The sequence below is a fragment of the Neophocaena asiaeorientalis genome, unplaced genomic scaffold, assembly GCF_003031525.2.
Source record: "Neophocaena asiaeorientalis asiaeorientalis breed wild unplaced genomic scaffold, Neophocaena_asiaeorientalis_V1.1 scaffold379, whole genome shotgun sequence".
NCBI classification, from domain to species: domain Eukaryota; kingdom Metazoa; phylum Chordata; class Mammalia; order Artiodactyla; family Phocoenidae; genus Neophocaena; species Neophocaena asiaeorientalis.
In genome coordinates, this window is record NW_020172145.1 from 1,396,475 (window position 1) to 1,468,563 (window position 72,089).

The window sequence follows — 72,089 nt, forward strand, 5'->3', positions numbered from 1 at the left end:
GAGAGCCTCATGTGAAATGGTCTTTGAGGGGCTTCCCTGGTGGCACAGTGGTTAAGAATCCGCCTGCCAACGCAGGGGACACAGGTTCGAGCCCTGGTCCGGGAAGATGCCACAGAGCAACTAGGCCCATGCGCCACAACTACTGAGCCTGTGCTCTAGAGCACGTGCTCTGCAACAAGAGAAGCCACAGCGATGAGAAGCCTGTGCGCTTCAGTGAAGAGTAGCCCCTGCTCGCTGCAACAAGAGTAGCCCCTGCTCGCTGCAACAAGCCCGCGCGCAGCAACAAAGACCCAACGCAGCCAAAAATAAATAAATAAAATACATTTATATTTAAAATAACAGCCCCTCAATGGACAGGTTTAAAAAAAAAAATCTTTGAGCAAAGACTTGATGGGAGTGAGGCGGGGGGTGATATCTGGAGGAAGACTATTTCTGACAGAAGGAACAGAAGATGCAAAGGCCCCACGATAGAGGCATGCCTGGCCTGTTTGAGAAACAGCAGGAGGCAGCGAGAACAAGAGAGGGCGCATGGGGAGACAGTCAGCGAGATGAGCCAAATCATGAAGGGCTCCGTAGGCCACGTGACCCGGCCGTAGGTGTAAAACCACTGCAGGGTTTGACGTCTTACAAGTTCAAAGGATCACAAGAGATTCTAAGGAGGCAAGGGCAGAAACTTTAGAAGGCTACTGGAATAATGCTGATGAAAGATGACGTGGCTTGTACCAGCAGATGGACGTGAAGGTAAGAAGTGGTCAGATTCTGAATATATAATGAGGGAGACTTGATAGGCAGTGGAGAAGAAGAAAGGACCCAAGATTGACTATGGGGCTGAACAACCAAAAGGATAGAAGTCATCAACATATGCTGCTCAACAGTGTAGGCAAGTATACTTTATCCACTGAAAAAGATTCCAATTCAGAATGGATACCATAACACTAAGTTTGGTGCTTAAAAGCCTACGGATTCAGTGAGTTGGAAAACTCTGTCACAGGATCCCTCAGTCCCCAAAGATATTGACTAGAAGAGACACTGTTGTCTTTCAAAATCAGGCCCTCCCTTCTACTGGGTCTTTCTAATTTCTGTCACATTGCAATACCAATGGTGGAATTAAAATTCAATTTCTTCATGTGTAATAATACTAACACATGGCAGTTGACAAACCTATTTGGTCCACACAGTACAGATGAATCTGGAATCACGTTGTTCAGACGAAATTAGGTCTCATCTGGTGATTCTTTAATCCTCTCCCCACACCCCAGGGCTGCTCATGTGGTCTTAAGCATTCATGAATGGAAAAGTTGTGACGTCTTGAGAAGAAGAAAATTCAACTTATATGGACCTTTTCTAAATAGGAATTATATCTTATCCACCTTTGGACTTCCAGGGCCTAACACGGGGCCTGACACGTAAGATGCACTCAATAATTACTTCTGGGTGAAATATTTAATCTGGGTTTTGGGGTAGGAGGGCCAGATGTCTATCTGAACCAATGAAAAATCTGAATTAAGACAGTTTGTTTTCCTAAGATGGATATATTCAGGAATGTTTACTTAATAAAGTTGTACCTAACAGAGGTCCTCAAGGGAGCAGCCTTTAATGAAAAGATAAGAACGACTTAAAATTAGTATATCGATCATTTGCATGTGAACACATGCTTGGAAGCATTTTATTCTCTTGACTAGCTTAAATATTCCATTGCAATTCTGTTCACCTGATTAGTTTGCTTAGCAAACATCACCTTCTAGTCAGTACAAAGCTGAAGTTCAGCCCACACTCCTGTCCTGATATGCAGAAATTCCGAATCCTGAATTTACTTGTGCATTTTTTGACAAGCTGCTGAACTTCCCAGGGCCACGGGGCACTTGAGAGAGTGGAGGAGGGGGAGAGAGAGAGGTTTCTTTTTGAACACAAGGATTTAAATTATACAGTCACTTCCATACTTTTTTGATTCTGATGTTTGATTCTATGATAGTAATTAATGGAGTCTAGTTTAACGAAGCTTTATAGTGTTGGGTCAAGTTCTCCCCATATTCAAGCTTCTTGGCTAATCAATGAGTCTTTAAAATGGAAAAAGCAATAACTCTTCCTAGACACTGAGATCCTATAGAGGTGTGATTTCTCTGATATATTGAAAACATCAGTGGTGGCCTTGTGTTAGGTTTTGGAGACACTCACTAAAGAAAAAGGGATCATCCCATCATGTTTTACTTTGTTATGCACGAGTTGAGCAGTCAGTCTGTGCTTCTACCCACTTCAGTAGAAGTAGATGGCTTTTGACTGAGCCAGATTGCCTGCGTTGGAACCTGGGGTCTGCCATGTGCTTCCTGTGTGACCTTAGTTACTTAACCTCCCAAAAGCTCCATTTCCTCATCTATACAATGGGGACAATGAGACACCTGCTACACAGCGTTCTTGTTGGGGTGGGATTAGTTAAGATAATTATGACCTGCTCACGGGCGTCAGCTATGATTACTGCTTGCCCAGGGCTGCTGCGGTACGTCTGGGAGAACCCTGCCAGTTCCCTTTCAGGCCTGCATTGCAGTAAACTGTCCAGAACACACACTCATCTATCAAAGGAAAACAAATGACTACAGGGAGATATTAGCGATTCTATTCTTAAAACTATTGGGAAAAACCACACTTCACCATAAACCTCAGAACCCTCCTTAAAATACCTGCAATCTGGTGTGTTATTGAGGCAGCCCACAGCCGGGAAGGTGGGCAGTACCTATTAAAAGTTGTTTGGAAATTAATTTCGTGTCTTTTTATGGCTGAGTAATATTCCATTGTACAGATGTGCCACATCTTCTTTATCCATTCATCCGATGATGGACGCTTAGGTTGTTTCCATCTCCGGGCTATTGTAAATAGAGCTGCAATGAACATTTTGGTACATGACTCTTTCTGAATTATGGTTTTCTCAGGGTATATGCCCAGTAGTGGGATTGCTGGGTCATATGGTAGTTCTATTTGTAGTTTTTTAAGGAACCTCCATACCGTTCTCCATAGTGGCTGTACCAATTCACATTCCCACCAGCAGTGCAAGAGTGTTCCCTTTTCTTCACACCCTCTCCAGCATTTATTGTTTCTAGATTTTTTGATGATGGCCATTCTGACTGGTGTGAGATGATATCTCATTGTAGTTTTGAAATTAGAACTCAGAGAACAGCTGGGTACCTTTGTTACCGGCAGGCTGCTGACTCAAAATGATGGGAAAAAAAAAAAAAAAAGCCTCACTGGAATGAAGAGAGAGAAAAACTGCAGAGCTGAGGGTAAAAAAAAAAAAACCAACCAGCTCTTGGCCTTTGAAAACAGATGGCTCCGGCGTCCTGTCATGAAGTAGGTGTACAGGCATTCACAATTCCACACAGGGCCTAATCCAATTTTGGGGGGGAAAAACCAACATCAACAACATGATAAAAACCCAAGGCCAGGTGCAGGCTGTTTCCTCTTGCTGCTCTGTCTGAGGAGGCATTTGTTGCTTTATTTGTATTACAAAAGTCCACACACTTCCCTCACTCTCTCTGCCCAGCCCCACTTCAGCCTCCCGGGCGGCAGGAATGCTGATCATAGAAAGGCTCCCGCCAGGGAAGGAGAGGAAGCTCCTACCCTGCTGACAATTCAGTGTGATTCACATAACTAAGTGCTCACACCTCATGATTCGAGGCACTCGACTCTGTGTGTGTGGATCCCGTTATAACTCAGGGGCAGGTCACAGAAATATCTTCCATCTCTCAGTGCCTTCAGGCACTCTCATTGGGTCTTTTTTTTCTTTAATTAATTAATTTATTTTTGGCTGTGTTGGGTCTTCGTTGCTGCGTACGGGCTTTCTCTAGTTGTGGCGAACGGGGGCTACTCTTCATTGCGGTGCACGGGCTTCTCATCGCGGTGGCTTCCCTTGTTGCGGAGCGTGGGCTCTAGGCACGCGGGCTTCAGTAGTTGTGGCGCGTGGGCTCTAGAGCACAGGCTCAGTAGTTGTAGTGGACGAGCTCAGTTGCTCCGCAGCATGTGGGATCTTCCCGGACCAGGGATTGAACCTGTGTCCCCTGCACTGGCGGGCAGATTCTTAACCACTGCGCCACCAGGGAAGTCCTCACTGGGTCTTAGAGTAGCTCACCAAGGCAGGCAGAATGGAGTTTCTTAACCTCTTTTACAGGTGAAGATGATGAGACCCAGAGTGGTCAAGCAGCCCACCCAAGGCCACAGAACTAGTGGGTGACAGACCAGGAATCCAGGGAAAAGAACCTGTAACTCACTACTGAATATACACTGACATAGGGAGATCCTGCCAGAAACACGCTCCTACAACGTCATGACAAACAAACACTGCCATCTGAACGTTCTACGTTGGTTAAGTCATCTAGTCTTCAGTGCCAGTGACACGAGGGGAACAGTGTACAGCAAAAAAAAAAAAAAAAGGGTACAATTTTAAAACGAAGCCTTTCATCAAGCTTCACCTTCCTTGTGTAAGAAAGAGATTTGAACCTGAACGTTTCAGGAGAGAGCACTCTTGCTATCCTCATCCTTTCTCTGATTATTTGTCCAAATGAAATTCCTGCAGCTCTCCACTGAGATGAGCAACGTGCTTGAAAACTAGAAAACATGGCATCGACAGAAGCCAGGACTACTGCAACCGATAACACAAAGCCTGTCCCCTTCGGCATTTGCTTCCTTAATCCCTTTAGTTCCTTATGTAACCTCAGTGGTGTATGTGAAGATAGATGCATCTTCACTCCCTTTGTACATGTCCACTGGGCCCAGCCCAGTGTGTTACACTAAATAGCGATTTATTCATTCTTTAAACAAAATGCTCATTGAAGAGTTTTGGAGACACTGGCAATTTTAGGCAAAGGATCTTGTATTAGGAGTCATCCAAGGCTCTTGCCCATTTGCACTGGCTCACTGCTCTGCCATACTTCTGTTAATGGTAGGCAGAAGCATAGCAGTAGGGGTGTAAGTTGCCATGTTATAATTTTAAAAGGCTCCCAGAAAGTAAATACATCAAGATATCAATTAAGGAATTTCCTCATGTAAGCAGCTCTTTGCAGGAAACTGCCCTCAGCAGGAAGCCCCTTTTCTTGTCACTTTAGCAAAGTTATGTTGTAACTAACTGTTAAGCTGAGGACCCACATGCTCTACTTATCTCCAGCCCAAGCACGCCTTTCAGATCTTTTAATCATACAATAACCTTGCCTAACCTGTCATTTTTTTCCCATAGGTCAAAGAAGTAGAAATGATGACCAGATCTCTTCCCTAGCTTCCCTTTCAGTAATCTCACGACTAAACTGTGTGGCCAAACCGTATGCACACGGTAACATCTAGAGGATGGTCACAATGAGTCGATGAGGCTGCCCGCAGTGGGGGGAAGGTGACAAGTCTGACACCCCCGCATCTCAATGATTAACTGAGATTACTTCCCTTCTTCCCTTTAAAACTTTCATGGCCCAGCAGAATCTTCCGAAGTGGTTTTTGGGGGACACTGAGTTCACCATCTCCCCAAATTGCCCGTATTCTGATTAAAGGCACCTTTCTCTTCTACCAACATTTGTCTCTCTCTCTCGTATTGATTTTTTGAGTGGCGAGCAGCCGGACCTGATTGAGTAACAATCATGGACTGATTTTTTTCTCCTAGTTTTTTATATTTTGAGAATGAATTCCTTTCATATTGGCAAAACCCCAACAATGACACGAAAAATTTTCAAGTGTTTCTATTCCACCTAGGATTAATACCGTTCTGAATGAGCTTGTTTCATCTGTGAGGTATTAAGAAGTGTTAAGAAATACCCAGGATCATCTGCTACATCTATTAGGAAGAGGGCAGAAGACTTTGCTGAGTTCAGTTAGTTGGAGCTTGGTGTGAATTTGGCCCAAGTCATGTGTTTCTTCTCCTTGAAGGACATTTGTTTAGCACGTGATGATTTCACACTCCCTTCCCTCTCTCCCCGCCTCCCGCCCCACCCCGTTCATCACTCTCCCCTGGGCACTTATGGATTCTATTCTTGTAAACACAACTTTAAATATCAGTTTCTCTAAAAAGGAGCAGTTCATTTTTATGAACGTCTGAAGGTCTTCCTTCTACGAGATGCCTTGGCGAGGCTTCATTTGCTCTGGAGGTCTTGGGCCCTCCCTATAGTTTAGCAGGCTCTTCCGAAGTGAATCAGCTTCATTTCCCCTGTTGCTCTACCTTAAACCTGGGAGGTGTTTGTTTCCTGGGGTCAGGGCTTGCCGGAGGCGTTCAGCTGCCTGCACACCAGCTGCTACTCCACTCCCGGGTGTGCATTTTGTAACAACACAGCTCCTTTGCCGGTTGTTGAATAGGGAGAGGGGCAGCTGTGAAAGGGAGAAGGCTGATTATTCATTTTCTTTCCTTTGGAAATTCTGCTTTGGGATCCTGTTCCTACTTAGAATGTTTCCCCAGCAGCCCATTCCATTTAGCTCTCTTGCTAGGGAGCATTTTCTGTCAATTTTCTGAAATGTATATATTCCAGGCAGTTCGTTGGAGGTTTTACAGAGATCCTTGTTAGCAAAGCTCAGCCTGGCCTTACTTTGTATTCCAGAAGCCTAGAATTTTAGCAACTCACAATGAACTCAAGTATCCTTATGTGTCATACTCGAAGGATAGGGCTTTGCGAATCAACCTAGAAAACAATGATAGCATCTCTTGGCCATAGAACAAACAGAGAATTCATCCCATCTCCTTGGCTTGGAGACCAAGGATTTATCTCCTGGAACAAGTTCTCAGGGAGGATAGCCAGTGACCTGACATTTTTCTCATATGAGTTCAAAAACAATATTTAAGCTAGTAATTGCTATCTTCTCTTCTTCAGAACTCCTTTTTTTCCCCCTCTGACTTGTTTTGGCTCCAGTCTTTAAAAGCAGAACCAAACTACCATTTCAGGTGGATGAGCTGCATATTAAGGGTGCAGGGTGACTGTGGCTAGCCGTGAGCCCTGGAGTCCCATTCCACAGATATTGCAAACCACAGACCTTACTACATCCATGCAACTCCAGTGCCTGTTTGGATATTCAAATATTTTCTCAAGAAGCAACAATTATATATTAACTTACAGCACCTGCCCTCCGGGAAATTCAACCCTCGGGGTCTTTGGGTATAAATGGTCTGAAGTTGCTTTTATTTTCCTAGTTCTTGTCAGCACTCTGCTACTCAGCTGATATATGTGTTTTTTTCTCTGCTTTATGATTTATGCGTCAGAGGGACTTGTACAGGCAAAGTGGATAAAGCTATAAATTTTCTTATAGGGCGTATTTTAAATATTACTTTGAATTCAGAACCTGTGTTCTCACTGTGGCTATAAATGCTTTTCTCAAAACAATTCAATAATTTCAAGGGCAGTGTCTCATTTATGAAGGCCTTTCACAGTTAATAGGACTTCCTCTGACAACTGTCAGAGTGTTTCTGGTATGCTACAGTATATTATAGAATCCAGTGTTAGCAACTATGAACTAGTAGAATTTCTGTTAAATTCAACATAATTTGATAATTAACCACACATGCTATTATACATTACCCATTCACATAATTAATGAATGTTATACAGGTCTGTCTTCAGTTGAAGCATTTACTTTACATATCGTATTGACTTTCCCCTGAATAATTACATGTATTTCAGGGGCAACATTACTAGTAAAATTCTAAGACTGTGTTAGGACATAAAAATTGAAGTGACATCAATCTTTCCAATGTACAGAGCTGACACCACAGTAGGGGTATGTATATTGAAAATGTATTTGTTAAGAGTTAGGAGGGTCTATATGAATGTAAAGGCTTATCATTATTGGCTTTTATATATCCTCTTGCTTTGAATTCCTTATTATTTAAATGGAATGGAAACAGCAAAACTACATAACACGTGCATATACAATACTAATATTGACTCATCAGGTATTTGATCCAATGTGGTCATTCAATATCTGTCCTTCAATTTTGAAAATTATTGTTGGAACAATGCCAAAGATAGGAATATAGTTTACTTATTTAGTAAAGTGCTTTGATTCTTAGGAAGCCTCTCTGCTGAATGTCAGGAAAGAGTTAAAGAATTTAAATGAGCCCCAAAGGGATTTTCTACTGGGGAGGAAACAATTATAAGAGAAGCCAAAGCATCACATATTAAACAAGACTGTCTTGTTTTGTAGGCAAAAAGGGAAGTCTTTGAAAGGGAAAACAAAGACCACATAGAAATGACATGCTGTTGAGGCAGACAATCTTCTTACCAGCAGTTAACTAATTAGTTACTTCTTTTTACGAACGCAAAAGGATACAGAAGTGTCCCAGGTCATGGGAAAGAAGAGGAACCATTAGAACAGGCTGGACACGTGTGACATCCCGGGTAGAAGAGGCTTTAGCTTGGTAGCCAGGTTCTTTATAGGGGCCCCTGGTTAGCCAAGCTGTGGTTGTCAGGAAAACCACAAAGACTGAAGTTATCAATCTAGCTCTAGTAGACCTACGGCTGGGGGCAGAGTTTGTAATCGATGAAGGTAATAATCTTTTGGCAAAAAATGGTTTTCATTAGAAAAGTGTCCAAAGAAAAAGTGCTGCTTTGGGAAAGCGATGAAGAAAGACAAGTGAAGTGAGAATACGTTAACCCAAAGATTGGTGCAACCCAACCTAAACCAAGATGCCTCCTAAGTACTTAATTAGCTGGAGGGAAGTGGTTCCCTTTCAGCACCGTACTGAAATGGCATGAATGGAAAAACGCAAATAGGCACGTATGTAAGACGGAAGACAAGTTAAGGGAGAGGCTCCTTAGCAACTTAGTTTAAAAAAATTCAGGAGAAGGGTGAGAAACCAGAATATTTCTAGAAAGAGGAAATGATGACTAGCTTAGTCTGGACAAGAGGTTCTAATGAAAACTTGGATCCAGAAGTTAGAAAAGTATTAATCTCTACAAATGAGGAATTGGTGTTTAAATGGGAAAGGTGTAATGCTTATCGCAAATAGTTCTGTCAGGGCCTCTGCACACATCTCGATATATCTGTGTGTAATTCGTTCATGCTGCTGCCCTGCTTATTCTCTTCCCTTAGAGGTTATTACAAAATATTGAGTAGAGTTCCCTGGGCTAAACAGTAAGTCCTTGTTGGTTATCTATTTTATATATAGTAGTGTATGTATGCTAATCCCACCCTCCTAATTTATCCCTCCGCCCCCCCCTCCCCTTTGGTAACCAGGACAACTTCTGCTTTCTTTTGTGTATGGGGGGGGGGGCAGTTATTTTGTTAAGTGCCAGCTACTCTGAGTTCTTTACGTGAATGAACTCCTTTACCGTGTTACCACAACCTCATGAGGTTAGAATTACAAATATTCTCTTTTTAAGTGAGGAAACTGAGGCATGGCAAGGTCAAGTGACTTTCCCAAGATTAAAAACAGACAGTAGTAGCTGGACTAGGGCTGAACCATGGGGGAGGAGCTTCAGAGCTGAGCTCTTAACCACCAGGCAGCTCCACCCTAACTGTGAGAGGATTGATGAGTGCAAGCTTTCCTTAGCTACTTCTGGAAAATGAGCCTGCAATTTCATTTTCTGAGATGATAAGAGGCATTTTAGCCTAAGCAACCCAACATTTATAATGAATTTAACTTGAGACCATGCCAGGACAGACATTTATCATGGTTCATTTAAGTAACTGTTCATTAAGTGATAGGGGAAAAGGAAACCACTATGAGACCAGAAGGGGCCTCTAAGGAGAAAAAGAGAGGGATGTGGGAAACCGAGAATATGAGGTATTGGGAACATATACTGTAGAAAATTATAGAGATGCGCACACGCTCACATTCATAAGTTTTAAAAGCACTGCTTATAAAATCATAATACACGTAGTAGTACAGAACCTTGCTGAGGTCACAGAAAAACACTCCAACAAACAAAATCTATTTTCAAAAAACACAGATTTTTTTCAACTTGTATTTTTCAAACACTCTGAAGGATAGTCACAAACCACAGCAATATATTAGAGTTCCCATTTGTTTTCTGTATTCGCTTCTCTGAGACACCATGGTTGCTTGCTTCCCAGCATTTTCCTTTAAACCTCTTCTGAATGAACTTTCTGAATTTCCTTTTCCTGTACCACTATTCTTCATGATTCTGTGCCATGACATCCCAAAAAAGGAGATTGGCGTTGAAAGAAGGCAAGGCAGGAGAAAGAGTTTAGGGCACAGCCAGAATCCGTTTAGCAGGCAAAGGGAAGAGGACTTCTATATATTAACAAGTGTTCCGCCCCTTCGCACAATTAGAAACCGAGTGCGAGCTGCCTGCCAGTGGGGCTGTGCCGACTGGACACTCATCAAGTATAACTGTCTATATAAATATTTCTCAAAGGGATGAGGCTGTGCCCTTAATTTCCAGAAATGAGGCGAACAACAACAAATCAATAAATTTGACTACGTAATTTTAAAACTTTTTGAAGCTCTGCGTAAAAAATTTAAATGTAAAGAGACTCTCAGATTTTCATTGAGGCAAAATGCAAGAAAAAACACATTACTGCATACACATTCTAACTAATAATAGAGGCACAATTAAAGGTGGGGAGGGGCAGGGGAAGTAAAGTTTACCAGAGGAAATGCCTTCTAGGCTAGCTTGAAGCATAGGAGGGGTGTGTGTCCCTGTGTGTCTCTGTGTGTGTGTGTGTGTGTGTGTGTGCGCGCACACGCCCGTGTAAAAGCATGAGTAGGACATAATAATAAAGTGGGATCCCTTAGGAATCCATTGAGTACATTTAAGTCTTTAGGACCCTGTGTGTAAACAGCCTCACATCTGTGTGGACGAGCTCTTCACCCCAGAAGAGGAAGGGATAAGAATATTTGTGAGTCCATGGAGTTTACTTTTTTTTTTTTTTTTTTGCGATACGCGGGCCTCTCACTGTTGTAGCCTCTCCCGTTGTGGAGCACAGGCTCCGGACGCGCAGGCTCAGCGGCCATGGCTCACGGGCCCAGCCGCCCCGCGGCACGTGGGATCTTCCCGGACCGGGGCACGAACCCGTGTCCCCTGCATCGGCAGGCGGACTCTCCACCACTGCGCCACCAGGGAAGCCCATGGCGTTTACTCTTTGAGGGAGTGAGGGCTAACTCAGTCACAGCAAATCTCAAATCCTGATGTCATTGGATCAGACAGAACAGTTTAGTCTTTCAATAGTCTCCTAATGAAAATTTTGGTCCCTCATAGACACAAACGCCAGTGCTCTGCTCATCTGGTGTTGGGGCCCATGAGGAAGTGTATTTCTGCCGTCTTTTCTCCCAGGAAATGCCCCCTCTGACCCACGACCTTGTGCCTTCTGCTAAAACATCAGCCCCACGGGGTCGCAGATGTGTTCCTCTTTACACGTCTGCCACACTCCCTGAAAATGGGAAGTTTATGAAAACATATGCTAAGCCGGAGCCCATGTGCTCATCAGCCTGAGGTAAGGTGAGCGATTTTATTTTGGTCCTGGGAGATTCTTCAAAACCACTTTCCTCCACTCCTTGCATTTACAGCGTAAATCAAATGTTGAATGATTATCACTCCCTTCCTTACAAACTACATTGTGCCTTCTTTCCTGTTAGTTTTTGGTTGATGTTAGCAAAACAGACTGCTTCATTAAGAGTTAGCTGTGGTCTTTTCAATTCCTCTCCAAAGAATTTATGCTAGTGCAGCAAAGGCAAACTACTAATAATCCGCCTTCAACATTATGGCTTCATGTTTGACTGGGAAGCCTTCACAACTGAAAATGAACCCGGATATCAGAAATGGAGAAACTGCTGAATTGGAAGTCTCCCAGTAACTGCCCAGTGTAACTTCCTTTCCACCTTTTGCTGGTTTAAAGACTGCTTGAAGTCTTCTTTTTCTTTCCTTTTTTTTGGGCAGGCATCTTACCGCCTCATAAGACAGACTACTCTTAATTGTTAAAACACTTTTCTTTGTACTTTAAATGAAAAAAATTCTTTCTTCCTGATAGGTTCATGGCAGTTTCTTTCTCTACTATGACACAGTGGTTTATAACCCAGCTCTTGATAATAATTCTATTGTTCTAACATTTATTTAGTCCTGCCTACCTCCAATACTGCTGCTGTTGGCTATTGTCCAGTGAGTGCCCACAATTCAATAGCCGCTTTGCCTATACTGTCTCTAAACCTTAAACAACATCCCAAGAAGTTTTATTCATCCCATTGTACTGATAAGAAAACTGAGGCTCAGAGAATCGAACCAACATTTCCTGAAACACACAGGTTAATTAGCAGAGCCAGAACTTTGAACACAGGGATGCCCGGCTCCAAAATTCATGTGTTGTTTTTTTTTTTAACCCCGCCACAAAATACGTGCTGCTGTTTACTTGATGTACTGCCACTATGTATCAGGCGCTGAGTTGGGTGCTATAGCAATAAAGGGATGTCTACAGTACATAGTGGGCTCTTGAGAAGTTATCAATTTGACAGGAAAGACAGTCACATACTGATAGTATCTGTGGCAGGAAGACTTCGTCAAGCTAAGAATCTCATTCCCTCACTAGGTGGAATCATGCCACAGCATTGCTGTTTAACATTTCCTCCTTAGAACCCAAAGTCTATATACAGTGAAATACCAAAAAGTTACCACTGTGGACAGCTGAAAAAATATCCTCACAAAAGAATATCCAAGACCTGCTATGTCTGAATCGAACATCTATTTCTTCATACTGCATGTCCCAGTTTCTGAGAGCTTGGAGGTAGGTGAGGCCAATATAGACTCATAGCAAAGCAGCCAGAATTCTAGACTTGGGTCCAGATCAACAACCTTCCATGAGTTCACAAGGGGTGGTAGAGGACAGTGGGATGGACAGATGGGCTGTTGTCTTAATGTTCAAGTTGTGCCGAAATAACTAAGCTGCCTGGAATTCCTCCTTATCTGTGTGCTTTGTGTCTGAAACCAACTCTGAACTGCCCTTCTTTGAGTATAAATAATAATGCTAATTGTACAGAGTGTGCTGGGTGTGTGTGTGTGTACATGTATGCAGTGCGTGCATGTGTGTGTGTGAGACTGAGAGAGAGAAAGAGAAATTGGCTAAAATGGAAGGTCACTTTAAGAAGATTTTTAAAATCCAACCCAAATGAGCATTCATATTTTTAAAAATCTCAATGTTTTTTTAAAGTTTGACAAACTTATTGGTATTTTAGTAAAGACATTCATCTCAGTCGTTTCCCTCTCCCATCTTCTTTTTTTTAAATTGGGGTATAGCTGTTTTACAATGTTGTGTTAGTTTCTACCGTACAGCGAAGTGGAGCTCCCTGTGCTATACAGCAGGTTCTCAGTACTTACCCATTTTACACATTAGTGTATATATGTTAATCCCGATATCCCAATTCATCCCACCCACCCTTCCCCCCTTGGTGTCCATACACTTGTTCTCTACATCTGTGTCTCTATTTCTGCCTTACAAACCGGTTCATCTGTACCATTTTTCTAGGTTCCACATATATGTGTTAATATACGATATTTGTTTTTCTCCTTCTGCCTTACTTCACTCTGTATGACAGTCTCTGGGTCCATCCACATCTCTACAAATGACCCAATTTCGTTCCTTTTCATGGTTGAGTAATATTCCATTGTATATATTTACCACATCTTCTTTATCAATTCATCTGTCGATGGACATTTAGGTTGCTTCCATGACCTAGCTATCGTAAATGGTGCTGCAAGGAACATTGGGGTGCATGTGCCTTACTGAATTATGCTTTCCTCTGGGTATATGCCCAGTGGTGGGACTGCTGGGCCATATAATAATTCTATTTTTAGTTTTTTAAGGAAACTCCATACTGTTCTCCATAGTGGCTGTATCAATTTACATTCCCACCAACAGTGCTTGAGGGTTCCCTTTTCTCCACACCCTCTCCAGCATTTGTTGTTCGTAGATTTTCTGATGATGCCCATTCTCACTGGTGTGAGGTGATACCTCATTATAGTTTTGATTTGCATTTCTCTAGTAATTAGTGATGCTGAGCATCTTTTCATGTGCCTCTTGGCCATCTGTATGTCTTCTTTGGAGAAATGTGTATTTAGGTCTTCTGTCCATTTTTTGATTGGGCTGTTTGTTTTTTTGATATTGAGCTGCATGAGCTGTTTGTATATTTTGGAGATTAATCCTTTGTCCGTTGCTTCATTTGCAAATATTTTCTCCCATTCTGAGGGTTGTCTTTTCTTGTTTATGGTTTCCTTTGCTGTGCAAAATATTTTAAGTTTAATTAGGTCCCATTTGTTTACTTTTGTTTTTCTTTCCATTACTCCAGTAAGTGGGTCAAAAAAGATCTTGCTGTGATTTGTGTCAAAGAGTGTTTTTCCTATGTTTTCCTCTAAGAGTTTTACAGTGTCCGGTCTTACATTTAGGTCTTTAATCCATTTTTTAAATTAATTGTATTTATTTATTTATTTTTAGCTGCATTGGGTCTTCGTTGCTGTGTGTGGGCTTTCTCTAGTTGCAGCGAGCGGGGGCTAGTCTTCGTTGCAGTGCGTGGGCTTCTCTTTGTGGTGGCTTCTCTTGTTGCACAGCATGGGCTCTAGGCATGTGGGCTTCAGTAGTTGTGGCTGGCAGGCTCTAGAGTGCAGGCTCAGTAGCTGTGGCATTTGTTGCTCTGCAGCATGTGGGATCTTCCTGGACCAGGGCTTGAACTTGGGTCCCCTGCGTTGGCAGGGGGATTCTTAACCACTGTGCCACCAGGGAAGCCCTTTAACCCATTTTGAGTATATTTTTGTGCATGGAGTCATGGAGTGTTCTACTTTCATTCTTTTACATGTAGCTGTCCAGTTTTCCCAGCACCACTTATTGAAGAGACTGTCTTCTCTCCATTGTATATCCTTGCCTCCTTTGTCATAGATTAGTTGACCATAGGTGTGTGGGTTTATCTCTGGGCTTTCTATCCTGTTCCATTGATCTATATTTCTGTTTTTCTGCCAGTACCGTACTGTCTTGATTATTGTAACTTTGTAGTACAGTCTGAAGTCAGGGAGTCTGATTCCTCCAGCTTTTTTTTTCTCTCAAGATTGCTTTGGCTATTCGGGGTCTTTTGTGTCTCCATACAAATTTTAAGAATTTTTTTGTTCTAGTTCTGTGAAAAATGCCATTGGTAATTTGATAGGGAGTGCACTGAATCTATAGATTGCTTTGGGTAGTATAGTCATTTTGACAATACTGATTCTTCCAATTCAAGAACATGGTATATCTCTCCATTTGTTTGTGTATTCTTTGATTTCTTTCATCAGTGTCTTACAGTTTTCTGAGTATAGGTCTTTTACCTCCTTAGGTAGGTTTATTCCTAGGTATTTTATTCTTTTTGTTGCAATGGTGAATGGGATTGTTTCCCTAATTTCTCTTTCTGATCTTCCATTGTTAGTGTATAGGAATGCAAGAGATTTCTGTGCATTAATTTTATATCCTGTGACTTTACCAAATCCATTGATTAGCTTTAGTAGTTTTCTGGTGGCTTCTTTTGGATTTTCTATGTACAGTATCATGTCATCTGCAAACAGTGACAGTAAAAATCTCAATTCTGATTTACTGGAACTTACATTGCATCAACCAGGAAAAGAGAATCACAGAAGACAAAGATAATTTAGACTTAACCTAATAAATTATATTTGGCAGCAATGATTTGGGCTCAGAGAATTTAGACATTTGTTCAAGGCCACACAAATAGTTAGTGACAGACTATAATTTACGAACTTTTTCCGTTCCATGGCACCTCACCCTACAACATACAAGTCTGCAGTTATAATTATTGCAATATGGAAACTTTTACAACTCCCTAATGCCTGGAGTAAGGCGTGTAAGACATAGGCGTCAACCATAAGTAAAAAGAACTGACATTTTGGAACGTTCTTCTAAAACCACAAACTACTTTAGTACTATCTCCTTTACAGTAACAGAGTCAGTGGAGTACAGTAGAAAGGAAACAGGTATTACATTCAGACAGAGCTGCGTTAGAAGCTTAGCCTTGTGACTTCTTAGTTATGATTGTAGCTAACTTACCAAGTTTCTCTAAATTGTTTCCTCACTGCAAAGTGGGGAGAATAAAATGTACTTACGTACATGTTTCTAAAGGTTTAATTAAGTGTGTGAATTACCCAGCTTAGTGCTGGTACAAATGTTAGAGCCTGCCTAAGACTGGTAAAAATGGTGTATACAGATAAGACAGAAACTGAGCATTTCATATTTCCTTTTCTTCCATTTGCTTTCAGTTCAAAACTCTGAAGCATTTCCTGATAATGGCTGTTCTTCAAAGAATGAGATCAGAAAATTCACTTCATTACTACCTTTTAATCTCCACCACATTCATCACCTATAACTTGCCCCTTGGGCTCTCCTCTACAGAAATCAATGTGCTCCTTACTGAATTGTCAACTTGCATAAAACTGTCAAGGCCAATGATACGGTTTTGGGAGAAAAAGATATGAAAAAGTCCCTGGTACACACTGGGAGTTTGATGATGAGATTTGTCTTTGACTGTAATGGGTATCTTTTTAATGACATTTTTCTGGTTTCTTTGAATTTTGTAGAGATGTTAAAGAAGGTGACATAACCAAAGGCCACCATCTTTCACCCTTGAATCCTGGAATTAGTTTGTACTGGGTATGAAAAGAAGCTATAAAATTCAAGGGATGTTTTTCCCCCTACACATTAAATTTCATTGTGTTCTTTATAGAAAAATTCACATCTTTAATCTATTTTTTAGTATTTTGTCTCCATTTCAGAATCCCACCAGAATCTCAAGGTGATAATGTACTTGTTCACTCATATTCTGCAATGAACAATATCTTACATTCTTTACTGCCCTCACTTTCTCTCCCATGTATGTTACCTTTGCGCCCTTTCCCCCTTCTTCCATTTAACAAATATTAATGATTATGTGAATGACAATTCTGAATAATATTGAGAGGGGAAGAGAGATGAATGAAATGTTACCTCCTCTCATGTCAGTGGGGCTGGAATTGCCAGATACCTGGTTCAGTAGCACAGGCAGAGGTGAGGGGAGGAAACAGTGTAAACATTTCTAAAGAAAGCAAGTTCACTTCGGGGGTCTAATGCAACGTGACGTTAGCACATTTCATAGATCGAATAAAAACTGTGCCCGGATAGCATGCATGCTCAAACTGGGGCACCCTGCCTGGCCAAGCCCCTGGTGTTAATGAGACACCCTGCAGCACATCCTGGCTTCACCAACCAGAAAAGGAGATGTCAGTGTATGCCCTCCGGGCGTTTGAAGTTGGCACTTATTTTCAAATTTCCTTCCTGCCTGGCAGAGGAAACACTTTCTCAGACACATGATAAAACTGCAGCATGGAGTGGGATAACGAGGCTCTGGCAGGGGCTGTTTCAGAGAACTGCCGTGCTCACCAGCTGCATTGACTGTGTGCCCTCAACACACACACACACACACGCACACACGCACACACGCACACACGCACATCACTCAAGATTACTGATGACCTCTTTTTATCCCACAATGAAGAAGAATTTTCATCTGACATGGCTCACCCAAGAGAAATTTGTCAAGTGCTATATAGTATGTAAGAGGAAGGTGGTTGAGGGTAGGGGGCTGGGGGATTGGAGACTGGAACCAAAATCATACCAATGCATATTTGCTTAATATTATTAGAAAAAGAACTCTTCCTTGCTCAAAACTCAGAAAGCGTAGGGAATCCTATTCCATTTTAGAAAACATTTCTTTATGAAAAGTTTCAAACATATACAAAAGAATGGGAAAACGAACCCCCAAGTACCCATCACCTAGCTTCAACAATGATCAAATGATGGCCAATTTCATTCCCTCTATCCTCCCGACCTCCACCTAAGCCTCTACAATTGATTCTATTTGTTGTCATTACGTTGTGTTTGTATCAGGACTCACCTAAGGTTATTACATTGCAATTGTTGATACATATTTTAGTTTTCTTTTAATCTATACGTTTTCCCCATCTGGTCTGAAGTAGCCTTTGAATTCTAAACTCCGGGTCCTTGTACTAGGAGGTGGAAATCTGCCTTTAAAACAACCTGTGGCAACTTAAATGTCTAAATATGGAGGAATGGTTAAATAAACAGTGGTGTTTGGTTAACTATTTGTTAACCATTGTGCACGATGTGGTTGAAAGAATGCCCTCTCTGTGAAACCCAGGGCAAGGTTTATTTTTGAGCCTCAATGTATCTATTTGTAAAATGAGAATAAAGGATTAAATAAATTAAACCCAAGGATTAAATAAAGTACATACATCTCCAATCACAGTGCTCATTACATAACACCAGAGCATACAGGGGTGTTTTGATATCATTTTAGTATATATAATACTTATAAATTTTTAATGGACGTATTTTATTTCCCCCTAAAATCATGTTAGGCTGCAGCTAAGCAATGAGGTGGGTGCTTCAGGGAAGCAGAGCATGGGGACTGCCTCATACATCACGGCATCATGGGTCAGCCTTAAGTCTCACAACAGACTTTCCTAAGAGCAATGACAATCTGAAAGCCAGGTTTGTGGAGCGACAGCAAGGGTTTCTAAATTTTAAAGTTCCCTTTCCTTCATATCAAGAGTTCGGCCTTACCAAAGTGTCCTCTGTTTGGTTTGGTTTCATTTTTTTAAGTGTACAAAAACCACAAAATAGTATGGTATGGTAGTTATAACTAGACAGGAAGAGGAAAGAACTGTTCTATCTGTGCTGACACAGGGGAGAGTCCAAACAAGAAGGGAGAAGAATTTGGGGAAGAAGGTGGGAAGCTCGTGTGTCTCGACTTCTCGGAGGCAGGTATTTTAAGGGTGGGGAGACTCTTGCATAAGTTGATAAAGAAAGTTGAAAGTATCTGTTGCCTTTTCTCCATTTGAAAGAATCTCACCTCGACTAAGGACGGCACCCCAGGTAATGCAGGAGAGATGGTGTAAAACTGACTGATGAATATGGCTAGACAGATGACCTTAAAACAGTTCTGACTCCCTCCGAATACTGCATGTGCATCCCTTCTGGGGGCCCCAATGTCTCAATTGGCTCAGGAGAGTGAAAACCCCTTCTCAGGGGTTTCTGAGAAGGCCAGTGAACCAGCAGAAGCCGGACACTGGAATAGATGGAAACACCTGAGACCTCTTCCCTCATCACCATGGTCTCACGTAAGCCGTTCACCTACCCACTCCACCCAACCCCCAAAAATCCCCACCCAGAGGCCATCTTGCAAAGAAGACGAGGGACAGAAATCTGAAACACTGAGCATTTTTCTGCAATAAACTCAACTGAACTTACTATTTCACAGATACGGACTGTTTAGCTGGAAAAGACTAAGCTATCACGAATTGCCAATTTTTCCAATTACCTACTAGGTTGGTGAGAAAGATCGTTAGCTCCAGAAATTTAAAACTCTGTATTCTCTCTGCACATGTGAGTGTATCGTATAATCTGATGCCCTAATCTACAATGAAAAGGGAAAAAAGCAGAGCGCCAAGTATGATTATAACCATGTAAAACGAAGCTTTAGAAAACGGGAGAGAAGATCGAGAGTCATTACAAATGTAATCTGTATAAATGTAAATTTGTCCAAATTACAAAATGTAAATAGTGGTTGTGTTTGGTTTGGACAGCCTTGGGTTCTAGTCTTCTCTGTTTCATTTAATCACAATACTTTGATTTTGTGTGAAAAACATATTTTGAAACTTGGAGAACTTATTACCTTAAATACATTATGTTTAATAAGCAATGACTGAGCACTAACGTTTCACAGGCATTGCACTGATCACCATGGAAAATACAAAGATGGATGAGATATGCTCCCAATGCCAAAGGAATTCCCAACATGGTGGAAGAAACAGATGGCTAAGTGGCAAAGGGAATTCAACATCTACTGTTTCCCAGCTATAAGAAATTTAGTTTTTCCCATCTACTCCAAACCACCTCCAGAGGACTTCAATTCACTTCGATGATGAAAACAAAAGCATGAAACTAGTATGATAATTTGCATTTACATATCTATCCTTGGAAAAAAAAATACACATATAATGAGGGTATGCCATGCCTTTACTAGTGGATACAGCTTGCTGTGCACGTATTAGAGACCTCCAACCATTTACTGGGACCACTTTATAATGAGGTCCCTTTGTTATTTCAACAATGAGCTTCCCTTAGGTGTAGTACACGATTAGTGTCACACTGATATAAAAGTGTACTGCATGACAAACAGTAAGAAGAGTTAAACTTCAGAGTTTTAAGAAACATCAGCCTTTATCTAGGTTAGTAGTTTTCAAATTTTAGCATGCATCAGGGACCACCTGGATGGCTAGTTAAAACACAGACTGCTGCCTCATCTTAGTTTCTGATTCATTAGTCTTGGGTGGGGTCCTCTAATCTGCATTTCTAACATCTGTGGTTTCTGGCTGATTCTACAGTCGTTGGACTTGCACTTTAAAAACCATTAATCTAGGGCTTCCCTGGTGGCGCAGTGGCTGAGAGTCCGCCTGCCGATGCAGGGGACACGGGTTCGTGCCCCGGTCCGGGAATATCCCACATGCCACGGAGCGGCTGGGCCCGTGAGCCATGGCTGCTGAGCCTGCGCGCCCGGAGCCTGTGCTCCGCAACGGGAGAGGCCACAACAGTGAGAGGCCCGCGTACCGCAAAAAACAAACAAACAAAAAAAACCCCATTAATCTACATCAACTTCTTTTGCAATTTAGGAATCACTTTTCTGTAACCTTTGGTCTCTGCTCAAATAATTCAATGAATGAGGCACTCACTAAATTGCAAGGAAGCCAGTTTCCCTGTTGGACAGGCTAATTCTATAAGAATTTACTGGAGTCAAAATATGTTTCCTTGAAACCTTTGTTCACCACATGTCTATTCCTTTCTGCTCTAAACAACTCTTCAGATGTCTTCTCTTAACCAAGCTGAAAATTCCCATTCTTCAACCATTTATTCTACATAATTCCTCTTTTTCTACCACGTTATCATCCCCTGCTGAAACTCCCAGTTATAAAGACCACTCTCAAAACACGGGGCTGAGAACACAGCATTCTAGATACTGATCCACTGGTACTATCCCCTTCCATAAGCTGACGTCATATATCCATTAACAAAGGACTGGGTTTTATTACTTTGTTTGGAGCAATCATGCCACTTTAGTAGTTGATACTCCACAGAAGGTCTGAACTCTTTCACATTCTGAACAGATACTGACCTTTCTCTTCTTATCCACTTGAAATAAGAATTCTGCTTTTATTCTCGCTAAATTTCATTATCTTATTAGGTCATAATTCCAGTTTACCAAGTATAGGATGGTGGTTAAGAACAAGGTCTTTGAAGTCAGACAGTCCTGGGTGCAAATCATAGCTCTACCGTTTAACAGCCATGTGACCATGGACAAATTACATGACCAGCATAAACCTCGGCTTCCTCACAGGCATTATGGTGATAACAGTAGTTACCTTACAGAGGTATTTCATGAGATGATATATACAAAGTGCTTAGCATAGTGTCCGGTGCATATTACGTGCTTAGTAATAGTTAGCCATTATTATTTTATTAAAAGCAATCTAAAACACTAAGGTTTATGCTGTACAAAGTAAGAGCAGAAGTCTTTTACAGAAACCTACAAACCCTTATTAGAAGTTTTCAAAAAATTAAAATAAATATACAGGTATTGTTTTTGCCTCAGGGAGACTGGAAATCATAAATCTATATGTTCACTCCAAGGATATTTACAGACTTAGCACAATTTCAAACAAAACGGCAACATGGGGCTTCCCTGGTGGCGCAGTGGTTAAAAATCCCCCTGACAATTCAGGGGACATGGATTCAAGCCCTGGTCTGGGAAGATCCCACATGTCGCGGAGCAACTAAGCCCGTGCGGCACAACTACTGTGCCTGTGCCCTAGAGCCTGAGAGCCACAACTACTGAGCCCACGTGCCACAACTACTGAAGCCTGTGCACCTAGAGCCGTGCTCCGCAACAAGAGAAGCCACTGCAATGAGAAGCTCATGCACCACAAACGAAGAGTAGTCCTCGCTCGCTGCAACGAAGACCCAATGCAGCCAAAAATAAATAAAATAAATTTTTAAAATGGCAATATGATTTTTTAAATTGCAACAAAATTTGTATGAAAAATATGAGAAAAGGCAAAACTCTGATAGACAATCCAAGCATGAGAAAAGAGAAAGAAATCTAGCCATATCAGACATTAAACTTATACAAAAGTATTAGAACTTAAAACTGTGGTATTGACATAAACACAGAAAGGCACACCAACAGGAAAAGGTGGAAACATTAGAAATAAACCCAAAACATATGTGGAAAGCTAAGTCAGTTTTCCCAAGTAGAGGGACAAAGAAGGCTCATTTAATAAGTTGCATTAAGATAAAATAGGACAATTTAGAAAACCGAAGTGTTAGAGCTACACCTTACACCATACAAGAATCCACTGAGGAAACGCAGAGGGATGGATGTGTTGTCACTACTGAATATACAGAAACTGAAAGCCCCTGTAGGTGAAAATGTTGTAAATTAAATTTTGTCCTATAAGAACAACTGATTCAGAAAAATATTTGTACTGAAAATGTCAGGTAAATTAACATTTGTAATATATGAAGAGTTCATTCAAATTCAGAAGGAAAACCTCAAAACCTAAAAATCGAATAAGCCATGACATTAACACAAACATTACATAGAGAAATATCAGTAATAAAGAAAAACAGGGGAAAAGACCATCCTTGATGGAGCCTGGAGATACCTTTAATCACCTATTTAAGTAGCTCATAAATTGAAAAAATGGTAGCCATTGCCGGTTAAAGTTTAAGGAAGCTGTTGTTTTCACTTATTTATAGTGATCATTTCAGTTGATGCATTCTTTCTGGAAGGCAATATATTAAGAATAATAAAGATGGATATTCTCTGATCCAAATTTTAGACTCCAGAATTTCTCCTCATGGCATAATTCAACAGAAACAAAAACCTATGCGCAGAATAGCTATCTATGATTCCAAAAGACTGAAAAAAAAGCATAAATGTCCAAGATTACAGGAATAGATAATAAAATCAATTCAGCAAAATATTATATAGTAATTAAAATAATTATGAAGACTATATAGACACGTTTAAAACACCATCATTAATGAAAATAGCTCATGCATGCATTTTTCTTTTTGCATTTTACATGCCCACAGGATGTATTTTATCCTGAGCGTAACAAAGTAAATGCGGCGGTCTGTAAAATGAAAAAAGGACTAACAGTAGAGGAGAATTATTTTAATTTTAAATCATTAATTACTTAAGCACTATTCTTGAAAAGTTTTACATTCTGTTTTAGGTGCTATGATGGGCCTAGGACTGCTGATAGAATTGTCAGTCACCTGAAGAAGCAGGCTGGACCAGCTTCAGTTCCTCTCAGGACTGAGGAAGAATCTGAAAATTCCTTACTGATAAAGATGATGGGTTCTTTCAAAGATTTATTCAGTGAAGCTCACTCTGAGTTGCAAAAAGCAGCCAGCAACTTGAAAGATAACTACCAATTTGCACACACCAATGTTGAGTCTCTGGTGAACAAGTATGATGATGATGGAGAGGGTATCACCTTGTTTTGTCCTTCACATCTGATGAGCAAGTTTGAGGACAAGACTGTGGCATATACAGAACAGAAAATGACCAGCGGAATGATTTAAAAAGTTTATTCAGGAAAACATTTTTGGTATCTGCCCTCACATGACAGAAGACAATAAAGATTTGATACAGGATAAGGACTGATACAGGGTAAGGACATACTAAACGTTCCAACTACTGGAGAAACAGAGTGATGATGGTGGCAAAGAAATTCCTGGATGCTGGGAAGAAACTCAACTTTGCTGTAGCTAGCTGCAAAACCTTTAGCCATGAACTTTCTGATTTTGGCTTGGAAAGCGCCACTGGAGAGATTGCTGTTGTTGCTATCAGAACTGCAAAAGCAGAGAAGTTTGTCATGCAGGAGGAATTGTCGCGTGATGGCAAGGCTCTTGACGTATTCCTGCAGGATTACTTTGATGGTAACCTGAAGAGATACCTGAAGTCTGAGCCCATCCCAGAGAGCACTGATGGGCCCGTAAAGGTAGTGGTAGCAAAGAATTTTGATGAACTAGTGAATGATGAAAATAAAGATGTGCTGATTGAATTTTATGCTCCTTGGTGAGGTCACTGTAAGAATCTGGAGCCTCAGTATAAAGAACTGGGAAAGAAGCTCAGAAAAGACCCAGATATTATCATAGCCAAGATGGATGCCACAGCCAACGATGTGCCTTCTCCATAAGAAGTTAGAGGTTTTCCTACCATCTGCTTCTCTCCAGCCAACAAGAAGCTAAATCCAAAGAAATACGAAGGTGGCCATGAATTAAATTATTTTATTTGCTATCTAAAGTGAGAGGCCACACCACCTCCCCCCCCCGCCCCCATAATTCAAGAAAAACCCAAGAAGAAGAAGGTAGCACAGGAGGATCCCTAAAGCAGCAGCCAAATATACCACTTTGTCAAAGGACTCTTGCAGGGACTTCCCTGGTGGTCCAGCGGTAAAGAATCCGCCTCCCAATGCAGGGGACGTGGGTTCGATCCCTGGTCGGGGAACTAAGGTCCCACACGCTGCGGAGCAACCAAGTCCACGCGCCACAACTACTGAGCTCGCGTGCCTCAACTAGAGCCCGTGTGCGGCAAACGGAAAGAGGCCACACACTCTGGAACCCACGGGCCCCAACTACAGAGCCCACGTGCCCTAGAGCCCACACACCACAACTAGAGAAGTGAAAACCCGTGTAGCCACAACTACAGAGAAGCCCTCACACTACGATGACGGGCCCACGCGCCACAAGAGAAGATACCGCGTGCTGCCACTAAGACCCGATGCAGCCAAAACTAACTAACTAACTAACTAAATTTAAAAAAAAGGACTCTTCCACCAGAGATGGGAAAACCATTGGGGAGGACTGGGACCCATATGGGATTATTACCTCTCAGGGCTGAGAGGACAGAATGGATAGAATCTGAATCCTGTTAAACTTTCTCTCAACTGTTTCCTAGCTGCACTGTTTATAAGAATACCAGAACCAGTTTATGTTTGTGGTTTTGGGCAAAATTGTTTGTGTTGGGGGCAACGTTGTGGGGGTGTGGGAGAACTGCATTGGGGACTTATTTTCTATCTTTCCTTTTTGTACATTTGGGAACCATGACAATAAATGCGCCCTCTAAAAGAAAAGACAATACTGAATTTGAGTTCTGTCACACAACTTAGTTACCTCTTTCGACTGCAAATCTGTGTCTGAAAATTTGCTAAGTGTATACAAAGTCTTTATACAAGTCAGCCGTGTGTAACATGGCAGCATCAGGAGCTCTGTGGTCTGTCATCATCCACCGCACTGACCCGGCAAATATTTACTGAGTTGTTACTTTGACTCTACTCTGGATATCTAACAAGGGCACGATATGGTCTCAGCTCTGGTGGTCGAGTGGGAAAGACAGACGTACAGATATATAGAGTGATCATTAAATTATAATGTAGGTACAGCACTAGAGTTATACCAGGATATTTTATTTATTTTTATAAATTTATTTATTTATTTATGGCTGCACTGGGTCTTTGTCGCTGCGCACGGGCTTTCTCTAGTTGCGGCGGGCGGGGGCTGCTCTTCGTTGCAGGTGCACGGGCTTCTCGTTGCGGTGGCTTCTCTTGTTGCAGAGCAAGGGCCCTAGACATGCGGGCTTCAGTAGGTGCGGCACGTGGGCTCAGTAGTTGCGGTCCACCGGCCCTTGAGTGCGCGGGCTTCAGTAGTTGTGGCGCGGGCTCTAGAGCTCAGGCTCAGTAGTGGTGGCTCACAGGCTCTAGAGCACAGGCTCAGTAGTTGTGGTGCACGGGTTTAGTTGCTCTGTGGCATGTGGGATCTTCCCAGACCAGGGCTCGAACCCGTGTCCCCTGCACTGGCAGGAGGATTCTTAACCACTGCGCCACCAGGGAAGTCCCCCAGGATATTTTACCTAATACCTAATTTTACCTTGTACCTAATCCAGCACAAGATGTAATAAAAGATACCAGCTCTGAGCTCTACAATGCAACAAGAATAAACGGCTGGGGGAAAGGTGTTACATGCAGGGAGTGGGCATGAAGGTAAGAAATAGCGTGGTGAGTAGAGACCACCTCGGCAGGGTGGAAAGGCCAGGCTTTCAGGTTCGTGTTTAAATCCTGCTTCTACCACTTATTAGCTGGGTAATGCAAATCATTTCCTCATGTCTAAAATGCAAATAATTCCACCTACCTCACAAACTGACGTAAGGATTAGAGGAGATCATGTATGTAAAGGAAGCACTAACGTGCCTGACATGTAGCTGGCCCTCAACAAATGAAATGCTGTTTCAAGGGTTTCAGTGGTAACTGGGACAAAAGGTACAAGGCAGGGTGAGATATGAAGTAGGAGGCAATCAGATCATAGAGGGCTTCTTTATCAGGCTAAAGAGCCTGGACCCCATACCATAAATCACTGATGCCTTTGAAGGATTTTAATCAGGAAAACAATATAGTCAGGTTTGCTTTTTAAATGGGTCACTCTCAAAACTGGCTAGAAGCTGGATTTGATGGGGCTGAGACTAGCAGTAAGAAGGACTGTTAGTGGGTTGCTCTAATGGTTCTGGAGAGGATGCTGAAGGCCTAATATAGGAATGGAAATGAAGGAAAGGTTGGAGGAATATTCTGCAGGTATAACAGGTAGGGCTTTGTGATTATTTAGAGATGGGAGGAAAAGGAGAGGAAAGTGAGGCGTCAAGTTCATTAACTAGTTTCCCGGTATGGGCGGTTGGTGAATGGTAGTACAGCAACTAAAGTTAGAAATGAAAAGAAGGAACAGGCTGGGGGACGATGATGAATTATTAGGTACCCACATGCGGCAGGCACTGCTGAGTTCTGAGGTTACAAAGACGAATAAGACACGGGCCCTCTCTGTAAGAAGGTCACATGCTGGTAGGAAAGACATAAAAATGAAGATGAATAAAATACAGATTGTTTGTATAAAGTCACCTAACTGGATTCTTAATAAAAACCATTAAATATCTAATCATGAGGAAATAAGCAGACAAATCCCAATTGGGAGATATTCTGCAAAGACAACCTGACTCTTCACAAGTAATATTGTGAAAGATTCTTAGAAAGTGAGTTCAATGTTGAAGGACAATAAATATGCACGACAACTAAATGCCATGTATGATCACTGGTTGCATACTAATAAGAATAGTTCAAAGGACATTAATATGATAACTGGGAAATTTTGATTATGGAACACAAATCAAATAGTACTATCATATCTCTGTTAAATGTCTTAGGTACACTAATGCTATTGTGGTTATGTAGAACAGAGTTCTAGGTATTCAGACATAGATGCTGAGACAGTTAAATAGTTAGGGTAATATGCCACGATGCCTGTAACTTATTTACAGATCTGTACGTTATTTGTATACATGTATATTTATACATATTGATATATGAATACATTTCATATATATAGATATTATGAATATATATAGAGAGAGCACATGTGTGAATGTGGAAAAATGTTCAGATTTGGTGATTTTATATTCATTTTATTATTCTTTCAACTCAAATCACCAAATTTGGACATTTGTATACTATCATATCAGTAACAAGTGTAGGAGAAATGTAAGAAGATGAAACAAAGTTTTTTAGTTAAACCCTTCCTCCAAGATTTTCTCCACGGTTCTATTTTCCTACACACGATACTCTGTGAAAACCTTTACTTTGCAAGAGTTCTGGCTTTGACAGTTAGGTGGGCCACAGTCCAGGGTATCATGGAAACAGACACCATTGATGTCATAACTCTGCACAGTCAGTCAGTGTAGCTTTCGTTTTCTCCAATGGGAAAACTGTGCCCATGAGAAAGGATATACTCAGACACATTACTGGGACAGTTTCATAAGACATGTGACAAATCCTCAGTCTCCCGCAGAAAATTTAATCCACTTTCAAAATGTCACTCGACAGCATTCTACATCCTGAAATCTTGTCTACTGAGTAGATTTTTCCTGTCTCCCATTAATTCTGGAAACAATCCTAGCAAGTTCCATTTACTGAATACGCCTACGCACCAAGTACTGTGGCTGGTATTTTGCATATATGATATTCATTTATCCAAAATGTATTTATTAAGTCAATACTATGGGCCAGTCACTATTCTAGGCACTGGAGACATAGCACTGCACAAAACAGATATAAACCCCTGCCTCTTGGAGCTGAATACATCTCAATGATCTCATTCAAACATCATTAATGATTTCATTTAATCTTCACAATAAATCTGAAAGGGAGCTTTGGTAAGATTTCAAACCTTGCCTAATGTTATAGTTGAATTCCAACTATACTCTTTCAAATTCCAAGGTACCATTTTTCTTCTATGTCATCCTTCTTTCCAATAACTCAGCATCACTGGAATTTGAAGAACTTGCAAGGTGATGTAGTTAAACAAAGATCTGATCAAGAAGAAAGATATACTTTTCACAGAACCCAAGTTAATAAAAAATGGGATACACCGTCCATCTAAAATTATGCAAGAGAGTCTGGGGGACAAAGTTTGCACAGCAAAGTGTTGGAATTTCTTGTATCTAACAATAAGTATATAATATTCAAAATCACAATTGCCCTGGACACTGCAGGCATTCCCTCAAATTCTGTGTGTCCTCTCTCTCATTATACAGTTAGGGTTGTCTCTTGCACTGTGCTCTCTGAGCTCCTATCACTTTGATATGCTAAGCAGCTTTGCATCAGCAGGGGTGAATTGGGCCCAGCCAGTGTTCCCGATTTAAATTTTAATTCATTAAAGAAGCATGCAGTTCTCTGTAGTGAATTGAGCAATAAAAGTATGAATTCTGAAAAAGACAGCCCCAGCTTATTCCTTTGGCAACTTGATCTTTGACAAAGTTGGAAAGTGGTGAAAGTTTGAGAGCTGCTTAATAATGAAAGTGACAAAAATCATGGAGAATGGAAATGTAAAGTCCTAATGCCAGCAATTAGAAGTAATGACTAGTTTATTAGGCTATCATTTGAGCAAAGTTATTTCCACTTCAACACAAAGCACATTGGTCACATCTCATGCATAGGAGTCAGTATCCACTGTAGGGAATTTGGGGGCTTCCAAAAAGAGCTTAGTTCTGGGACCTCTGGTTCTCACTGTTAAGCACATCAATTCCCAAGATACTCCAGGACTGGCTTTAACACCATCTGTCAGAGACAGCGTGATACAGCCCAGGAAGTCCTTTACCAATCACAATAGCAGACACCTAATTTTATGTGAACCTATGGCATGCAACATCAAGGATGGGACTGAGAAATTAAAGCTCTTTTCAGCCTAAGCTATTCACTCCCAACCTCTCTGACAGGAAGGGCCTTACAATTACAGATAATGAATTAAAGCCCAAGGAGGCCAAGATAAGTGGGAGAGAAGTGACATCTATTAGTTCTCAAATGCATGAAATCTGGCATGAAAGGGTTTCCTCAGAGGAAAACGCCAATTACATGACGATTTTAATGTGAAAGTGAACTGCGCTTGCGAGAGCTAGATAATTGATACCACAGTTTACTTGTTGTATGTGTGCATAAGTAAACATCTGTATTCATATAAATTCAACAGGTATTTATTAAGCATCTACTACATGCTTGGCAGTATGTAGAAAATGGGGATGAAATGGTAACTCTTACAGGTATGCTTCGTGTTCTCATGAAACGTATAGTCCAGAGAGGAATACAGAGCAATACATAAGCAAGACCATGTGATAAGGCCTAGAGAGACAAAATGTAAGGTGTCATGGGAGTCACAGGGAGGCTTCCTAACTCGATGTGGAGTCAGGAAAGATTTAGCAGAGCAAATGGTATCTATACTAAGTCCAAGAGAAGGGACAGGAATTAGATGAGAGGGAGGGGGAGAGTGGATCCGGCAGTAGCAACAGCATAGGCAAAGAGAAGGTGAAAAACTCTGGGAGGATTGCCGGAAGTTGAGTACGGCTGGATCTCAGGGTGCAAGGAGAGATCAAAACGGATAAAACTGGAACTAAGGAGAAACAAGGTGATAAATGATGGCCGAGCAAACATTGGCTTTTGTGAGCATATCTTTTCTAAAGAATTTTAATTGTATACAGTTTAATATATATTTATATATCTGTATTTATATCAAAATTAACAGCATAGAAACCAAATCTGGTCCAACTTTTAAAGAAGTACTAATCCCAACTTCAAAGAGTCTAAAGCCTCACCTGATGGTGTTAAGTTCTGAGTTCTTTCTGGAGATAACATAGCTTGCTTCAGTTCTGGCAATATTTACCATCAAGGTATTGTGGCCAGGGTCAGGGGTTGCCAACGATTAGACTAGTGGTTTTTAACGCTGGCTGTAAATTAGGATCACCTGGAGAATTTAAAAGTAAACTGCTGTCCAGGTCTCACCCTCAGATTTTGAATTAATAGGTCTCTGTTAGGATTGGATATTGGTATTTTTAAAGAACAGAGATGTAAATGCCAAAGGCAGGAAAGAATCTGAGCTACTCTCGACTTTCAGAACTGATAATATCTTCTCAGCTAGACCATGGGCTGCTTGCAACTGGGGACTATGGTTCCTGATTTTTTGTTATTATAATTATTGTTACTGTTACTATTTCTTCAACAGCTAGCTGCAGAACAATATTCAATAAAATATACACAACTATTGATGAACAATAGCCATGGGGGAGAAAGGAAGGGCAAGTACTATACAGTCTGTGTTTAGTATGAGTTACCAGTTGATGAGGGTCTACTCTAAGTCCTGCTGTAACTCCAGCACTTAGCACAAGATGTGTCACAATGGAGGTGCTTAATAAATATATATGGAATGGATACGTTAATTTCTGTCGCAAGGATGAGGAAAATGAAGCTCAAAGCTTCTTATTTGGGGGTCAAATAATCACATCCTTCAAGACAAAGCTGATCACACTCAACTGACTCTTACCCTCACACCATGTTCATGAGATTTATCCAGGGCACTCTGTGGGCAACAACCCTCTTAGATATCTTGCCTTTCAGAGTCATGGGAAATGTCTGACCCATTTGCCGCTTTGCTGAAAACTTTATCCCCTCTACCAGCCAATGGTACCACTCAAAAATGTCTCGTCATTACAGACACATCTCGGTCCACCTCCTCCCACTGACCCAGCACTCTGCTGGGGGTTGTGGGGGGAAGAGGGGGGACAGCTCGTAGCCCAGGTGACAGAAACAAAATCCTGGGAGTGGATTTGCTGATGTAACGGAGCTGCGCGGAAGTGTGATGTGGGAGTGGGACTCTGGTGAGAGAGGAGGGAGAGCCTGTAATAGAACTCAAGGTGTTCATGCTAGAGGGTCACTGGGAACCCTGGCCCTTCCTGTACTTATCATCAGGGTAGCAAGAGAAATGTTGACCACAAGAAAAGGAGGGCCAGACAGACAAATTCGTAGAGGACGAGGAACCTTCTCTCACTTTCTTTTACTTTCACTTAGTTGAGCCACACAAGCTATAGTTACATCTTAGTCTTTCCTTGTGACTTGGCATTTCTGTTGGTTTGGCTATTTTTAGCACTATTACTTAGAGACTACCGAGGGTGTAATTCACAAATGAGGCAGACATTTGATAAGACCTGCCTTGGTTTCCAAGTGTTATCGCCACACCTGCATACATATATAGAAGCTTCTTCCTATCTACACCTTAACTGACAAAGTATCTACTATGGGTTTTAGAGAATTAATAATATGTTATATTTATTGGCTGAAATGTGATGCTCCACAATCTAGGTTTATCAGAATTTTAGAAATAAGAAACTTAAACCTTTTCTATCACCCCCTCTTTTCTTCCTACCTCTAAAATAAAATAAAGCAAGGAACAGGCATTAATTTGAGTTTGTCTTTCCTTGTGAACAGGTTTTATGTTCTATAAGCTACTTTACTAAAAATTATAGTAAATAGTTTTATAAATAAAAACCAAAACCATCATATTGATATTACCTATGGATATTGAATTTTAAGTAGAGATGATCATATTACAGAGTATAATTTCCAAAGATTTTTAATTTTCAGTATTTCCTTAAGCTTTGACACTGAGCCTAAGCTTTTGATTTTTATTCTGTTTAGAAATATAGGTTTATAACTACCTAAGCCCTGTTTTCACACGTTCCTCAATCTTTGAGTGCATGCCTCATACTGCAGTGTTATATAAATGAATGTGTCCTCTCCTTTTCTCTAAAAATGTAAATCCCTTACATGGGCATTACCAAAACATAATTTGCTTTCTGATTGAAACGAACAAATAAAAATCCCACACAAATCTACAATAAAATATACAGCCTCCCAGAGGGATCCTAGATTTCAATCAAGGAATTTCCAGAAACCATAGTATGGTTTACTTACAGAACGCATTTCAAAGCAAAATGCTGAAAACTCTTCCTTCCTTTTCCTTGTGATTTACCTTCATGTATGAATTGGTTTTATTTCTTACATTCCCACAGACTTAGTTCCTTATGAATAAGGAGCAGGCCTCAAATTCTTTTCCTTTGCCTTGTGCTAGTGTGGTCTTCTGCTTTGTCTATAAATGGCTTAGCAGTGTCCTGACAGAGCAGATGTAGGTGGTGGGGAAAGGACAGCTCAATGAACAAGTCCCAGCCATGGATGCTGAAGGGCTAGGCCATTGTGGGCACTGCCCATTTCCATCACATTCAATACTGTATAAGGGCATTTGCAGCAAGACTAATGCATAAAGCATTAAAACTTATGGAAGAAGGGGAATAGGGCCCAACTTTAGTAAAATTATGAAGAAATTTTGCGGCTTCCACATTGAATGGGACTCTTCACTGGAATGTTAGGACTTCAATGTATTTTCTCATACTTTTTCATCTATTTCATGGACTTAGGTAAAAAAGCAACCTCGCTTTTAAGTTAGGTTTTCATGGAAGAAAAGAACTTATGGAAACTTTTTCGTTAACCATCTGCTATGTTGCTTAAAATTTTTAATTATCTTTTTTTAAAGATATATACTCAAAATTCTGTTTCTCTTAAAATTTAAATAGCTTTCTTTAGTTCTATTTGAAGCCTATGGATATAATTTGATTTAGAAGAAGTAAGTGTAAGTTTTTACTTATTCTATGTGGTCACAACCTGCATTGGTTTGAGTAGGTATATGGCAAATGTTAAGAGTGTATGCTTTTGGGGCTTCCCTGGTGGCACAGTGATTGAGAGTCTGCCTGCCAGTGCAGGGGACACGGGTTTGTGCCCTGGTCTGGGAGGATCCCACATGCCGCGGAGCAACTAAGCCTGTGTGACATGGCCGCTGAGCCTGCGTGTCCAGAGCCTGTGCTTGCTCCGTAACGGGAGAGGCCACGACAGTGAGAGGCTCTCGTACCGCAAAAAAAAAAAAAAAAAAAAGTGTATGCTTTTGTCCTGTCTGAGCACTCTTTCCATGGGTAAACTATCCTTCCCACATTCTTGAATAAATATTCAGAGCTCATGAGGTTCAGCTGATCAGCCCCACTACCCCACCCCTTCACATTCCAGAGATGCTCCAGTGATTTGCATATGACTCAGGCCTGACTACTCCACTCCTGGCAGTGATTCACCCAAGCCAATCAGCCCATGGCAGGAGCTATCAAGGTAAATGCACTATAGGATCTGCAGCTCTAAGAATGATCTTGGTACTGCCACCAGTCATTCTGTTGGTTTTTGAAGCGGAAGAACCAGGCCCCATGGCTTCAACTTGTATGAGTTGTATTTTTGCCACTTGCAACTCCAAAGAATCCCAGTCCATACAGAGAGAAGTTGAGGGGATAGCATTTGTTTTATAATGAAGTGTCATAGTATATTTGACATGTGCAAACTCAGTCCATTCTTTTCTTTTAAGAATAGAATGTTTATGACCTTATATTGAAATACTATACAATTTTCACAGAAATATTATGTTGGATTTTAAGGGATTATCTTGATTTAGGTTAATCTGAGAAGTGGTTTCCATAGATGGTGCTATATAAAATGACCGAAGAACACCATGAAATAAAATAAAAATCTACACGATGATATAAGGTTTGCTATTCTCATTTTGAAGTAGCAGCTGTTACACTTATGAATGGGATAACTGATGATCCATTACCAAAAAATTCAAACTAACTTAAGCCAATTTGTCCTTGTCTTCCTGATAAGGTATTGGGTATACTAATTTTATTCCAATTTATTTGGGGTGAAATATACCCCATGCCTAACTCATTTCGGAACCACTAAGTTAAACAAAGCTAAAGTTATTGTTGTTGTTTTTAAACTGTATGCCTTCTCAGAACTTAATTTACGTTCATGTGCGTTTTAAATCTACAAGAAGGAAACAGAATATGCGGCCTTTCCTAAGCTTATTTAACCATGGATGGAAGCATTTACTACTAAGCATTTTCAGGGACTAGTGTTCTACAAGATACACTTTGGGAAGTTCCAATCTATGTTGTTAAAATGAGCCTGTATATAGTGCTTGACAGTTGCCAATGCATATTAAAATAAGTATCCAAATAAAGAAGAGATCTCTCTTCTTTATGCATTTCATAAGGCAGGGTGGTACAGAATCAAGAATACAGAGATTTGAATACGAGTTTTACTTATTAACTTCTCTTTAAGCCTGTAACCTCCTAAGTTTTTGGTAAAAATCAGATAGGATCTTCTCAGTGTCTGGGCTACCCTTCTACTTCTACGTGTAGTTAACTCCTTATTCTTCAAAAATCAGCTTAATCATTGCCTAATGTCCTCTTTGCTTCTGTGTCCTGTTATATCATAGCACAGATCACACCGCAACCTAACTCTTTTTATCGACTGATCTCCTCTATTAAACCTTGAGCTACTTTAAAGCCAAAATATGATTTGATCATTTTTATATCTCTAGAGACAAAGCATAGTGCCTGACAGTAAGTTCTCAGTAAGTAGCTGTGCCAGTCAGAAAGTCATCCCTCTTAGCTGTTTATGCTTGCTGGTGAATAATTCCAGCTGCTAGCTGATAGGAAAAGGTTTAATGGTAAAAGTACTTGATCGTATCATCATGAAAATCAATTCCAGCAGTCTCTAAGATGGGATGCTCTCACTAATAGTGGTGGGCGGAGAAGGTGTGATGCCATCACTACCATGCTCAAAAGAAAAAATATATATTATAATTATATATATGCATTTTGTAATTAAGAAAAAAATTTAATCTGTATGGATATATGACATACTCATTGTCACCCATATATGGTCCATATTTCAAAAGGTATCCAAGGTATTTCTAGGCAAAAGAGGAAGTGCTACCACACAGAGGTATAAAAATAGGTATAAGAGACCTAACTCATTCCTTGTTTTTCAACACACTGCAATTGCTTAAGTAAATGTACAGTTTCTATAACAAGGCTTAAACTTAAGTAAGTGTCACAAAGTAGACAAATGGCTTTAAAAACTTCCTTGCAAGCAAACCAGAGCTTGAAGATAAAGCAAAAATGCAAATTATATAAGCACAAATGAACTACAAGAAACTTGCAGAATTAAGTTGCCTCCAATTTCTAGTATAAACTTTCAACCAATTTAAAAGGTAAACAAAGTAACAGTCTAATTAGTGGGAAAAAACTCATAAAATTCCCAATGGATCAAGAAATTTTGAAATATGAACTTAAATCATCTCATCATACATTAGCTAAGATTAGTGGATGATGGGATAAAGAATAAAGACGCTGCAATTTCTAAGACATTGAAAATATAGATTATTCCAACTAAGTTTAGTCCTTTTAACATTCACTATTTTTCTTAGGTATGCAACAACTGTACATATACACTAGTTATTATATATTAATATAATCCTTATTATTATATGAGATGTATTATTAATATATATATTTCTTAAGCACTGGGGAAAAATAGGATGGCTCCGGGGTATGAAAGGTATTTTGTCTCATTGTGAGTAAGTCTTTAGACCAATGCTTTGTCTAAACTTCCCAGAGGCACAGGCTTGATGAGTCCAGATATTTAAGTGCAGAAACAGAAAAAAGTAACTCAAGGCTGAAAGAGAAGTGGGATATGGAGAGGCTGCAGACTGAGATCTGAATCTGATACACCTTGTCTGATTCCCATGGAATGCGGTCCTCCCCAGCATTGCTCTATGATGCCACAGCACTAGGGACTACCTTCTGCTCTCTTCCTCTTTCTCTATTAGAACGTTTAATTAAGGAATCAGTATTTTCCACTTCAGAGCCATACAACCATCAATATCTACCCAGTTCTAGCACTGTATTCCCTAATATATGTATGAAATTTCTAAATGCACCTTTTTGGAATAACAGTTTTACTGAGATATAATTCACATTTAATACAATCCACCTATGTAAAATGTACAATTCAATGGTTTTCAGTATATCCATAGAGTTGTGTGACCATCACTATATTTTCATCAGTTCTCCAAAAAGTCCTGTACTCACCAGCAGTCATTCCCTCTTCACTTTTCCCACCCACAGCACTAGGCAAACACGAATCTACTTTCTGTTTCTATACATTTGCCCCTTCTGGACATTTCACATACCTAATATATTTTTAGTACTACGTCTATTCCTTATCCCACACTGCAAAATTCTACCTGGGTTCAGAAGGATGTAACTTTGCTCTGACATTCTCCTGCCCTGACGGAAGAAAATCATAGACCCAAGACACAAGAAAGACCCAAGAAAGCTCTCTAGTATCTAGTATCAGGCTAGTAGTAAACTAGTATCAGGCTAGTTTCTGGAATAATCCACAAGTTGCAGAATATAGCTAGTAATAGTTCATACTTGTTTGTCTGTATGGAAATGGAGGAATGTAATAAAATATCACGTATCACTACAAAGTCTTTTGTTCTTAAGTCTTACACATGATTGTAAATGCTTAATACCTCTGGAATATTTTTCTGGAATACTGTGTTTTAAAAATTTAATCCAGTTAGTCTTTCACATAATATTAATTGAGCCATAAAATATATGCCAGGCACTATGCTTGATTTTTACAACAATCCAGAAAGTAGGTCAGTATTATTATTCCCATTTTAAAGATAAGGAAATTGAGGACTTCCCTGGTGGCACAGTGGTTAAGAATCCGCCTGCCAATGCAGGGGACACGGGTTCGAGCCCTGGTCCGGGAAGATCCCGCATGCTGCAGAGCAACTAAGCCCATGGGCCACAACTACTGAGCCTGTGCTCTAGAGCCCGCGAGTCACAACTACTGAGCCCGTGTACCACAACTACTGAAGTCCGCGCGCCTAGAGCCCATGCTCCGCAACAAGAGAAGCCACAGCAATGAGAAGCCCGCGCACCGCAACGAAGAGTATCCTCTGCTCACCGCAACTAGAGAAAGCCCGCGCACAGCAACGAAGACCCAATGCAGCCAAAATAAATAAATAAATTAATTAATTAAAAAAAAAAAAAGATAAGGAAATTGAGATTCATAGAAGTAAAGTGAGCTGCCCCAAATCACACCACTCATACATGGAAGAAATAAGAATTGAATTTAGGTCTTCATTCTCCGTCGTGTACACTTTCCATCATGTTACATTTTCTACCCTCAAACAACCACAGTCCTTCTGGTATAAAGACTATGCAAGAGCTAAGTCCACAGGAAACAATTTATACTCTTCCAAGACCATTTTTTAAAGTTAACTATGATTATAGTTCAGACACTTCTATATGCAACAGAAATGCTTCACTATAATTGATATTGTGGGTCTGAGGACCCAGCATCAGGTTAAAAAAAAAAAAAATTCCTCTTTCCTGGTTTGCTGCTTCCCCCAGTGGCCCCAAATGCAGAAGGGCTTAGACATTTGAGCTCTAGAATTTACCATTCTCCTCATTCACACCTCAATACACAATTCTCTCTCCTGGTTATTAAATCCCAGTGGGCTTGTTGCAAAATAAAATAATAACCTAAGACAAAAAATAACATGCAGTCATTTTACACAGAGTCTGGCGTTAGAAATTCAGTAGGGGGAGAAGAAATGAAATGAGGGGGAAAGAACTGGCAGATTACAAGGTCAGCCCCCATCAGCAGCAACAGTGACATAACAATATCAGAAAAATGTCTGATCACCTTACCAATCATTGTGGGCTCTTGCTGTGTTTAGTGCAGTGTGTTCCGAGTAGATTGCTGTTTTTCTAGCTTCTAAGTGCCTTTGGCTTAACGACACCAACATTTCCACGAGGTGTACACATTTAACTCGGGGCAGGAATCACCTTCTGCAGAAAACAGGGCTGCCTTATGCAGGTGGGGTTTCCAGAGCCCACGGGCACAATTCCTCTGCGAGCGGACACAGGCCAAAACAGGCAGGACTGCATGGATGGATCAGCTGGGCTTGTCTTGATACAGTAACCTAATAAACTCCAACTGTTCAAGGCACCACTGGTGCTGAGAAACCTGATTGTTCATAGTAACAGGACTTTCTTCAGTACTGTTGGTGAGAAATTCAAGTGTCCTCTCTGCTAGTAATTTCTGGGGCACTACTTCATTTAATTAACCCCCGGAGAGCTAGCCAAGGCGCTGCTCTGGTTACAAAATAATGGGTCCATCAGGCACAATCAGTACCCAAGTGAAACATGGCAGTGTGCATGAAAACGATCGAAGTAAACAATTTCAAGCGCTGAAAGGGGCTCGCTTCCTAATTAACCCTTAGAGGGCTCATCTGTTTGCCTGAACAAAGCCCAACCACAAGCCTTTGCCAATTGGCATGATGGGGAAATGGTTTTTGCCTCAGATCTTGCTAGGCATGGCACTGGCAAATGGAAATGACTAATCCCCGATGACTTACACCATAGAACACCTGGAAAACACACAGGGTTCAGTGAACATATTAAAGAGTGGATATATTATGGAGAATGAGTCCTAGAAAGAGTCTTGGAAAAAATCCAAATTCTTGGAAGAACAGCTTCCCTGCCCTTGCTACTTGAGGACAAGACACGTTTTCTTCTGACAGCTCCATAGAAATTAGTATAAGACCCTCCGTGCAGGATGTGTACAGCCTAACTTGTAGGTGTGATTTGTTTTAGAGCGAGATTGGAAGTGATAAAACTGTTGGGTTTTTTGGACTCTACATAAAAAAATAAACCAACTACTGTCTCAATATCAATTTTAATAAGCACATTTTTATTCTGTATTCTGATGGGTGTTGCATTTGATTTTTCTTTGCTATATTGCTAGCTCCTAGAGCAATGCTCAGTACAAAGCAGGTGCTTCCAAAAATACTTGTCGAATAAACGTGTGAATGACCTAAAAAGAGGCTACTGTGAATGAGGGGGTAGAGGAGTGGGCAGCAATTATCCAAAAGCACATATTTAATAGGTGCATGGATAAAAGAGTAATGCTTTACATTTGCTATGCTGTGTTGGGTCTTTATTACCTTTAACAGTATATATATTTTTAATTATCTTTTCAAAATATACACCTTCTAAAAGTCTAAGAGGGTCAGATTCAAGATATTGGTTACTAAATAAACAAAACTCCTCTATTACTCCTTAGATTTTAAGTCTTCCTGGGAATAGGGGTGAGCACGTGTTGGACGCAACGTGGTGTGATGGTAAAAGGTGGCACCTTTGGAGCCATAGCTCCTGATTTTGAATAACTGACTTTGCCAAAATTTTGCTATGTAAACTTTAAAATGTATCTAACCTTCCTAAACTATAGTTTCCTCATCTATAATAAAATGGGGCTAATACCACCTACCTTAATCTCCATGTAAAGGGCTCAGTAATTGTTAGTGATGATGATAACGATAAAGTTTTGATTCTCATGAGAAAAAATCTTACAGCAGCAGCTCACAAATTAAACACAGCAATATTCAATTGTTCACAGGTACAGGAAAGAACTTTGACTCAGTTGTATATATGCGCACACAAGAACACATTAACGCAGACAGTGTTCTCGATATAGATCTTGACAACATACCAAAAATAAGACCTAGCCAAAGAGGCTCTTTTATGGATTCTATTATGCCCAAAACAGCACCTCAGAGAAGCGTGTCCTGAACAAGGGTGCCATGGTCTGATTTGTGCAAAGCCCCTGGAAATCTTCAGTGTGGCAGAATCAACACCTGTTCCCTTATTTACCTCATCTTTAAGCAAATGAAGCCTACTGACTTGGGTATACCAAAGAGAGAGCCTGGATTTCCCCATGATTTTGATTGCCAGATTGGCTGCCATGGATCATATTCTCTATATATTTGTGGTCAGCAAGAGAGAACAAAGCTTGCAAATTATCAGCGGTTGCTTATGCTTCATTCGGTCAAAGGAATACTGAGATCCTGGCTTTTACTTGCCTGTGTGGCATGAGTTCAGGAGTGGCACCACGGCAATCACAGTAAGAGGCCATGATCTCATGCTTAGAGGAAAAGCTTCTCAGCTGGGCTCCTTGTGGTCCTGAAGTTGTATCGTGACCTCAGCCCCTTTGGGGCTTCCTAGGCGGAAATCTTAGCTAGGAGAATAGGAATACTCCGGAGGATGGAGCCAGGTCCCTTTCCACACGAGGCTCAAAATCCTGAGCTTCGTCTTCCCTTATCGAACTGCCACTGAATGATAAGATTTAGAGGGAAGAAATGTATTTCACTCCAGAAAAAATTATCTTTTGTTCTTCCTCCAAGGCCGACTTTAACAAGGTCTTTAAAAAATAGAAGGGGTCTTAAAGAAACCCATCTGGCTTCCGAATGCCAAATTTGCTCTAAATTCCTGGGAGTCAGGCTAGGCTGTCAATATACTCTGAGCTGTAATATGTTGTTCGTGTTTCTCTCAGGTCATCAATGTCTTTGCTTGCTTTTCTTACCATTCCTCAGAATAATGGCGCTTAGTGAAGCGATTTCTTTTTAACTCCTACCATGTGCCTAGTTTCAGGCTATATTCAAAATTCTATTTTAAAATTCTACCTCTCATCACCATCCTTCCTCCAGAGGTTTAAATACAATCTAGACCTCTCCACCCATTTTTTTTTTTTTTTTTTTTTTTTTCCGTAACCCGAACTAGCCCCCCCCCCCCTTTTTTTTTTTTTTTTTTTTTTTTCCGGTACACGAGCCTCTCACTGTTGTGGCCTCTCCCGTTACGGAGCACAGCCTCCGGACGCGCAAGTCCAGCGGCCACGGCCCACGGGCCCAGCCACTCCGCGGCATGTGGGATCTTCCCGGACCGGGGCACGAACCCGTGTCCCCTGCATCGGCAGGCGGACTCCCAACCACTGCGCCACCAGGGAAGCCCTCTCCACCCATCTTGTTACTTGCTTAATAACGAATATCTACAGATATGGATTAGGAACCTCAGTCCTCTTCTTCTATGCCAGCACTCAAAGTTTCAAAATATTCAGGATCACACACCTTTTAAAATATTTACAAGCACAAAATATTTTTATAGTACCAGGCCATTGAAAAATTAAATACCAGCCAATCCATTCTCCAGGGACGCACTATTAAGTTGCACCTTGAAAATAAGTTAAAAGAATACTGCACATTTACCAAAACTTAAAGTACTAGAAAATTCCACAAAAATCTCGGATGTTAACTTTATTGGATTAAGTGTGACAGTAAGAAATACTAGGGCTCATTGAAAAAGGTATTGTATTTGAAAACAAGAGCACTCAGATCTTTGTGCTTTACTGGAAAAAGGTCCACATCTGGAGTTACTGAACATGTGTTAGGAACCCAGTTGTGCCATCAACAAGCTGTGTGACCCTGGAAAGTTCACTTTGCCTCTATGGGCCACTTTCTTCCCTGCAAAACATGGCTCACAGGATTGTAGTGTGGACCCAAAACTTACTACTCTCAATAAACTCCAGGATGTTAGGAATTTCTAGATCGTAAGTAAATCTTGGGTAAAAAAATGTCATTTTGAGAAGCAAAGGATGTGGCACAAACCACGAGTCTTTAGTGTCATGCTATTACCGCTAATATCTCACATTTTATTGGCAATTAATAACTTAAAGGTCATTTATCAACACACAAACTTCTTTGATTATTACAACAATGCTAGGAGGTGGATATGCTTGGCATTCCAATCTCCATTTTACACATAAGGCAACAGAGGATCAGAGAGTTCAAGTGACACCCACTGAGACCTCAGTCTCTTAATACATAGTTTATTTTTTTTTAACATTTTTATTGGAGTATAATTGCTTTACAATGGTGTGTTAGTTTCTGCTGTATAACAAAGTGAATCGGTTACACATATACATATGCCCCCATCTCTCTTCCCTCTTGCGTCTCCCTCCCTCCCACCCTCCCTATCCCACCCCTCTAGGTGGTCACAAAGCATCGAGCTGATCTCCCTGTGCTATGCGGCTCCTTCCCACTAGCTATCTGTTTTACGTTTGGTAGTGTATATATGTCCACGCCACTCTCTCGCTTTGTCCCAGCTTCTCCTTCCCCTTCCCTGTCTTAATACATAGTTTAATTCTTTCTCTCATGTCCTGAACTTAGGAGTAAAGCTGATCTCGGGAAATGTACTCAGCAAAGTTACAGCACAGCACTTTTAAACATCAATTAATTTTCCTGCATGACTGAAGCCTTTGTCCCCTCTAGAACGCCTTTATTTACCTCTTGATTGAATCACTAAATTGCTCAAAGTTCATGGAATCCTCTTTTTTCCTTCTCATTCATTCATTCATGCATGCTACCTTAGCTCAGGCTGCCATGACAAAATACCTTAGACTGGGTGGCGTAGACAACAGAAATTTACCACAGTTCTGGAGGCTGGGAGGTCTAAGATCGAGATGCCCGCAAGGTAGATTTCATTCTGAGCCCTTTTTTCTCAGCTTGTAGGCGACTGCCATCTTGCTGTGTGCTCACATGACTTCTTTGTGCCCCAAGCAAAGTGGGGTGAGGTGGTGGTACTCTTTTATATCTCATCTTACAAGGGACTAATCCCATCTGGAAGGCTCCACCCTCATGACCTCATCTGAACCTAACTACCTCCCAAAGACCCCATCTCCAAATACCATCACACTGGGGGTTAGGGCTTTAACATACGAATTTTGCAGGGACACAAATATTTAGTCCATAACACATGCATTCATTCATTCAACAGTAACCATTACAGGGTTAGTTGTAACAACTTTTACTCATTCAGCAGTGAACAAACAATGTTATTTTCCATATACATCCCACTAATTTGATCTTAAAAGCAATTCTATAATATGTTAAGCAAAAATCTTATTTCCATCTTCCATATTAGGAAGCTGAGTCTCAGAGAGGGAAAGTTAACTTTTGAGCTTGCTTTTTAAATTCAGGACTTCTGAGTACAAATCCAATTCTCCATACACAACACAGTAAGGTAATGTGAAAGATGCAAAGGTATTCATTCGTTCATTCATGCAAAATATTTATAGAAAACCTGTATTTGCCCACTACCGTTCCTGGGGATGCCCAGTGAACAAAACACACTGAATCATGCTTTCCTTTTGAAGCTTGTATTCTAGACCTTTTACCATCAGAAGCATGCAATTTGAAAGGACATATATGCAAAAAAACCTACAGTACAGGGAAGAAGATAAACAGCCACGTGAGCAGGCAAGGTGGGAAAATGTTACAGAATTTCAAAGCACACAGAGACTGTTTCCGGTAGGAAAAACTCAGAAAAAATTTTCACAGAATGGGAAGCCCTTGAGGTGAAGTTTGGAGGACAAGTGGAATAAAGATGTAAGCGAGCAAGAAAAAGAGAATAGAGGGTTCACTAGACTGTTAGTTCCCTGAGGAAAGGGGTTTTGTCCCTTTTATTAAGGGCCTAGGACAGTTACTGGTGTTTAGTAAGCGCTCAATATTTATTAAATTAGCAAAGGATAACTCCAAGCATAGAAATAATATGAATGGCATTCTGAAGGAGGGGAGATAAATCTCAAGGTATGTCTATGGGAGCTTCCACAGAAAGAAAAGATTGGCTGCCTTTAACCTAAGGACCACAGGGAATATATACTTATTCACTTCCCTTAAAAATAATAATAATGTGGGTATTTGTATCTCTACTTGACAGATGAGGAAATTAAAGCTCAAAGATATTGTGTACCTCACCCCAAATCAACTAATAAACAAGTGATAAAAAGTGGATATATAGGGCTTCCCTGGTGGCACAGTGATTGAGAGTCCGCCTGCCGATGCAGGGGACACGGGTTCGTGCCCCGGTCTGGGAAGATCCCACATGCTGCGGAGTGGCGGGGCCCGTGAGCCATGGCCGCTGAGCCTGCGTGTCCAGAGCCTGTGCTCTGCAACGGGAGAGGCCACAACAGTGAGAGGCCCGCGTACCGCAAAACATATCTATATCCATCTGATTCTAAAGCTTGAGTGCTTTCTGTGATGCTTTCTCTTCACTCTGGAAATAAATATAAATGTAGACATGAATATGGATATAAATATAAAAATATATGTAGGAATTGTATGTTATCCTAGAGTGAAAACAAAGAGTCAAAGACAGATCATTAATAAAATGACTGTATGACTTTGAATCATTCAGCTCTCGATGTCTTTGTATCCTGTCATATGCCGCATAAGCCCTCCTAAAATGTGCACATAATGGTCTAGGTAAAGCACAGATTTTGTTGGAACAAGAAATGACCATCCTATCTTCATCACCCTCCTACACACAAGTGCTTACTTACAAATATCCTCTCTTCCATCCACCAGCACAAAGCATGGTTTATTTAAATGAGTAATAAAGAATGCTGAATTCTTCTATTTTCCTGCTCATGTGGTTTCTGGGAGGAGGACTTGTTTAATATTTGTATTTATTGACACCTGCAGTTGATGTCTTGCACACACTGTGGACAGAGTCTGGACACTCTACTTCTCTATTCTGCATTCTGAGAATGATCTTCCTAAGAAAACACAGCTGTAGGCACACCTTTCAACCTTCCTCTTTGGGGTGGTTCCCAAGAGGTGGCCATGCAGGGGAATAGTGAGTAGAGATTACACCTCTTTGCCTCAGAACGTTTCCCATCTCTGAGTATTTAGCAGAAATAAAAGCCTTCAAAATCCCAACCACATAGCTTGCTTTATGAAGTGACTGCTCAGTAAAGAAATGAATCTTGACAACACAAGTAATGCTTCACCTAGACTACACTTATCAGGCCAAAAGGTTTAGTCCAATTTCTTTGGAGTGAAGAATCATATATGCCTTCCCACTAGGGCTTCAAAATATTCCATTTTCTGATTTGAGCTTTTAATCAATAACCACTTGGTAAACGAAGCAGAAACTCTCCCTCTGGATTGTGTTGCTGTTGTTGTTGTTTTTGGTTTTTAATTGCCAGGAAGTGAGGCAGGAACACAGCAAATATCTTTTGGTCATTTCATCTGTAACTTCACCAGTATGAAATACCCTGGAGTTTTGCTCAAATATTATTGCTGAGGGGCCAGGAGCTATTCTGTTTTTTAATATATCTGAGGTTAGTCCACTTAAAGACCAGAAAGGGCAGGGATTGGGACCCGACCAGTACTCACGGTGCTCTGATAACACAGCACGCCATTTGGGGTTTCCTGTCTTTTCTGTCTCAGGTCTGCATTTGATGGTTCAGACCTGTCTCTGCTCTCCAGCGACCATGGACTGGTTTGGTATTTACTTATACTCCCTTGGTCTTTGGTTTGGTTTCTTAGTTCACATCTTCATCCTCATTCATGATGTCTTCCACACACACACCCTGGTCCTGAGCTTATCTGATCTGGATCTCAACAGACCCCATCTCTAATTCTCCTTCTGACCACCCCCTTGGCTTCTCAGTGGTTTTACTGGCATTTGAAGGAGCAGAGTGCATGTAAGTTCAACTCCTTCTTAAAGCCAAGGCCATCCCTTAGCTGGGCCACCTCAAAGTAGTGACTTAATTTCTCCAAGTCTCAGTTTGTCTTTTCAGTGAGAATGGAAAGAACTGGCCTGCCCCAGCTATGTTGCAGGGATGCCATAAGTTGATATACGTGAAAGAACTTCATAAAGTATGAAGTGCCCTTTATACAGTTAAAATACAACAGAAAGCTTTTTCAGGTTAGTTCTCTGCTGCCCTCTGCTGGTTCCCAGTTTCTGTAACTAAGATTTAACAGTGGGAATTAACACTTTTGATAGGAGAAACTGTTTTCAAAAATATACTCCTGTTTACATATATAGAAGGTGTAGGCCACACCCATTGGTTAAGGTTTTCCTAGTCTATTCACATTCAGAGTGCACCTCTTCTGAATTACTTTTAACTCACATTTCTTTATCTTTGTGTTTTTCAAATCAGTCTTATTCTCTGTGCCATTAAGGTCATTTTTTGATGGAGATTTTCTTAAAAGGGTGCTCTTCGACGTTCTCCAAGAATTTCATCTAAAACATATCTATTTTACTATTTCTGAAGCTGGGTTTTCTTAATTGTATCAGATTATTTCAATGAAAGCTTTTCAGAGAGGACAAGTAAGACTCATTCTTTCCTTAAATGATTTGTTGACTGAGATATCAAAGGAATTCTATTGTGTGTCACGCCACCAGGAATAACAACTAAGTTTATAATCAGGCAATGACAACTGCATCGCAAGTGCTCCCTGGCTGACAATAGTTGACAAAGTTATCATCTATTGCAAGACCTACCTTGAATTCAGAGGAGACAAAATGTGAAAAATATATTTCCTAAAATTGATGAATGTTTCATCTTTTTGATATTTTATTATCCGTGATCCCTGCAATTGTGGTTGTAAAACCATCCAATTGGTTTTATAATGACTTCAGGATATGATGAGATTTTAGCATGCCCAGCATTCACTAGCATATAATGCCAGAATCCTTTACTCCACTGACCACCTACCATATGTCAGGTAATTCACACCTATGCACTGCAGGTATGCCCTTGAAAGACACGGCTTTTGCCTTTCAGAAACCACAGCTTGTAATGTGTGTGCCTGTCTAGAGGAGAGGGCATTCAAGTTATAGACCAGATTGGCACACAGAAAATTACTGCAGGGACAACTCTTAGAATTGTCTGCTGATCCAGGCATCTCAATTTAGAGATGAAGAAACTGAGGCCTGGAGAAATTAGTACCTTACTCAAGGTCAGACACATGCACTAAACAATGATAATTGTATGTACTGTATGTTGATTGTTTTGTCCTGGAATAATTTAATTTGATTTTAACTAAAAGAAGATTTGTAATGAATTTATTTCATTTTGATGGCTTTATTTTATATAAGGATAAGTGATTAGGGTGCAGTATGAGTAATTTAACTTTTTTCTTTTTATTCTTTTAAATTATGGAATTTTATTTTTAAATTATACAATATTTATACTTATAAAATTATATTTATAATGTATTATGTATAAAATGTATGAAAAGTGCTAAAAGAACACCCACATTGAGAAATAGGATATTTCATTTACCGATGAAGCCCCTTATGAGGCTGTTCCCCTCTCTTCCCCTCTTAGGTCATCAGCATTCAGAACTTTTATTATTCCCTGGCCATTTCTTCATATTTATAATACATATGCATATAGCCTGAAGTATTATTTTTACATATTTGAAAATTTTATACAAGGAGTATCAAAGCATATGTATTATTCTCACATTTTTTTTTCTGTTCAACGTTATGTTGATGCGGTTCATGCTGGGTTAAGGAGCTGTTTCATTCATTTCACCGCTGTTTAGTTAACACTGAACCAAAATTTACCTATTCATTCTCCTGTTGATGGAAATTTGTTGCTTCCAGTTTTATTATAATCAATGCTGCACATTTATTCTGTTGTACATATGTAGAACTTCTCCTAGCTTATATGCATAGGAAAATAATTTGTGGGTCATTAAATGCCCACATCAGCAATCTTACTGGATAATTTATACACATACCAGAAACGTAAGAGAAATCTCCTTTCTCCACAGCTAAGACTTATTATCCTACTTTAAAAATTTTTTCCAATTTTGGTGGGTCTAATAGTATCTCATTGTGGTTTTAATCTGCACTTCCTTGATTAAAAATGAGACGATATCCTTTTATGTATTTACTGAAATGTTCAGTTTTCCCTTCTGTGAAACGCCTGTTTATTCTTCTGCCTTTCAGTTTTTTCTTTTAAGTAGCTTGTCTTTTTCTTACTCATTTGAAGAAGTTCTTTATGTATCATAGATACTAATTCCTTTTTGGTTTTACATATTGTAAATATCTTCTATCATTTTGTGACTACTTTTCTCATTTTTATAAATCCTTTGATGAATAGTTTACAATTTTAAGGTAGTCAAATTTAAGTTTTCTTTTATTATTTCTGATTTTTGTATCATGTGTTAGTTTGAAGGAAACAGCCAGGTTTTCTTGTTTTTGTGGGGGTTTTTTCCAGACAGATTAACAATTGTTCCAGTAATGTCTCCTGAATAGCTCATCTCTTCCCTAGTGGTCGGCAAGATTATGTCTGCCATATTATTCTATGGTCTATTTGCATATTCCTTCACCTGTGTGTCATGTCTTAATTACTACTGTTTTTTAATCAATTTTTGATATTTGGTACTACAACTAACCCTGCATTTTCTTCTTCATGAATTGGCTTGCACTGATCCTTTGTTTTTCTGTACACATTTTACAGTTATATTAGGATTTACTTGGAAATGCATTTGATTAATCAGATTTTTTTCTCATTTGATCTTTTGTTTCTAATGGTTTGATATTTATATATACAAATTACAGTCTGTTAATTGTCACCATTAAAGTGTGACTCTGAATACTTAAAGTCTAAAGTTAATCAGTGTCTTTAACCTCCTCTCAAACAGCAAAAAGATCTTAGAGTACTTTAAATTCTGACCCCCTCCTGGCTTACCTTAAATTGCTTTTCGACAGTTTACCCTAAGCTTTTTAAAAAATATTTTTAGTCCTACCAATTAGACATTACTATGTTCGTCTTTCCAAAGGACATTGACTTAAATCTACCAACATACATGTCATTTTCTTTGCTCACTTTCCTTTTTGCATCTCAGATTTTCCTCTGGTATCAATTCTTTCTTTCTGAAATATATTCTTTGGAAGTCAATTTTCTATAATTGAATTTGTTTTACCCTGGGTCTTGAAAACATAGTTCCATTGGGTTTAAATTTTTAGATTGACAGTTCTCTTCTGTATCCATTAAAGATTCATTCCACAATCATCTTCTGGATTCCACAACTGCTGTTGAAAATTTACCTGTAAAAACTTGTTGCTGATGCTTTTTTTTTTTTTTTTTTTTTTTTTTTCCCGGTCTCTAATCTTCGCGGACTGGGGTACGAACCCGTGTCCCCTGCATCGGCAGGCGGACTCTCAACCACTGCGCCACCAGGGAAGCCCGTTGCTGAAGCTTTGTGAGCCATCTTTTCCCTCTGGCTGCTTTTGAGGGCTAAACCAAGGAGTTCCTCCTTGAAATTCTAAACCCTGCTCTTTCATTTTCGTCTTCAACAAAAGACATTGGAAGTTGTGTAGTACAGTTGGAAATAGGAAATATGTAGTAACCATGGCAAGCAGGAATACTTTTCACTAACATTTTTCACATGACTGAATAAAGTGTGACTGCAGAGCTCAGAGGGTTTTTTCTCATATAGAACTATAGTGAGTCACTCTAAGACATAAACACTCTGCTGATGTAGACATATGACCAGAAAAAAGTCTGACGTTATAAGAACACTGACAGTCAGTGGAACACCAAGATGTATTCCCACTAAATGGTATAGACTTATACTACTCATTTGTAGGGTAAATGAACGAATATTCAGCCCATGACTTAAATACTTCAAAATGTTCTATAAGAAATAAGAGTAAGTCTAAATAAAGGGATAAAGTGCATTGAATATGACTGATTTCTAAAAGTCACATATAAAATATGTTTTTATCTGCTCAAATGAGCCATAATAAAATATGTTCATGTTTTATATACTATCTTATAGGAAAGGATAGGCGTTAGCTGATGAATTTGTATATAAGTTGTATATTTGTCAAATTTTATTAGCTATATTTATTCACTCATGGATTTATTCATTCACTCAAAAATACTAAGTTCTTCTGTGTTCTGGGAAGCCATGTTCCTATTTAATTAAATGGATCAAAGCCATTCCCGTATTTCTTCACAGAGAAAACAGAAACCTCTTAGGCTACGAAGGAATCACAACATAAGTGTGCTATTTAAGCACCACTGGGGAAAAGTAGTTTCATTAAAATGCCAGCTAAATTGAGTAAACGAGTTGCAAAAACTAATAACCAAAACTCACTCCAATGTTACCCAGATATTTTTACAGGGCTTTGCTGTATTCTTTGATATAATTGCCAAAAAGATGGATAGAAGGAAGGAAGAAAGGAAGGAAGGAAGGGAGGAAGGGAGGGAGGAAGGGAGGGAGGGAGGGAGGGAGGGAGGGAGGAAAAGGGACAGAGAAATCATAAGAAAAGGAAGAAAGCATCCCCAATTTGATGATAAACTCAAGCTCAAATTTCAGGTACTGTCAAAATGAATCTATCCTATCATTTCTTTGAAAGCACAGAACTAATCTGATTATGATCTAGAGAATGAAGGGGTTGTAATTTATCTGTCACAAATGTCATTATAGTTAAGTGGTGGTTAAAAGTACATATTTTTGAAAACTTAAAGCATAACAAATAAAACAAATAAATACGGTCCCTGCCTAAAAGTATGCTGGTGGTGTACTGACAAAGCAATACTTAACTCCCTTACTCCTACTTTGAGTCCATCATCTGTACCAATGGGAAGGGTGCTCAAGCTGGTAAGAGAGGGTCAGCCTTCATGCGAAGATACGGAACCCCAATCAAGGTGACGTCCCTCTCAAGAAGTGAGTGTCTCCTTCCCAGATGGAACTGAAGTTTAGATTGCAACGTTGCTAACAGCAATATCTGAGAAATATGTAGAGAACAGGCACTAAAGGACCAAATGGGACAATATCTTGACTTTCAAAAAAACCTTAGTGAACTTAAAGACACTTCTCAATATGATTTTAAAATAGACTATTTTATTTTATTTATTTATTTTTTTGCAGTACGTGGGCCCCTCACTGTTGTGGCCTCTCCCATTGCAGAGCATAGGCTCAGCGAGCCCGCTCAGCGAGCCCGCTCCGCGGCATGTGGGATCTTCCCTGACCGGGGCACGAACCCGTGTCCCCTGCATCGGCAGGCAGACTCTCAACCCCTGCGCCACTGGGGAAGCCCAAAATAGACTATTTTAAAAAGAGTTTTGTGAGCAATTAGAAAAGGCAATCATGGGAGCTACCAAATATTCTCTGGTAACTTATAACTGACCTTGCTTGATTTAGGGGTAAAATCTCTAGACTTTTCTACTAGTGACATCTTATAGACAGAGTGGGAGCATATTTCATCTAGACAGTTTGCTTAAAAAAGGGGGGGGGGTAAAGATGAAAACATAGTTCAACACTTGGCAGATACATAATGGACAGGAACCAAGGTATGCTGTAATATCCAACAGGAGGGAAATCGCCAGGGATAATGGTGAAGCCCTTCAGGTCCTTGGTCCTTGTCTGATCGACATTTTTAGTAAGACTTGTGTTAAGACACATTGGTTAAATTTGCAAGTAACAGAAACAGGAAAGAATACTAATATGTTTTATAGCAGAATAGAGTTTCAAAAAAACCTCAACAGCCTGTAAAGATGAAATTAGGTACAGATAATTGGAAAATCTAACACTTGAATGTAAGCATGACTTATTTAGTAAAATTTATCAATTTAGAAAGTAAGAACACCAGGGTTTTAGAAGAGTGTATTCAATACAAGAATGTGATGATAACATTCACTTCTACTCTCTGCATCAGAAAGACCCCAGGAAGGACCCAGTTAGTAAAAGTTAATCTCTTCAAAGGCATTGTAGGCTATTACTTTTTATTTCCGGTTTCCCATACTCTTCCGGTCAGTTACTCTAAAAGTACTATTAATGCTACCTTACATATGTTATACTACTTCAGGCTTTTAAAACTTTCTCTCCACCCTCCGCCCACTTTTTGTTTGGTTCACTGCACACCAAATAAGCATAATAATTTTTCAGATCTCCTCTGCTCCACGTACTACCTCTTGTCTACTCATCTACTCGCAGTTATTTTTATCAAGAATAGATGTCAACTCCTAGAGGTTGGATTTCCCCAAGTTTCTTCCTAAGTCTCTTTCTTTTCTCTATAAACATATGCCCCCCAGGTGATTCTGGTCAGTTCCGAGGTTTTAAATGCCGTTTTCATGATGACGACACCCATATTTACTTCTCCATCTCTGATCTCTTCACTGATCTCCAGATTCACATATCCTGAATCTTTGGCACCTTCACTTGAATGTCACATTAAACATAACACAGCTCCAAACAGATCATGTGATACTTCCTTCTCCTCTGTTCAGCTGTCAGTGTCTACATCTCAGTAAACAGCATCATCCCCTACCCAGTTGCTCAAGGCAAAAATCCGGTTATCACCTTTGATACGTCTTCTCCTTTCAACCTGCTCGTCACCAAGCCTGTCAGCTCTACCTCCAAAATAACTTCTGATAACAACCAACTCTGTCTATCTTCACTGATACGCCATAGTCTAAACCCACAAAATCTTCCTTATTTCCAAAACCTTCTATGTGTCTCCCCAATGCCGCTTATGCCTCCCTTAGAACATTCTCCAAAGAGTAGCCAAAGTTATCTTTCAAAACACACATCACATTTTCCCACATTCCTGTTGAAAATCCTGTAACAGCTTTTCATTGCAACAAAAAGAATATCTCAATTTCTACCAGGGAATATGAGCCCCAACCTGATCTGGCTTGGTAGAATTTTTTCAGCTGCTTTTCCCTTTGCTCTCACTTACTCAACAGAATCAAACCACACCGGTTTTCTTTCTATTCTTTGAACATACCAGATTCATTCCTGCTTTAGGGACTGTGGATTTTTCTGCTCCCTTTGCCTGGAATTCTCTGCTTCTAGGGTTTTAAATGGTTGTCTTCTTCTTGTCACTTTGGACTGTATAATTCTTTGTTGTCGGAGTCGTTCTGGGCTTTGTAGGATGTTTAGCAGCATCCCTAGCCTCTGCCCACCAGATACGACCATACCTTTCCAGTTCTGAAAACCAGAAATGGCCCCAGAAGGGAGGAGAGGCAAATCACCTCTGGTTGAGATTCACACTGTAAAGGATTTTTTTTTTTACGTTGATCTTTTATTTACATCTAGCTAATACACAAAATTATTTGGAAGAAATCGCTTCTTATGATGAACCATTGCAAAATCCTCAAAAAGAAAATAAAAGAGGGAAAACAAAGGTGTCTGAATTTTAGAATTGGTCCTGGCTTTTATGGTGGTATGTAATGGGAATGTTTATTTGGGCCCAGCTGTAATACTCAGAACTTAAGACGGGTATTTGTTCAGTTACAATTCATGGTAATTTCAAATACAAAGCTCAGAGAGGTTTTGCAGTATTCTGGATAGAGAACGGACTACACAGAAGGAGAGAGCTGTTGTGAATCTCAGATCTGCTACTTGCTAGCTGTGTGACCTTCGGTGAATCTACTTAATGGCCCTGAACGTCAGTCTCCTCCTCCGTACAATGGGAAGTGCAATCCTTCTACTTGAGACGTATTATAAAGATTAAGTGAAGTAATGTATGAAAAGGGCCTGGCTTGAGTTTGTAGCACAGAATAGATTCTCTTTGAATGGTAGCAATGTTTTCCAAAAGTAAGTGTGCTTTTTCTTGTACGTCATACAAAAGTAGGAAGTCTAAATGTGTATAATGATACAGAACCAATATGCAGTGAAAACACTGAGGGGATGTCTTTATCATTTCCATGCAAATAGAATTGCATGGAAAGTCAAGTATCAATTAACGTGCTGCTTTCTGATTACACGTTGGACTTCTTGATCATAGAAATCTTCTTAATTAGATCTGATCTTTACGCTTGACATGTGCTATCACCCGTTCAAATTCTGATTTAATAATTTCATTTTGTTGAGCTATGCCTTCCTGCAAGAAGTAGGTGTGGGGGGGCGGTGTTCCTACGTCACCTTGGTTTTTGAAGCACATCAAAGGTGAATAAAATAGAAAATCACCCTCTGAAACCTTATTAAGACAGATGAAACTTTAGGGCTATCACCTTCAATTGCTGATTTTGAAAGACGTCATCTCAGATTTGCAGGGAACATTATGTCACATCAGCACAAGTACGATAACCAGTTTGTACCCAAACTCAGTACAAAGCCTTCAATATGATTATGAAGAGTCAGAGTAAAAAAAAAAAAAAGAAAGAAAAAATCTTGCTGTTGATTGTCTGATTGAGGGTCAAGCCTTAGAGGTCTGGCATGGAAATAAGTCACATCTTAATAAAACTTTTCCATTCTTACAATGAGCAGGTATGGTCTCTAGCTATAAAACATGTGCATAACATTTGGGCAGGGCTTTCCAAGGAAACATTTTGGAAATGTCAATAGATAAATGGCAAATAATAGAGATCTGAAAGCTTTAAACTGGGCTATCAAAGCCTCTATTTTTTAGTTTCTCTAATCTGAATTTTATTATTTAATATCTTTAAACTAAATTCTATTCTCCTCATCACAGTAGGGAATACTCCAGTTAAGAAAAGGGAAAGTTCTCTCTCTCTCCTCACCTTCTCTCTATCCCTCCCTCTCTCCCTCTCTGGATCTCTTCTGAATTTTTCTGAGTCTTACCATTTCCTCATTTCCTCTTTGTCTGAATTGTCCTACCATCTCATCATCCTTCAGCCAGGAAAACCAGAGACAAAATTCTAGATGCCTTTGTAGTGGTTGTGGTTGTGCAACCTTATAAGGCCTCAGTTAGTGGGCTCCAATCTTCCCTCTGGCATCACCATAATGATTTACACTTGTCACTTATTGTTGCCACCTCCAGGTACACTTGGGTGCTCCCAAAGCACCAGGTGCTTACCTCTGTCTTGGTACTGATCCATGATATTATAACTCTACCCCTTCCTTGCCTGCTTCCCCACTCAATTAAAAGCACCTCCCAGGTTTCAGTGCCCATCTTCGAGGATAGGATTGCACTCTAAGACTCACATGCCTTGCTAACCATCCTGTGAGCAAGGCTCCCAAACAGGGTATGCTTTTGTTGAGCACAAGGACCTCCCTGTGGGTAAGAAGTCTGAGTACTTGCTCCGAGACAGCCCTGTGAGGCTCTGTAATCCCTGGCCTTGGCCTAAGTCCCCCCTTTTGGCTCTGTAGACCAAACCTGGTTGCTTTAAGGAGTGATCAGTGTTCAATAGGGCTGAGCCACTGGCTGGTGGTTAGAACCTACTTCTAAAAGGCGCTTTTGTTTTGTTCATGAAAAGACTCTCCTTCAGAGTGGTCAGATTTCACGAAAAGCTGTCACTTCCTCCTCATAATAGGTCGACTATTGCAATCTGTTTATTATTGAATTGACATCAATGTTACACCATTCTAAAATTTCCTTTGCATCACAAAGGGAAAGCCGGGAATGACACTTCCCTTCTCTTTACAGTTCCAGGTTAGAGCTGGCCTCTATGAAGGTTAAATAAAGTAACGCATATGAAATACCAAGCACAGTGCCTCGCATGGACTAGCTAATCAATGGGAGGTCTTTTTCTCTCTCTCAGCTTTGGATACTGGTGTCGTATTAAGAGCATACATACCAAATCTAATGAATGTACAATATTGAGGAGGTCATCAGACGTATTTGTTTATCCATAGTGATCACTTTTTCTTGAGAAGTGTTAACTATAATAAAGGCAAAGCCTGGAACTGACCTAGTAGAAGTGAAAGTGAGGGCGGAATAAAGAACAGTTAAGATGACACGTGTTGGGAAATTCATGTAAGAATAATTGTACACTGTGTGTCACATCACGATTGGGATCCAGTTTTTAATTAACTAATCATGATGATGCTGTCATTTTTACTCTGTTGTGCCTATCTTCCTAGACCTTCTTGGATCTTAGAGCACAATCTGATGAAATTTTAATTAAAAGAGAATTGGTGGATTCTGAAAGGCAAGGTTAGGAAGGCAATGGCTATACACACAGCCCCACAGCACACTGACTTAAAGAATTTGTTACAGTCTGCTTTCGGGGTACATTTTTCTAAAAGAGACAACCTTTGTTAGTACCAGAATCATTCTAACTAAACTCTTTGTTTTCTTGGCCTTTAAAAAAAAAAAATTAAAGTATCACTCACTTGGCATCTATTATACACCTTCGGGTGCCGAGCCCTCACCTGACAACTCAAGGCAGGAGGATAGGATAGAAATAAAATGTTTGTAATAAGAAAGCAGGCTATCTCTCCATTCCAACAAAATAACTACATAGATATCAATCACACATGCTGAAGGAAATTATCAGTTAACAGGCATGTACAGGCATGTAGTATGTGCCAGGAACTCATCAATATTATTTAATCCCTCAAACTAACCAACGTATTTTGTTAAAAATGCATGAGGTAGGTATTCTTATTCCCACTGAACACACAAGGAAACTAAGGCTCATTTCCCCCAATGCTACACAGTAGTAGATGAAAGAGAAGGAATCCAAACCCTCTGATGTCAAACTCTATTATTTATACTATGGTATTTTACCTCAATTAAAAAAAAAGTGAAACTCTTGATTAGCTGTGTAATGCCAAAGAATTGCCTTGAACACTGTAGATGCTTCGTCTAGGGCTACTGGGCATTGTTGAGGTCTCTGAGCCAGAGTCTGGATATATAATTCCCTTTGGAATGGAGAAAGCCAGGGGTGAAGATGGATTTCAAATAGCTGAGGATCCCTGGAGGATGAAGATTTGAGAGCATCTTTTGCAGGAGCTGATAATACTGGTCTTTTGTTCAAGGGCACAGCTACCATCGACTATTGTATCAGGTGCTCTGTGACCATTTTATACACAATATCTAATTTAATCTTCAAAAGAGCCCTTGAGCTAGGAAGTATTATTAATCTTTTCTACAGATGAGGACTTGGGAGACTTACAGTGGTCAGATAACTTGACTTAGGTCTCACAGGATCCAGCTAACCCTGAATTTCATGCTCATGAATGTTGTACTATAGTTTAAAATTAAACATTATGTTGTATTCTACAATATAAGGTGCTTAACAAAAATCTGATTGCATTGACATATAAAAGTCATACCCTAGAAGTCTTGTTTTAACTGCACCTCCCAGACCATGAGAACAATAGCAGGAGAAGGGTACCTTCTAACTGACCCATCCTGGGTATCTTCAAAACCATTGAGATACCCAAGAATGGACGAGGTATGGCTTTGACGTATCAACCTTAAATGGTGCCTTTTCTGAGGGGCTCTGAGGAGCTAGAGCCGTCACAGTCTGGCTTTAATCTGAATAAACCGGCAGAATAAGAGAAATAGCTTAGCACTGATGAAATACGTTTCTGATGTGTCAAAAAACAAAACGAGAAATACTACTGGGTCAGAAACTGAGAAGCAAGATTGTCCAATGTGACCGATCTCTGCATTACTAGAACCAGTGCTGGTCGGTTTCAGACTCAGTGGTAAAGCTGAGGCAGAGCAGCCCTATGCCATGGGAAACATTCCAGCTCTCCCAGAAAGTGGGACATGGGAAGAAAGATGGATACCTTGTTACCTCATGTGAGTCATCAAGATGGCAGGACCCATCTGGGACAGATAAAGTCCCCAGTATGGAAGTAGGAATACCCCAGAATAACATGTGGACAACAGGAAAAGAGAGACAAAGCGAGGGGCACCTGAGAAGTATATCGCCTGGAAAATGGGATGTGTTTGTGAGTAAAATGGGGCTGGTCTCTCCATACCGAGATGAGGAAATCTCTAAGGAAAATTATTAAGTGAAACAAGAACAAGGTACACAGCAGTTTGTTTGTATTTATATGAAAATAAGAGGTGTAAACAGCTTATAAAAATATTTGCTTCTGCTTATATATACTGTATACATAGGACAGCTCTGAAGGAATATGTCCCATTTACATCTGGACAAGGAGCTGGAGGATAGCAGTGTGAGGGAAACTTGCTTTTCACTAAAAGCATTTTATGTCATACCACAAGCACATGCTACCTTACCTGAAAATAAGTATTTTTAATAATAAAAGAAAACATCTGTGTTTATGTGAACAGATGTTTCCGAGCCAGAAAAACAAACAAAAAAACCCAAACACCCTGGAGAAATGCTGCATTATTTTCGGAATGAAAAGTTGATGCTGGTTCAGATTCAAAATAGAGGATACAACTCGGAAACTAGAGAGAAGAGAAGCAGCCTGCATTCCATTGCTCTCACCCAAAGCCACAGGTCCTGAATTGCAATTTTTACAAGACAGGCAGCCGATATAACGAACTTGAAAATTCAGTTTCACCTTCCCAAACACCTCCATGACTTCACCTCATTTGAATCAAAGAATATTTATGGATGTTCCTATACATGCAAGCTGAGCTTGATTAGGTCCCAATATCATTTCTCCTGCCTAATAAAAAGTAAAGAGTCTTTAAAACTAGCTCAGATATACTTTGTCTCAAAGTTAACAACTCTGAATTTATATATGTCAAAGGTGAGCTTGACAATAATTTTTTAAGGAAAAACCTACAAAAAGAATCATGCACAATGCAGCAAACGCTGGGTGACGGGAGAGTGAAGACCCACATTCCACCTCAGCCACCTGCTTCTGAGACTTCTGTGGAGTCATTACGTTCAGTTTTCATATCGTTTACCTCCAGGCTATCATCTTACTGAAGTTTCCTTCGGTACAGGGAAAATTTAAATAGCAAGTGTGCTAGATTGATTGCAAAGACGGCTTCAATTCTTTCTCTCCCTGTATCCATAATCCTTGCAATATGACTTTGAAGTCCCTCCCATTAAATTCTACTTTCCCAACCTTCAGACTGGGGCTGCCCCACGATTTGCTTTAACAAACATAGTGTAGTGAATGACAATGTCAGTGGCAAGCCCAGGCCTCCCATGGCCCTGTGTGCTTCTGCTCACTCTCTCTTGTAGAACAAGTCCAGGCCAGTCTTCTGGAGAACAGGTGCCGGAGAGCCAAGTCCCAGACCAGTTAGCCCCTAGTCCATACATAGGTTGTGTATCATTTCCATTAGAGAAATAAGACGGGAGGGAATATTTGGCAAATATGGTTACTTTTAGCCAAATCTGCTTTAAAAAAGAAAAGGGGTAACCATTTCTTCATCTGTGAAATGAGAACAGTACCTGTCTTACAAAGTTATGAGTTCAAGGAGACCATATGTGTAAAATACATACACATAATGTATGTATTATGTTAGTTGTTAATTACAAATGTTATAAATGTTAATTCCCATCCTAACACCCTTTTACCTTCCATGGATTTGCCTTGACTCTGGAAATCTGGGCTAAAACTTAGATGATAACTCTTTCAGTGACTCTTACTCATCTTTTTTTGTTGTTTGTCATCATTAAGATGCAAATTATAATAAACAAGTCAAATCCTTAAAAATATTTAAATTCCTGTTAAAAACTTGAAAAAAATATTCTTACCTAATTTAGTTGAGCTTTCCTAATAGAAACAATTGGCTTATTCCCACTTTCATAATCAGTTTCAGTTTGACTCCTATACACTTAGCACAATGTGAATTTCATTTGAGCATAATAGAATCATAGGGTGTCAGAGCTAGAAGTGACCTTACAGAGTATATAATTCATCCCCCTTGTTTTACAGATGAGGCAACTAAGGCTCAAAGGTGAAAGGAGTTGTTCAAAGCTATATAGTTAATTAGTGAGAGCCCAGACTGGGACATAGTTTGATGGTGAAAAGTTTCAAGCTGCCTCTCCAGGGAGGTCTCAAGTGTTTATTTTTTCAACTATTTTTTCTTCTATACCATAATCTTCACTACATATTGAATGACACTTTATAACTAATACAATAGGACAATCTTAAATACATATAGCTTCAAATTGTACAATACTACATTAATGTTTGGGTGGTAAGATTCTATTTTGAAGTCTAAAGTTTTGCAGAAGTGCACATAGATTTTTTGGCATTTACCACATCCTTGTGTATCATTAGTGTAACGTTTAAAATTATTACATATTCTGTCTATACTTAGCAACAAATTTTCATTTTTTATTTGATGTAACAAAGGCTTTAATGTAATTTTTGTTAGAAGATTTTGCATTTCTTTTCATTACTGTTATACTTTATCTAACCTGACAAAATGACTGACTCTTATGTCGTATTACTGTTGTGAATAATCACGTGAAATGTGTGAGATAGAGTACTATATTTGTGAATATAATTTTATGACTGTTTTCATTTAGTAGAAACTGTTCCAGCAGTATGGAAAACTAAGAAAATTGCTTTCTACTGTATAATCTGGCAGTCATCATAGATTAAAGACTACTTTTCTGTGAATAAAACTCATTCAATAAAGCATTATTCTTTAAAATGTTAAAAAAAAAAATAAAAGAGCATTTTATTGGTTCATGTTTCCAGACCTGTGACATGAGTGGCCCAGGCACACCTGCTAGCCTTCAGTACACCCCAATTTCCTCCACTGCCAGCAAGGATAAGACTTTTAACACCAGTGGGAGAAGCCCTTTGGTTGCAGCAGTCCCAGTGGAATATGGAATACCCAGACGTCTGCAAACCAGAACTTAACTTTCTATGCTGGCCCCAGAAAAGAGCTAATCGCCTTGTCTGCTCAGCAGAGAATCCAATGCATGAGTTGCTGAGTAAGAGCCAGCTAGATCAATAAGTAGTCTGTGGAAGCTTTTCTTTTAAATATATACACAGTTGACCCTTGAACAACTCGGTTTGAACAGCATTAGGTCCACTTACACGCAGATTGTTTTCAACAGTAAATACTATAATATCAATACTAGCTGATCCGTGGTTGGTTGAATCAGGGATGTGAGGGAAATGGGGTATGACTACAAGTTATCGTAGATTTACAACCGTCAGACGGTCAGGAGCCCTAACACCCCCTCCCCTCAACATCGCTCAAGGGCCAAACGTATATAAAATGACTTAGTACAATTAAGGGCTAAATAAACAGCAACAGTGATGACACCTGAAGTTCAGATATGTTCTAGCGACACACTAGACCTGCTTCTAGGCTGCACATTTGGACCCTGGCTGAGACTGCTATGCCTTAGAGATTCTGGCTTTCACCATCAAACTACTATGATAAAATTTAACACCAAATTATGTTTTTACAAATACCATAGTAATCACTATTCCATCTGGTTCTGGCTTTCTCCCCTCGCTCTCCACCTTGTGGTCCACGGATCTGGCATCTCTCATGTCTAAGTCCTCTAATAAACACATAGTGTACAGTGTATAGTAACGGCCATATAAATCAAACCCTTAGCGTGGGATTAAGATCAAATCTGAAAAACTGAAAGGCAGTTTTCACTATCCAAGACCAAGCAGCCTCTTTCCTTACTTGTGTGAGCAATAATAAGAATGTCACATCCTTTAATGCTAGTGAATAGTTTATAACAGAGGGTCATAACAAGTTAGTTTATTGAGCCCTGATGCACCAGGCATGGGACTAAGTGCTTTATATGCTTATAGCTCATATCACTTTATGTATTAAGTGCTATCACCATTTCCACTTTATGGCAGGGATAAGTGATGCCAAGAGAGGCTAAGTAACCTGTCCAGGGTCACAGAGGTAGCAAGCGGTCGCGATAAGATTTAAACTCAGGTAGTTAGACCTCCAAGCACATGCTCTTCATCTTTCTGCTAGTTACCCTAGCTGCAGTTTGCAGTGGGGCGGGGACTCTGCCTTTCTGCGAATTCTGAGACGAGTTCTAAGTCTCCACTGCCTAAGAGATAGGAATGTAAGAGGCAATTTATACAGTACATTTTCTTCCAGAATGAAAGGACTCATTTCCTTGTCACAGTGCTGCAGACACCTCTGCGGAAAAAATCCCTGGTCATTACGAGGAACATTAGTGGCAATCTCCCACAAGAAGCAAAGGTTTCTTTGTTCTGATAATGACATAGATGGGCGTTTGGGTGAGGCAGGCTGTGCCACTGCAATGTAACTTGCTTTCAGCATACCAAGATCTTACGGTCATTGTGGAACTTAAGTCATTCACCGACTGTATTTATTGCAGCAATTAGCACATAGTAAGTACTCATTAAACATCAATTTTCTTCAACTGTCACCTTTGCCAAAACTTGTAATATTTTTCCAATTAAATATTAATGTCAGTCACATTATGACACTTTTCAACACTGCAGAAACCCTTTTGTTCCTGGAAAATGGCATTTTAAAAGCCCCAGCTTCTAGCCTGAAAATGCAGTGTGCTGCTAGCCTAAATAATCCCTTGCCATTAGACCATCACTTTTACACTCTCAACCCAGGAGCATTACTGTTGGCAGACGGAGGCAGGAGAGAAAGCAAGGGCTGCTGACCGCATCCTGGGAAGATCTTGAAATGTGAGTGCCCTTCCTAGAAGCTAAACATTTTTTATGTGACCATTTACAACCATGCATAACTTTGGAGATCCAGTCACAGCTACTTTTTAGGAGATTCTAATAAAGATACATGCTTGAGGAAGAAAACTCTGTTGTGTCACCTGCCACATTTATTGAAAAATTCTGAATCCTCCAATGCGTCTCGGATCTGGTACCCAGCAGAGGACCTGGCACACGGTAGGCACTCAATAAGTATGATCTGAACCGGGAACTCTTGGGAAAGATCAAATGGCCGTGTTATTTCTAATTAGTGTGAAATATCTCCTCAGAACTAGAATTATTTTCCAAAAATTTGGTATAATGGATGTGACCTATTTAGAGAAGAAAATGGCCAAGAGATACATAGATTGACTGCCAGTGGAGGAAGAGTAACTTAATTAAAAAGACTATGTAGATAAGATGCTGAAGACAAAGTCAGCTAAACATTAGCTAAACGTTACCAACTGGGTACTTCCCTGCGGTTGCTCACATTTTAATAAGCTACGAGAAGCCACAGGAAGTAGTTTGTCTGCCTTGTTGAAGGTCCTTTCCCCACCCCCACGACCTAGAATCTCCCAAAGTAAATTCAGTATATGCCATAGCTTATATTATAAGAAAGACGTCTTGACCATATCCTCTAAACTTGGTAAAAATCTATCACGCCATATTTTGCATGATGAAGCAACAAAGAGAGGAAAAGGGGAAAACATAAACATTTCATTTTACTTACGTGTTTTAGACTAGGAAAACCTGTTCCAATAATATTACGACTTTATGCATTTCGTAACCTATGGGAAGGGGCATGTGCGTGCTAAAGGTGAATATTAATATAGTTTTCCATTAGGCATCCTAATACACTTAATAAGCTATATATTAAACCAGTGCTCAAGTTTCATGCTTTTCATTAACATTTCAGATGAAACCATGCTGAAAAGTAGGACTCCCCTGTTCTATACCTCTTCTCCCATTTGATCAGGCTCTCAAAGTTCACTGTGGAATTCTATAACAGTACAGTAGCTGAAGTCCTTCCATTAAATTAAGATTGCTTGGAAACATAATGTGCCCTAGGTGGCCTTTTATTAGGAATAGGAGATAGGACGTATGTGGGCATTAATTGCATAAAATCCATTTCAGAAGTAATTAGAAGATAATCAGACATATCTAAACCAATAACATGATATTTTAAAAATTTAATACCAATCTAAATAGAATTCTACAATTGAAAGTTTAGCTTCCCTGGTGGCGCAGTGGTTAAGAATCTGCCTGCCAATGCAGGGGACATGGGTTTGATCCCTGGTCCGGGAAGATCCCACATGCCGCGGAGCAACTAAGCCCGTGCGCCACAACTACTGAGCCTGCGCTCTAGAGCCCGCAAGCCACAACTACGGAAGCCCGCGTGCCTAGAGCTGGTGCTCCTCAACGAGAGAAGCCAGTGCAATGAGAAGCCCGTGAGCTGCACCTAGATGAAGCCCGCGTGCAGCAACGAAGACCCAACACAGCCAAAAAAAAAAGAAAAAATGTCTGAACTTCAGAAATTTTCCATTCATATTTTTGGAAGAAATTAAATATTCTATTTCTCCTAGAAGAGAGAATAATACCTTCAGTGTGACCTCCAAAAGCCATTAAAGAAAATTATACATACAGTAGCATAAGAAACCATACAACCTCCATCAGGGCCCACAATCACTGCAATCTTCTGCTATCTTCACAACTCAGCACTGGGTACAAGGACAATCCCCTCCCTCTCAGCTACTCAGTTATCAACCTCAGCACAAAGGTGCTTTTCCTCTGGTAAGCAGATGGTAAATGACTTAAAGGTAGGTTTAAAAATGGGGGAAGCTGACAGGAAGGGGGTGAGATATGCTGGACACTGAGCTTAAAGAATGTCTACAAACAGGCTTTGGTCAGTGCTTCTCTTCGTTTGTTCTAAAAACATATTTTTAAAAATCTATAAAGTTCCACATTTCGTTGTCGCTCTTTATTTCTTAAACTTGCCCAACTGCTTTGGTGTGCACTCAGCTGGCTTCTGTCAACTCTGTATGGTGCCCTTCTGTTATATACCTCTTGGCACCCAGCCTTTCCAGATATAATGTAGTTACATCCTTAGCGCATGGATCCTCCTCTTGTCCTCTGTGTGCTTGATGTCCTCTGTGTAATTTTGATATTTTTATGTGGAGACATTGTGAAACAGAGCAAGATCCCGTGGGGCCCTCCTGGGTACAAATCCTTTCTGTGTCTCCCGTTTTTTGTTTGCAGGAAATAGGCTTCATTCAGCCTCCTTGACCTTCCCTGAATTCCAAAGGGCAGATTCAAACAGTTGCTTATCAGGGAAGGGAGGGAATACAGAAACAAAGGAGGAGCAGTAAGGAAACAATAGTGCAGCCATGGGGCAGAGTACTGGTTCCTCCTCAATGAATATACACAAAAAAATACCTTTGAGTTCTACAGGAACTAAGGCTCCCACTCAGGTGGAGGATGGTAACTTCAGGCTGAGCATAAGATTCCTGGAGCACCGCCCTGCTACCTCACCACCAACCAACCAGAAAAAAAGTCTGCACACAGTAGAAAATAAACAAAGACTGATCTCCCTTTAAAAACTTTCATGGTTAAACAGAATCTTTGGAGTTGGTTTTTGGACACGAGTCCACCTTCTGCCCCGGTTGCCGGCCTCCTGAATAACGCAAACTTTCCTTTCCAACCAACACTCGACTCTTGAGTATTGGCTTTTGAGCGGGGAGCGGCTGAGCTAGGGTTTGGTGACAACTGGTCACTGGCAAAGGCACATATGTATTGAAAAAGTCAGGAATTCCTGGCTCCCTGTGGAGATGTTTAGAGTACCAATTGGTACGTGTTACGCATTATAAGACATCAAGAGTTTACAAGAAGGTAAGAATATTATATGGGAGCAAGTAGGGCAGCCAAAGCTTGCACCCATATTGACAAGGGCTCATGGGTTATTTGGGACACAGAATGTTTCAATAACGAGATGATACTGTGATGAGGAGAAATGGCAAAGATGTTTGTATTTTGGACAAGAGGGGATGACTTTTACATAACTTTCAGGCTAAGGGTACATATCTCATGCTGCAATGATACTAGTGGACACCAAATATTAAAACAAGCCCTATTGAAACTGTAGGTCACGTTTACTTTGAAGTCAAAACATTATGCTCAAACTATAAAAAGACCATATATACTAGGCAGGGCGACAGCAATAATAACAGTATTACTGGTTTTAAGAGAATATCCAAGGACTCCTCAAACTGATTTTTGAAATGTCAAGGTGATTTTCTTTTGTATATATCTTGTCACCTCTTCAATGCTATCAAATGTCCTGAGACTAAGAATATCAGTGGGGCAAAGTAACAGCAATGATTTTTAAATGGCCATTTGAATCATTACAACAAAGCCTCAGTAAACAAAAAGACTCATTTTGAAAAGTGTTTGTGACATTTATCTATCATTTCTTGTTTTTTTTTCTTTCGTTTTATTTTCTTATTATTGCTGAGTATGAATTCCACGAGGGAGGCTTAAATATTGTGTGGGTAAAGAATAGAAGAAACTAAACTTCATGCTCTCCCTTAATTCCTACATATAATCAGTGAGTAAATCTTGTTGATTTAGCCCATTGGCATATGCTACTGTCCATTCTCTCCATCTTAACTGCCACTACCCTGGCCCAACCTATCACTGTATGTCACCCTCCTGCCACCTCACATTTATTTTTGCTCCACTCTCCACGTTAAAGCCAGAAGGATCTTAAAAATGCAAATATGATTATATTTAACACTCTTAAAACCCTAAGTATGCTGTTGGGATACTGACGACAAAGTGGCTTTTGAGGCCAAGAATAATCTGACCCTAGCAAACCTTCTCCCCAAAGTCACTATGGTCTACCTGCTCTTACCCTCTCGTCCAGGATAGGCCTTTCCCTCATCATTTCCACAAGGAACACATTCCTGCCCCCAGAATCTACTGTATTCTCTGCTCTCGTAATTCCATGTACTTCTCTTTTTAGCATTTGACACAATTAAATTCAAAATATATATGTGGAATAACTTGTTTTCATTTTTTTTCCATTAGACTGTAAACTACAGGGGGCAAGGACTTTGTTACTGTTTTATGTTTTACACCTAGCATTGTACCTAAAACACAATAGGAGTTCAAAAAGTATTTGACAAATGAGGGAATGAATAAAACCAGTAAAGAATGCCTTAATGAGAGCCTCTCCCACTGTACTACTTGCTGGATCGCTCAGCATAGAGCAACACGGGACTCTTACTATGGGCTCTTGGTATGGGCTAGACACTACATACAGAGATAATGCAATGCTCCCTGCTTTCAGACAGCTAACTCCTAGTTTAGTGGGGGGTAGGCAGAAGGAACAGTAAATAGATAAGCCAGAGTATAATGTAGTAAACGCTAATGTGAAGATTTGAACAATGTTGTGTGGATTGCAGAGAAATGAACATATGCTGAATGAGGAATTAAAAGCTCACTGTTTTGTAAGGATGTAAACTTAGTGCAGTTTGAGTCTCGGAAAGAAAACTAACAATATTCAGTGTTCAGAAGAAGCCAAGTCTCATCAGCCAACACTGCTGTCTAACTTGTTTGTGGCCATTAATGGCTCCTTATCAATATAGAACCAAAGCAAATGGACCTCTGTGGAAACTGAGGCTGCAGTTACCTTCCTCAACTCAGGGAACATCACCTCTCATCCTCCACTTTCACCTCTCTTGTCTTCATTTTGAGTTGATTCAACTCCCATCCCATAAACTCCTTCAGTAACTAACTTCTAAGATTGAGGGCTCCACTGGGAGTTTTGCTTATGATTTCCTTCACTCTTAAGTTCTGTTTTGGGGTTTGCTATCTCTTCCCACATCTGAAAAGTCCATTTTGACAGCATTTCAGAGTCACTGCATCAGCCGATATATGAGTGAGTAAAGTCATGGAGCTGGGGGAGGAGGTGAGAGGAAGCTGGGGGAGAAACGGTTCCCCTCGAATACCTTCTACAATTACACAATTTAAAAAACGTGGTGGTAATATGTTCACATGACTTTTTCTTTTTTTTTAAGAAAGGATAAAAAGAAGTTACTGGAGGCCTGGTAAAACAAAGGCCACGAGACAAGGAGAGACGGCAGTAGAATGATGCTCGTTTTTAATACATACTAGCTCCCTCTCCAATCCAACACCAGTACGGTTCCCCTCCCACCTCTGGACTAATCCTCTCTACTGTTAGTCGTTGCCTACTCCACTGATTGGGTACTCGTCTATGCCGCTGATGCAGTATTCATCCTAGATGAAAATCTTGAATATAGATACATGGTTTTCAGCTTTTGATTCGTCAGTCCTGAATCTGCTAGAGGCTATGTATTTCTACTAACAGAGAAACCAAATGTTATTCAACAAAATTAAAGTAAGACTGCACTTCAAAATAAACTATAAACATGATTTTAACTAGGTCACTTCACGGCTATGGCTAAGGGGAGAAAAAGGCTTCTAATTGCTTGCTATTGTAAATGCTGCACAGCCTAATACCTCACGGTGTGAAGAGTAAATTAGAACAACTTTTCATCGACAAAGATTAAACTTTTTCATCATTCCTAAATTCCTGGGGATTTTCCCGCTGCTTCTATGTGTTTTAAGCTTTTCAATTAAATCTCCTGGGTACTGGTTGCAAGAATGCCCACTGGCAAGGGAATATTTGTCTCCGGGAGAGTTAAACCATTTTTAATAGCAGCTTGTCTTGGTTATTTCTGTATACGCTGAATCTCTCAGTGCTGGTCCCTTATCAACACACACAGCTACAAAGCCAAGCGCGGCTTACATTACCCTGCCATCAGAATTGAACTAATGATAAATTTACTTGGGGAAGAGAAGGAGATCGTGAAAAGTCAGGAAGTCAAGAGCAGTCAACCTTGATAACTCACTTGTTTTCTCGGGGATAATTTATTTTGACATTTAGGATTATGCCCCAGGAATATATGGCGCTGTAGGCTGGCGTGACAAATACAAGCCTGTGCCTTCCAATTTTCCATCAGCCTTGCCTCCAACTCACCTTGATCCCTCCCACTGAGTATTTGGAATGCTTTAGTGGGCTGCCGCTGAGATCATGCTGGAATCACAACTGTTTTGGTCTGTCCCCGGGCTGGAGCAGTCAATTAAAATCAGCTTAGAAGGAGCCCTGGGAAAGGTTGTATATATATATTTTTATATATATATATAAAATATTTCTGGTGGGGCTAAGGGAAAAGAGAGCTTTCAATTTTGAACAGTATATATGCTTGAATGAAAGATCAAAACAGCAATGTGGGAAACTGACAGTGTGGAAGGCTGTGGTAGAAATAACAATAATATTTTAAATTCAAGTATTAATTCTGATTGAAAAACGCAAACCAGAGAAGGGGATCCCCAGCTGCCAGGAATGAGGTAAAAGATGAATTCATGTAAGAGATCGTTATTTTCTAAAACTCAAACTTGCCTTAAGAGAACATTTGCGGGCTTCCCTGGTGGTGCAGTGGTTGAGAGTCCGCCTGCCGATGCAGGGGACACGGGTTCGTGCCCCAGTCCGGTAAGACCCCACATGCCACGGAGCGGCTGGGTCCATGAGCCATGGCTGCTGAGCCTGCACGTCCGGAGCCTGTGCTCCGCAACGGGAGAGGCCACAACGGTGAGAGGCCCGCGTACCGCAAAAAAAAAAAATTAAAAAAAAAAAAGAATATTTGCAAGATATTACAAATGGGAGAAGAGGGCAAACAGATCAGTAAATTTTAAATATGCCGTATGTGTTTAATTAGTTTCAAAACAAGGATTAGTGTGAGACACTGCAGCTGGAAAGGCAAAGGAGTTATCATTGTTTTTAGTTGAGCAGCTTAAAAATAAGCTCAATTCAGATTTGATAGACACTTAGAACCCACAGCCTCAGTGATAAATTGGGCACCTCAAACTATAAAGAGGCATACAATTTTGACCCCTTATCACTCATATGCATGAAAAAAAATTCACTAATATGTTTTCTAAGTTTTATTGATAATAGCTTGTAGCTACCATGACTACTTTAAAAAATGGGACACAGGAAAAACTAAGGGACACCCTTCCATGGAAGGCTGGTAGTCTGGTATTTACCAAAAAACAGATTTGGAAACTGGAGAACTGTAGAAGCAGTGCGTTTCAGGGTGATTATTCTGAAGATCTCTGCTTGAGAAGCCAAGCTGGAATGTTAAGTCCAAAGGATCTGTAGTGAATTCTAGATACTCCTTGGTTTGCTTTACTATATGTTCTACTGAGTACAACTTAAAGTATGCTTATAGCTAGGCCATTAGCATTCTTCCAAATTTACACTGGTCGTGAGTTCAGGAAAATTTCTTGGTACAGATTTCTGTTAACATAAAGTGTTTGAAAGTGAAGGTACGTGACCTATAAAAATAACGCCTAAGATTCCTTGGATTTTTACGGACAGTTGAAAAGCACAATTAAGTTAAAAAGTAAAAAAAAAAAATGCACCTGCATTTTTGTTTATATGGATTGTGGCAGATTACAACAACGATTATGATTCTTTCCAGCTCCTCTTATCAGGAGGTAGAATCTTTAGATCTTCATCTCTTCATGGGTTGACTTGTGTTTTGTTTAGGCCAAAGGAATGTGGTAGAAGTGAGGCTGTGTGAGTTCTCAGTGTGGGCCCCAAGAAGCTTTGCCTACATCTATTCAATCATATAAACCCTGAGCCACCATGTCAGCAAGCCCAGATTAGCTTCCTGAATGATGAGAAATACATGGTCAAGTTGCTCTCATGCTCCCACGGCCAACAGCCAACAACCCCAAGAAGCAGAGGTGCCAAACTGATCAGCTGCTGGGTCTGCATTTATCAGAGCCACCGTCTGGCAGAGAGATTAAAATTATCTCCTTTATAAATAATTCAAGTTCTCCCTCTTGTGACCTCATTTTTGGTTTGAGGTACAGAACTCATCCAAATCTCTCCCCCGGACCTTCTCCCAGTGTAGAGCCCACTCAGGGCGTTACCTCTAATGAACATTTCATTTGACTTACTTTCTTTTCACTTATAATGTCACTGTGATATGATGGAACACTCTAGCTTCTCCATTCTTGTGCTGAAAATAATGTCAATCATTCTGTAGGTCTGTTTTCTTTCTACCTCTTTCCACAGGACATATACATTTCTTCCTGAATTTACCCTAAGTGAGCTCTGATTCATCCTTGCTAACCTTGATGTTCTTCCTTCCTTGATCATGACAGTCTGATCAATACTTCTCATTCAAAAGAAAGAAATGTTTTTATTCTAGAAATATGTTCTTCATAACTAACAGATAAAATATAGTATGGTAAAAAGAAAGGTAGAATTCCTCCACCCCACAATAAAAAAATGAATGTGCTAATAAGAGATTTTAACTGCCGGGCTCACTGTATAATTGAAAACATCTCCTTTTAGGCATTGATCAACTTGCCATATGCACATCCTCTGAAGCATGGGGACCTAGACTTACTCATCATTTCAACCTGATTGCAATTAGAGTGAGGAAGTCAGATTGGCATACTTTATTCTCTAGGTATGCCGTAATGGATATCTAGAGAAAAGGTAAGAATATGCATGAACAGCTGAAGACAAAAATACTCCACTTCTGTTTACCCTCTCAAGAACTGTTCTGAAACACCAGGGGGCTGGTTTTTCTTGTACTGATGAGAAGTCACATTATTAGGAAGTATTCGGAAGACGTGCTTTGCAACGAGGCTCTCAAAGAATATAAGCTCTTTTTCTCGTTCAGCAAATATTCTCTGGTGTCCTGTTCATGCCAGGCACTGTTCTAGGCTCTGAGGGTATCCTGATGAACAAGACAAAATAGTGCTCTAATGAAGCTTATATTTTAGTCTGGGAAGATAAATAATAATAATGATGAAAACCAAAGAGACAAATAAACGAACAAGAAAAATACCAAATAGTGATAACCGCTACCCAGAAAATTCAATAGGATGATTGAATAAAGAAAAAATGGAGAGGTGCTATGGGCTGAATTGTGTCTCCCCCCAAATTCATATGTCCTAACCCCCTAATGTGAATTTTTTGGAGACAGGTCTTTAGAAGGTAATTAAGGTTAAATGAGGTCATAAGGATGGGGCCCTAATCTGATAGGACTGATGGCCTTACAGGAAGAGGAAGAAAGATCTCTATCTCTTCCTCACATCTCCTCCATGTGCACAAACTGAGGAAAGGATCTGTGAGGTTGGAAGCTTGATCTTGGTTTTCTAACCTCCAGAACTGTGGGAAAATAAATTTCTGTTGTTTGAGCCACCCAGCCCACGGTATTTTTTTCCAGCTTTATTGAGATATAATTGACATGTAACATTCTGCAATTTTAAGGTGTATAACATGTTGATTTGATACACTTTTATATCGCAAAGTGATTACCACCTAAGTGGTAGCAACTACCTCCATCATGTCATAATTACCATGTCTTTTTACAAATTTTTTCTGGTGAGAACATTGAAAATCTACTCTCAACAACTTTCAAGCATATTAGTAACCACAATCACTATGCTGTACATTAGATCCCAAGAACTTTTTTGTCTTATAACTGAATGTTTGTACCCTTTGGCCAGTATCTCCCCATTTCCCCCACCCCCTAGTCCCTGGTAACCATAATTCTAGTCTCTGTTTCTGGAGTTGTGGTTTTTTTAGACTCAGCTGGGGACATTTTGTTACGGCAACTCCAGCAGACTAAGACGAGGAGAGCTCG

The 72,089-nt window shown here is 40.1% G+C and overlaps 1 pseudogene; it reads left to right on the forward strand.

The window, feature by feature from the left end:
* The first annotated feature begins 707 nt into the window (after window positions 1-707).
* Window positions 708-24,306, forward strand: LOC112405951 (protein disulfide-isomerase A3 pseudogene; annotated as a pseudogene).
* Window positions 24,307-72,089: the final 47,783 nt, after the last annotated feature.